Source organism: Haliotis asinina, chromosome 13 (genome assembly GCF_037392515.1).
Source record: "Haliotis asinina isolate JCU_RB_2024 chromosome 13, JCU_Hal_asi_v2, whole genome shotgun sequence".
NCBI classification, from domain to species: Eukaryota; Metazoa; Mollusca; class Gastropoda; order Lepetellida; family Haliotidae; genus Haliotis; species Haliotis asinina.
Genome location: NC_090292.1, coordinates 13,204,597 through 13,263,334, shown reverse-complemented (window position 1 = coordinate 13,263,334; position 58,738 = coordinate 13,204,597). Strand labels below are relative to the sequence as shown.

Below are 58,738 nucleotides of genomic sequence, written 5' to 3'. Positions count from 1 at the left end.
ATGTGTTGGGTAGGGGCTTCAGATGACACCCGCTTATTCGGAGTTGATACAGGATGGACGATCCAGCCGCCACTGTCTGATTTAGAACAGCAAAGACCATCCTCCATCGTCTCCTATGTAGACCTATATACAGTGGATTTAGTTCGCTTACACTGTTCAGTTTAGTTTGGACAAGGAATGCCCTAGCTGACATGGCCTATCTTTGTTTGGTACAGAATGGACACTCCAACAAGCAATGCTAAGTTTAATTTATTTAGGGAGGTAGGGTGGACACTGCATCTAATATTACTTTGGTACCGCCTGGGGAATGGTTTACTTGAGTTTCGTACAGGATAAATGCCCTAACTAGTTATGCATAGTTTAGTGCAGGATGGACGTAGCTAACATTGCCTAGTTTAGTTTGTTACAGGGTGAACGTCTGTATAACTAACCATTATTAACTGTCTTTTGTCTTATAGCCTGGTTTTCGGTTTTCCTGGTTTGCGGCTGTGCGTATACAGCCCTAACTGGTAGCACTCACAAATACATGTACATGTCAAAATGTTGATTACAGAACAGTCTCGTTTCCTGTTTAATGGGTTCCGTACTATTGCGCAACTTAGTGCAATAACTAGTCCAGAATTTTTAGACTAATTAGTAGGTCGTTGTGTGAATAGGCTAATGGGACTTATGTTTCGGGATGAAATACCGCATCATAGGACATACGAGTGAATAAAAAGCTTTGGAAAGAATATAAGTTCACCATATATAAATGCAGCAAAATATTCGACGCATATAAGCTACGACGTTTGTTTTATTTATAACTCAATCCGTTGCAAAAGTCAGTTTCATGTAGTTGATATTCACTTACCAAAAACGAACTGGTCAGTCTCAGCGTGTAAAGCATGGGAACAAACAGTAGGACGCCTGATACACATCCCAGCATACATCCAAACACCTGCATATAAAACTGGGTACCTTCTGTGTACATCTCTGCTGGGAAACCGAGGATGAATATGGCGGACATGAAGGAGAGGAGGATAGATACCGACACAGGTATAACGCCCATGTTTCCAGAAGCCATCAGAAATTCGTCGGTTGAATTTTTGTTCCTTGATCTGATGGCGTAGTAAATTCCTATCGCAGCTGACAGTAGCAGCATCAGCCCAAACACCACGTAGTCCCACACACCAAGATAGGCTGTCGCCATGTTTGGAGACTTTACAACCAAAACCAGGTTTACTCTGAGCTTCGAAAATTCTATTCAACCTTCCAGGTAGATACAAAGCCAAACGTTTTCTTCCAGGATCTGTTTCCAGGTAAAGTACCGGTCAAAAGAAAGTATACACTTGAAACATGAATGCGAGGAATGACGAATTAAAAACGAAATCAAAAGGTTATTATGCTGTTCAAGAGCTCTTTCTTCTGTTGACGCTTCACTGAGTGCGAGTTTCTCAATGACAGATCAACAAGTCGTTGTTAGTGCACCATACCGCTGCAACGTGAACCCTCCCCGGGTTAAAGTCTACAGAGCATACAATCATTTGACAAGTTCAGTGAGAAATATGATGTACGACCCTCTTGACCTTTCAAGTTTTGCTCAGTCACTGTGATGTTCATTTCAGAGAATATAAATATTATACAAGCCTAACGCTTGGCACAACTTCAGATAACTACACAGATTCATTCTCTAAGACTACTTCAAACTGCATTTTGTGATTTCATTCGAAATCATGATCAAATGCATTTCTTCTGATGTTCGCATCATAACAACGACAACCGTGCCTACTAAGGAGTAAAGTAAACAATGTTCACAGCAATAATGAAAAGTTTTTAATGCATATGTATCCATGCGCTTTGAAAATAAATGTTGCAAAACCAGCATAAGAAGTCAAATAGAATGTTTTACATAAAGATCAAAGACCCTCACTGTGAAAGTATAAAGACACATGCGGCCTCCAGTCAACGACACGCACAGTCTGCAGTCAATATTGACAGGCCTGCAGTCAATATTGACAGGCCTGCAGTCAATATTGACAGGCCTGGCCTGCTGTGAATCATAATACGTGTGGCCTGCTGTCAATAAAGACGCGTCTAGCATGATGCCAATAATAACACGTGTGGCCTGCTGCCAGTGATGACACGCAAACGATGGTGACACAAGTATTACTTAATCATCAAAAGGTTGTATTATTCATTGTATAAAACAATGCTTGTACTCCTCAACCTTATCTTACATTACCCTTTCAAACTAGAAATGGCCAACGAAAACAGCAAATCATAGGTTACCAATAGGCCGCTGACTAAATATTTTGAAAGAAAACCGACTTTGTAATCTTTGCGATCAAACTGTTTGTGATGAATTTAATTCTTACCCATATGGCCATCACTTTTTGAATAATGGGAAACCTTTGACCAAATTATCTTGGTGTGAATCCCTCAAAATCTATAAATTATGTAAACTATACAAATATTATAAAACAGTATTTGTGCCTCTTAACTGAGACCAAATCAATGTTTTATTATATTTGTATATACCTGTGTAATATTTTGTGCTTTTTAAGGATAGAATTCCCGTCTGTTCAATATTCTGTTCACACCACCTGTAGTGGGTGGGATCTCCTGAAGCCGATGGTTATATGCAGTCGATGACGATAGGAGGAGCAGTCAATGATGACACTTGCAATCTGCAGTCGATGAAGACACTCTAAATCTGCCGTCAGTGTTGGCGCGCACAATTAACAGTCAATGAGGACACGAACAGTTTGCAGTAAATGATGACACACACGACAAGCGGTCAATGATGACACGCTCAATCTTCAGTCATTGATGACATGCTGAATCTGCAGTCAATGATGACATGCTCAATCTACTGTCATTGACCAAATGTTAAAGGATGACACACGAGGCTGGCACTCAGTGATGTTAAACTCATTCTGCCTTTAATGATGACACGTAAAATTTGTTGTCAGTGATCACATACTCTATCAGCAGTCATTGATGACATGCTCCATCTGCAGTCAGTAATGACATGTGCTGCTAAATCTGCAGACAATGAAAACACTGACAATCGGCGGTCATGTATCTCCCTTCACCCATGATAGTATTGTCACCATGTACTGTCCGCCCTTTTTTCCTACTAAATACAACTGAAAACATCCCAAACAAACAATAACAAAAATAACCCAAACAAACCAAGCAACATTAAGAAAGGTACAACCATGACTTGATAAAGCCCTAGAGGCTATAATGGTCTTACCTCAAACGAACTTGTTACTCTCAGCGGAAACATTAGCGGGACAAAAAGGACAGCTGCGATAGCTGCCCCGAAACTCCCAATTGCTTGCAGCCAGAACTCCACACCTTCAGTGTAAACCTCAGCTGGAGTTCCAAGAATGAGAATGGCAGACATAAACGAAAGCAGAATAGAGATCGCCACTGGCATTACTCCAAGATTTCTGTCAGCCAACAGAAATTCCTTGGTCGTTTTCTGCTTTCCTGCCGTGCATGCGTAGTAAATCCCAATGGCGGCTGAAACGAGCAGCATTCCAACAAAAAGAACATAGTCTAGAGCTTCGAGATAATACTTGGCCATCTTGTTCGAATAACCTATGGCCTTCTCCAGATCTGGATTGCAAACGTCAGCTCAATTGTAGCGCAGCCATCTTATTTTGCAACGGCCATGGAATTCGTGTCCGGCAGTCATTTGTCCCGAGAAAACTAATGTTGTGTGAATGCCGCTGTACTATTTATGACTGTGCACCTTCTAAATGTGATGGTATGTCTGTTATCTTGGTGATAACATAGCGTATCTGATTACACGCTGGACAAGTTTGATGATCCGGTGACATTAACGTGATACGACAACGCTAGTGTGTATCAATACGCAGTATTCTGTCCACGCTTAGGGTCCCAGTGTGTCTCAAGTTTCTTTGCATGAGTGAGTTTAGGTTTATGCAATATTTAAGCTATATGGTGATGGTCAGTATATCATCGAGTCTGGACCGAACAATCTAGTGATCAACAGCACGAATACGATCTACACTATTGGGACGATATTTGTCAAGCAAGTCAACGCGCTTGACATCCCGATCCTCTTACGACAAGCATGGACCAATTCATTGGCTGGACCCTTTATGGGAACATCAATGCTGGTTGGGATAACAACAAATATCAACTTTTTCTGCATGACGCGGACCTGGATCCTCAATCATTCGCTCACTGGGCGGAAGGGTTGGCTATCGATTACAGAAATCGATCATCGGATGAATATTGATCGATTATCGATAAATATCGTTGAACACAAATGAGTAAAAATCAGAAAGAAATGTACACGTTACAACCAGTGGTGAGCAATTACAAAAAGTAGGCTTGGATTACCAATCAGTCCCTCCTGAACATATCATAGTGCATACCATTTTAGAAAAACTTTAACTAAAAAAAATTTATTTCGTCTCATTAGGTAATGTGTGATATTATCGATTACACCATTTTCATCGATATTAATTGATAATCATTCCCATCGAGAATGTTTCCGATTATCGATCTCTTAAACCAGATACAGTTTCCAAATTTATGCTTCTGTGGGACCTCGTTAGTTCACTATCCTTTAATTCAAAAACACATAGTTCCTGTCCATAGTTTTGAAATGAATAAGCGTGTGAGCGTGGCTTTAGGTCACCATAACAAACATTCTATCCATACATTTCAGTCCGATACCGGGCATTTTCTTTGCTCGTTATACACTTGAGCCCGGATGTTGGAACCATTAACTCTCTCCCTCCCCGTATTTATGAACAAATATATATTCCACTAAAGACCAACTTGAAAACACTTACGCCGCTTTTAGCACCATTTCGGCAGCATCACTGCAGGGGACAGTAGAAATTGGCTTAACAATTGCACCCATGTGGAAAATCGAACACGGGTCTTCCACTTTTTCCACTAGGCTACTCCACCGCCACTGAACACACTTATTACTCCATGGACAGTGACCATGCAACACGATATATCGAGATAAGAGATTTCATCAGAAGCAGAAGTTTGTTTTTTTAAACCCATGGCGAAACGACCAAATCATCTATTTATGAAATCTACTCTTCATCATTGGGCTGTATCACTACTGATATTTAGTAAACCATTCATATGATATCCAGCGCCATGTTACGCTACATAGAATCTGTTTGAGCGTATAATTTGAGATTGTGTATTCGCTAGTGTTTCCTGGTGTGTGTTTATTTTTAGTCACACATTAGTTCAAAGTAAATGATCTTGTACACTGTAATGTTTACATGAGCGTTCAGATCTTCATCGTAATCATCATCGTCATCATCACCATCGAGAATTGTGCCAAAAAGAGGAAGGTCGTGTTGTAAGTAAGCAATAAACACTTAAACCACCTAGCTGGTATAGAGCAATTAATACAACAGAAAATGGTTTTTATTAACAATTTGAAAATCCCATGAAGTACACTCTTCCAAAAATGAAACGCAAAATGAAATTACAAAAATGATGCTTACAGTTTTGTACGCATATGTAAACTCAAACATTTTTAGGAATGCACATTGTTTCTGGAATGTTCTAGAACATCGTGCTTGACCAAACGCAACCGAAAATGATTTTGAACGGTTTTATCAATCAGGATTGTCATGATGTGCGTGGATGTCATGCGGCACGAATAACAGGTACAATGGTTGTTTCTCATGTGCAAAGCATGGGTACAGCATGTGACTGTAAGAGACTCAAATGAATCTCACAATTTCCTCCACCATCAGTGCGAGTACTGTACATGAAAGTGGGACGTCTCAGGGCTGCCGGTCGAAATCAGGCAAATTAGAGCTGCGAATCAAAGAGTGAGGTGGTGGGGATCTTCAACGTTCACTCCAGCACAATAACTCGATTGTGGGATCGATTTCTTCAAACAAATTCGACAAATGACCGTCCAAAATCAGAAAGACCTAGAGTCATCACACCTGCCCCAAAACGGTACATCCAGGTTACCCACCTACGTGATCGCCATCGTGCCGCCCGGGACACAACACAAGAACAGTTTGGAGCCCATATGGGGTCCGACCAGACAATCAGGAAGTAGGATTAAGTACCAGACGTCCAAAAGTTGCCTCTTCCTTGAGACGACTACATCGACATCGGCGAGTGAGATGGTGTAACTCGATGCTGCCATGGAACCTGGCAAACTGGAGGCGCATATGATTTAGCGTTATCTCCTCAGGCGACGTGATTGCAGAGCCCATGTCTACAGACGACGTCATAAACGTTTTGCACTACCTCAGGTACGTGGACAGATACGGTGAAGAGAGTGTTATGGTGTGGGCGTATATCTCATATACCTGCAGATCGGAACTTGTCCAAGGCAATCTGACGGCCAATCGATACACCTTTGGGATCAGATCGATACAGGGGTACGCCGACGTCGTAATCCACCACGGAATTTTCAAAAGTTGTTTCACATGCTTGCACAAGGAATGGAGAAAGATTCCACAACAAAAACATCCAACGACTCATTCGATCTGTACCCAAGAGGTGTCGGGCAGTAGTTGCAGCTGGAGGCGGTCATTGGAGGTACTGACTTCAAGACTACCTAGTGGACAGCAGTAATGACTGTGTTGATTGTTATTCTCATGAAATATGGACAAGATAGCAATGCCTTGCTCCACAAAATTTCATTGATGTATCTTTGTTTTCCGCTGATCTACCAACTTTTCATTGATATTTGGGTTTTGCGTTTCAAATTTGAAGAGTGTACTTAACACAAAGACAACACAATTTACAGAGTTTGTGGCACAATCAGAATAATAAATCATACGTAATTTCAAACGCTCGTGACATATGAAATATATACTCCAAGCTAGACAGCATCAGGCTGTTTGACAAAGGGAAACAACTCACCTCAAAAGAGCTAGTGACTTTTAACGAATAGAATAGAGGCACAAACACAACGGCTCCAAATAATATCCCAACACTGGCCATAACCCGGATGTAAAACTGCGTGCCATCGTTGTACATCTCCGCCGGGTAGCCTAGCACCATGATGGCGGATATAAACGACAACAGTATTGAAACAGCAACCGGAAGTACGGCCATGTTTCTGTCCCCCATTAAGTACTCAGAGGTTGTTTTTTGTTTGCCACCGGATACAGCATAATATATTCCAATGGCCGCTGAAAGAATCAACATCCCTGCGAAAACAACGTAATCCCATACTCCCAAAACATTTGTTTCTTTTTCGAGAACCATTTTGAATAGACTTGGGTAAACATCCACAACCTGATGATAACTACTACAGATATTTAATCACGGGTCAGGTCGCGTTGGCATTTAATCAGTTGCTCAGCACGCAACGCGGAGATACGTACACGGTGGTAATTATCTCTGTGATATCACCAGCTGACGGTCACGAGACGGTGTAGTGTAGCCTTGTGACCGTGGTTATTGTGTCCACCCGTTACGATGAAGAACCGGGTGCGATTCCGTGCATGAGTGTAACGTCTGAAACTCAGTTCCTGAAACCTGAGTGAGATACTGAGTTTAGTTTTACCCCGCCTATAGTAATACCTCAGCAATATTACGGAAGAGGAGGCCAGGAAGGATTTACATATTGGATCTATGTAGGGAGACGCGCTCGTGTCCAGGGTGTTACGATCGAACGCTTTAACCACTAGGCTGCCCTCAGCGCCCCTCCTGAAATCTGGTGTTAATAAAATTTGATAGTCAAATATAAACATAAACGTGGTGACGTCATTTATATCATAAACGTGGTGACATCATTTATATCATAAACGTGGTGACGTCATTAATATAATAAACGTGGTGACGTCATTTATGCTCTAAGGTCAGTGCAAATTTGTGTGTGCATAATGGGCACGTCAAACGACAAGCTGCATGGGATCATTTGATGAATTGATGTAATGGAACTGATTCGAGATTATAAAACAGAGACAACCCCCACTCCACTCCCCGAAAGAAAAGAAAAGATACCAATCCCAAAACAAACAAACAACAAAAAACAAAACAAAAACAACAACAACAACAACAACAAAAACCAAACACACACGCACACACACACAAAACACACAAAAAAGAAAACATACAGTGTTTGAATGTTGAAACGTATTTAATCCTTTATGTCAAGCTTCAAGAACAATATGGTGTCGTTTACTAAACAACATGTTTTGTAATACAAACTTGCCCATTCTAGTTTTGTAAACAGACACGGCTACCCAGTTAAATGCAGTCAACGTCTATGAGCTGTTAAGCGTGGACATTACTGGACATGTGACAGGAATAATAAAATCACTAAATTCCTTCCTTTTCGCGTAAATGTGATCAACTCTGAACATGGTGAAATGGAAGTCGCAAGGTATAGAATGAAAGTGTTAGCCGTAAACGATACGGAACGAGTCGACATCACGCCTAGTCCCCACTTAAATGACTTACGTCAAGATGACCTTTTGACCCCAACCAGTTTTGACAGGTTTGTTCCTGTTTTGACAATGACACCGAACACGTTTTGCCGGTGAACGAAAACTGTTGTCGACTCGGTCTCGGTATAAATCTAGAGTTATCGTTCCTGACATAAGAAACTATTAGGTCACAGTACGTTTAAACAGGATGCTAATAAACGTTCATATTTGTGTATTTTTGTATCGTCTTCTTTAAAGAAGCTCTTGCGTTATATCGCTGCCTTGTAGATGAGTAACGTTAAAAGAAAATGGCAGATTTCGGCTGTTTTTCGCATCCAGCAACCGCATTCTGACACCCGTTTGCAAGATGGACACATTTGCCACCTATAGATAATTATTAAATAAGTGATCGTACTCGTTGAAAACAAACTTCAACTCAACCACAGGGTGTGGTTAAGACAGTCGCTATCAAATGAATGTGGAACACGGTGAATTATGTTGTCTTCCATACCTTTGTTTATAGTACTATATTGTAGTTCGAATGTTATTCCATTAAGCTTGAGCAGTTCGGTTTCATCCGCGCATTTATACAAATCAACTTATTTAGTTGGAATTACTTTCATAAGAAGAGAAAGATTTGAGTTCCTAGGTACTGGTTTCTCGGTTTTATAACAGAATTGATATTTAATAGAATACCACACAAGGTGCGCTCGTAGCTCATGGGCTCTAAGTATATTATACATCACTTGACCGATTTCGCCGTAATGCTGATGGAGTATTGCTTAAAGCGGTGTGAAACCATCCTCACTCACTCACTTACTTACTCAATTGTGGGTCTACGTTGAATATGCCATGAACCAAAACCCAACTCACTCACGCACAGCTGATTACAGAGACATCATCGTAATTCACTGAATTCTCGATAGACCGTTTATTTAAGCTATGCTTTCGTGAATAGTGAGAGAGGATGATAGAGAGAAAGAGAAAGACAGAAAATGGATTGAGGAAAAGAGAGAAAAAGAGCAGAGAGCAGAGAGAGAGAGAGAGAGAAAGAGAGAGAGAGACCGAAGAACTTTCCCTATTTAAAGCCACATTACTTAAACAAACAACATCACCCGCAAACTTGAACAGTTTCCCGAATTACTGCCTATGTTCTTTGAATTTTACAGGCATGACCACCATTTCCATAAGATGCATCTGTTATTGCTGGTTATTAATATAAGAATATGTACGTGTATATGGACGGTTCATCCCAAAGTTGATTAACCATCGATGACTCTGCATATCACGAATATGTTCATTAAATATGAAAATTGACCATAAAGCTAGATAAAATTTAAAATCAAAGTATCCACGATTATAACGAAACGAAATAGAAGATTAATGTTAGTTCGTTAAGCCCATAGATTGTTATTAAGCAGGTATCCTGGAGCAAAAGGCCAGTGCCAAGATTTTAAAAGCTCTTTTAGCGCTGAGTTACTCGCAAGTTAGTGTTAATGTAAGGAACTTATAAGTACTTTAGCTATGAAAGCTTCGAAAATTTAGGCCCAGTTCGTTATATCCATTATTCCGGTATAAGCGTGTTCGGTATAAGCGTATTTCAATCTGAATCTGTACCTACCTGAAATGCGCTTGTTGTGTGGAGAGAGTAGAAGAGAGGAACAAATATAACAGATGCGGTTGCGCATCCAAGACTCCCAAAGACTCTCATGTAAAACTGGGTTCCTTCTGTGTACATCTCCGCTGGGCTACCGAGAACCAAGATGGCGGACATAAAGGAGAGAAGGATGGATATCGACACTGGGATTACACCCATGCCACTGCTCGCCAGCAAGAATTCTTTTGTACTTTTTTGTTTCCTTCCGACCACAGCATAATACACTCCAATTGCCGCACTTATAAACAGCATGGCACCAAATACTGCATAGTCCCAACCCTCGAACTGACGAACCTCGTCCGCCATGGTGAATGTCCAGGATGACAAGACTGGTGAAGGTGTTGGGTGTTTCAGCCGAACGAGTATGTGTCCTACCACTAGTACGTGGTAAAGCTGCTGGAGGATCTCCTTTATGATATACAGATAATATACTACTGTGAATATCCTGTCAGTGAACAGTACCCTATAAACCACTGACAGACTGACAAGCAGAAAAGTGTTCTTTTTAACAACTACAAAACCCCCAAAAAACAACAACAAAAAAACCCAAAAAAACAACAACAAAAAACAAACAAACAAACAAAAAGAAACAACAAAAAAACAAACAAACAAAAAAAAAAAAACCCAACCCCCCCAAAAAAACAAAAAAGCAATATAAAAGAATTAAAATAAAAATAAAGATAAAAAATAGAATTAAAAAAAAAAATTAAATCATGAAAAACCAACCAAACAATAACCTTTAGAATTAATGCATATTAAGAGTCCCTCTACCACCATAGGGTGGCTTGGCATTACTGCGTTACCCCAGAACGGTGTGTTGGTTTGAAATGTGTCACTTGTGTCTCGATCACGTACGTAAGGTTAGTGACTGAGTGAGTTTAATTTTACGCCGCACTCAGCAATATTCCAGGTATATGGTGGGGGTCTGTAAATAACTGAGCCTGGGCCAGACAATCCAGTGATCAACAGCATGAACATCGGTCGACGTAAGCGGGAACCAATGACTTGTGTCAACTAAGTAGGCGCAAGCCTGACCACAAACCCTTTGGTCGCCCTTACGACAAACATAGTCACCTTTTTGTGGAAAGCATGTGTTGCTGAAGACCTGTTCTAACCCAGACCTTCACGGGCATACTTAAGGTTTAATCGTGAGGAGCATTTAACTCGTAGATTTTGGTTTGATTGTATTTTAACGCCGCAATCAGCAATATTCTTGCTATATGACGACGGACTGTAAACAACTCACTGATCAACAGCATGAGCACTGAATCTACGCATTAGAGATACGATAGCATGTCTTAATCAATTCAGCGAGTCTGACCACCCGATCCTGTTAGTCGCCTCTTTCGACAAGGATGGTTTACTGAAGACAAGGTCTAACCTGGGTCTTCCCTGGCTTTTAAACTCGTAGGAGACATTATGGTACAATAAATTTAGGAAAGGGGACACCGCCATCAACAGCAGTGACAACAATACCAACAACGACAACGACAATAAACTTTCAGACAGACGTGACATGAAAATATCACTATATGCCGAATGACATAATTCAATGTATACGATAATGAAATGGCAATATATAGATAAGTGTGTCTTGACGTCAATGCCGAACGCCCGTGGTATTGAATATTGTCACATCCGTTCCACCAATATATGATAATCTCAATCCAATGTGCTTCTGACAATATATCCTGATGTTCCTGAAAGAACGGAGGGAAAGCCTAGTGCTTAAAAGGTGCTCTCGTCACGTCGAAGACCCGAATTCGATTTCCCATTTCGAAAATGTGTGAGCCAGTTTCCAGTGATGTTGCTGGACTATTGCTAAAACGGCGTGAAACCACAATCACTCACTCACTCTTGTCCTGTGACAGTGCATGTCTTTATTTATGGTTGTTTTGTTATTATAAGCGTAACATATGGGATATCTGTTTTATTCCAGCCTAATATATAGCCTTATATAATAGCACAGTTTCTTTTGTTCTTCAGTATATCATGTTACCTATATCGGGAAGATAATCAACCTCCAAACAAGGTCAATCCACTTCAGTGTTCACAATGTGTAGTAAATAACTTCTCAAGTTTGTATTTGGGTCGATCGTGACAAGACAGGTGGTACGGTGTGTCATTTAAAACTACAAGAAACCTCTGTATTATACTATCTGGTAACATGTCAATAAGAAATGTTATAAGAAATATAAACGATGCAATTCCTCCATTTGAAATAGACGATGGGACGTCATAACATATGATGTCCCAATCCAGTAACAAAATATCGACGATCTAACATAAGAACATAACATGGCTCAATCCAGCAAGAAACTGATACTGCAATAAATGTGCAAGAACCATTTATACCTATTTTGTACATATTCTTTTACTTTTAAATCTGAAATAAGATTGGACTTGACATTCCGGTACATCAATTGCCTGTCACTTGATTGCTGGTCTCCGTTATGGAACCACCATGACATATATAAAATATATAAATATATATTATAAACATATATAAATTGATCAAATCTGACATGTTTCATTACACTTTCTCAGTGAACTGCAGGTTCTAATACTGTTGTTGGGTTGAGTTTCGGTTGAACCCACACCCTCAGGGGTACTTAACCTACCGGCACTCAACGTTAAAGTCTAACCCAATCGTTGGGTTACTATCGTCGCTTGCAACGTCTCAAAGTGTGGCGGGGTAGCCTAGTGGTTAAAGCGTTATGCCGAAGATCGGGGTTCGATTCCCCGCATGAGTACAATATGTGAAGCCAATATCTGGTGTGCCCCGTGGTGACATTGCTGGAATATTGCTAAAGGCTGAACTCGCTCTAACGAAGAGATGACATCGGTGACGAGGGCAATGATGATTATAGTAACATTTGTCTAGCGTTGATATCTAGCCCAGCTGCTCAATAGCGCTTTGTGTTTCCCCTCGTTCGTTGGGTGTCAGTTTGAACGGCACGTAGTATCATCAATCTCAACTCCCTGGGGAACATGAAACTCTGATGTTGTTGTTCAAAGTGCAAAACAGTACACGAACATCCTACACATAATCAGAGAGTTCCTGACATTTTTCAACCAGAAGAGAAAATTGACAGCCGTAGAATGGGATGTCTATCCAGTTAATAGACCAGTAAAAAGATCCGTGAAGATCCGGGGTAGAATACTTGCCTTTAGTAACCACGCAATGACAGGATCGCTTACGTGGTTGACGCTTGTCATCAGTTCCCCCGGCAGATCGATGCTCATGCTTTCTTCACAGGATTGCCTGGTACAGTCTCGAATATTTACAGACCAACGCCATATAGCTTTAATATTGCTGAGTGCGGCTTAAAACCAACATCACTCACGAACGGTGAAACGCCAACTGAAAAAAAGAAAAACAAAACTAAGAAGCAAACTTGTGCCTCTCTCCTACCCAGAGTTCCACGGGCCATTGAGATGTGACAATTCCTCACATCTTGCTCAGTCCATTCAATCTATGGTACATACTTCTTAAAACTTTCAGTGTTGACGAGTCTAAATATTGATCGACGGTGGTTGTTAAGTTACTGTCAGTTCTCTGAACCCTGAAAATTCATGCCTGGTTATGACAGATAATCAGATTATGTGTAGTTTACAAAGCGCAGAAAGATACTCATTGGCTTATTAATTCCCCGACCGAATGACAGTATACAGTGGAAGCTGTCTAAACCGGCACTCACTGGGACTGATCCTGTTTAGACAGTGTGCTGAATTGTAGGGCTGATGATAAATGGACAAGCCAACGATGGGACTGAGAATTTGAGCCGGTGTTTAGGAAAACGGTGCGGCGGTTTTGAGAGCATTCACCGTAGAGTATTTGTTCGAAAGGTTTATGGAGCAAAGACTCGCAAAATACAATGATTATTCCTACTGCAGGATATCAACCATCACAAAACACACTCGCGTGATAACCTATATATAACAATGTAAAACAATATGAACAGCGTACCGTTAAGCTTACGTAAGGTCAGTTTGTCATTTATGGATGTGTGCGCTTGTTTACTCTCAAGAGATAAGTGATTAGCAAATTAGTCTGTGACATTGCCGTTTTCCTATGTCGTCACTGCGCGGGGTGTGTGATCTTTCAGTGTATGCACAGCCTTGAATCGAGTATTTACTGTAGTGTAAATTATGCGCACACTCGACACACTGTGTGTGTTCTCAGAACAACATAAGGGGTCGCTTTGTTTGCATCTATAGCGAAGGCAAAAGGTAGACTTTGTCCTCAGCGAGCCTTTCGTGTCGTGTGTGGGGCAACTGATGAGTGATCTGAATGAAGGAGTTCAGTTTTACGCCGCGCTCAGCAATACGTCAGCTACATGGCGGCGGTCTGTAAATAACAGAGCGTGGACCAGACACTCCAGTGATCAATAGCACGATCATCGACGTGCACATTTGGGAGTCGATGTGTAAACCAAGCCTGCTAGCCTGACCAGATCCCGATAGTTGTCTCGTGCGACAAGAATAGTCACCCTTTGTGGCAAGCATGGTTTACTGGAGACCTATTCTACCTCGGATCTTCACGGGCCATGGCGACTGATGAGGTCGGATGGTCTGGCTTGCCAACTCGGTGAATGTCTATGTTTGGAATCTTCTTGAGTAGATCGTGGATCATGATACTCACTGTATTGCAGTTCCAAGGGCTGGGAAAGGCAACCCAGATACCCAGGACGATAATGATTTGGACCCGTCTCCATATCCGGATCCGTTATCATCGCGTAACCGATAGATTAAACAATGTATTATGTTATTCTTTTATTACTAAAAGGTTGTATTGTCTTCGAAGATTTAGATGCTTTAGATGATTTAGATACTTTTTTAATATGATACATAGTTAAGATATTGAAAATACTGAAATTTTATCTTCCTAGCTGCCATTTCTCGCAAAGTTGATGGAATTAGCATAACGGGTATCCGGGTACCCGTTAGGGTAACAGGCGGAGGTGTATCCGCGTAAAAATGTTTGGACCCGTCCAGTCCTAGTAGAAACAAGCTCAAAATTAAACAAAGCCCATACTTCTATACTTACGCGTTACATATACTGACTTATGTTCGACTGCAGTATATCACTGCACAATGGAAGACTTCACATTGTTGTGTACATAGCAACAAGGCCACGACAAGATGGACGATGACATAGCGTGTCAGTATGCTCATTGTAGATTATCAGAGACACTCGAGTGAATACATCTGTAAGACATTATGCTGTTGGACTAAAGGCATATGTAAGTCAGTGCGCTCAGTGTTTGCAATACTAGTGTTTTAATTTGCCAGGGCAAGGTGCCGCCTGCAGGTCTTAAAATCTGAAGTCTCTGAATGAAATCTGCAGACCCATTGTGATACAGTGAAACAATTAAATAACAAACAGGACTCCACTGTACACAGATTCATGTTTAAGAAGAGAATGTTTTATTTGTTGGTGATTCGCGAACGTTTGAAAAAAAATATGGGAAATATTCTGAAAAATAATGACAGACAATTCTCTGAAGACCACAACTGACGATTGTTTCCCAGCGTGAATCTGTAACTAGAGACCACCTGGAGAGAGGTTTAAACAGTAATGCTGTTGTACACACAGTCAGTCACCCTGACATCTTCTTGGTCGATGCGTGAAAGTCCGGGCTAGAATATTGACCTTCAGTAACCCATGCTTGCCATAAGAGGCGACTGACGGTATGGGGTGGTCTGGCTCGTTGACTTGATTAAGACACGGCATCGTACCTGTAATGACTAGTTGCGATGCTCATGCTGCTGAGCACTAGATTGCCTCTTGACAATCTATTATTTACAGGGCGGGGTCATGTAGCTGGAATATCGCTGAGTGCGGCGTAAAACTAAGTCACTCACTCACTGATACTACTTGACAGGGCTGACGATTCAGGATTCAATAGTATTGCAATATGATTTTTCTGGATCAGTTGTCCCGCTTGAAGTCATGTCCCGCATGTTTATAAAGTCTGCGAGAAATACTAAAGAAGTTGAAGTAGTTTTTAGCTTCTTTTAATGAGTGACAAGAAAGGTGAAACTCAGATTATGTAAACAGTTGAAACAAGCCTAATGAAGCTGCAAGTCTGCACCCAAATATCCTGTATTTACGACGCACATTTGTCAACCGTCGTCAGTTACTAACCTTGCATCTATAGTTATGCATGTCTACTATAGATTACCGGACACTAAGGAACTGCAATCTATAGATAGTTCAGTGCATCGTTATAACCCTACTACTTGATATAACGCGTACAGAAAAGACAGATTTATGGATGTGAACGTCTTTGTTGTGGATAACACACCGTTTCGGATAACACATCGTTTCGGATAACACATCGTTTCGGATAACACAACGTTTCGGAGCGTATGCTTGCTCCCTCGCCTCCGAAATGTTGCGTTATCCACAATAAAGAACCTGACATCCATAAATCTGGCCTCTCTTTTGCTTTCCACTTCTAAATGCCTTTCAAAGATTTACTAACACGTACAGTGTGAACAGCAAAACGACAAATCTCCGCTGCATTATCCAAAATATCTGGTAATGATGATGTCTTCAGAGTAAGTGGATTGCACTCAATGTGTACGTACAACTGTGCGTTGTCACTCGGAATTATTATGTCGCCAAGCTGTGTAACAATTTAAGATAATAGACATGAGGCAGGTAAACAAGTATACTGTCTATCAGAAGATAATATACATCTGTTCATATTGTGGTTAAAATGAAATGCGACAAATGGTCATTTTACATGGATGTAATTTAACCTGGTATGATAGCAATGCCTTTGGACCTTACATTTGCTGTGTTTTTGAGACTGTTTTTAGCACAGTAAAGTTTTAATAACGTTTATCATTAGAAATTCGTTGCACCCAACTTTGAAGTGCATACTCTCTTTTGCCCGGCACGTTACTTGGGAGTTGCCCCAAGATCTTGAAACAACATTTCGCAATATTTCTACAATGAGCGTTGACTGAGACGTCTTCACAAAATTTCGAAGCAGAGAATACACCCGATATAGGTGTAAAGTCTCCAAATATGGCGACAGCCTATCTTGGTGTGTGGGACTACGTGGTGTTTGGGCTGATGCTGCTACTGTCAGCTGCGATAGGAATTTACTACGCCATCAGATCAAGGAACAAAAATTCAACCGACGAATTTCTGATGGCTTCCGGGGAAATGAGCGTTATACCTGTTGCGATGTCGTTGCTGCTCTCCTTCATGTCCGCCATATTCATCCTCGGTTTCCCTGCCGAGATGTACACGCAGGGCACCCAGTTTTATATGCAGGTGGTCGGCAACATGTTAGGCTGTGTGATGTCTGTGTTGTTGTTTGTTCCCATGCTGTACCCCCTGAAACTGACAAGCACATTCTTGGTAAGTACGTCACCAACTCACCAACTCACCTTATATGTGTCGCGAAGTGTTTGATACCTTACTTTCGTAATAGGTTGTTATGAATGCGTTATGCATGGTAGGATCATACTGTTATTCCATAGTAGCCGTGAAGGTCCGGGGTAGAATAGGCCTTCAGCAACCCTTCAGCTTGTCGTAAGAGGCGATTAACGGGATCGGGTGGTCAGGTTGGCTGACTTGGTTGACATACGTCATCGGCTCCCAATTGCACAGATCGATGCTCGTGCTGTTGATCACAGGACTGTCTTGTCCAGACTCGATTATTTACAGACCGCCGCCATGTAGCTGAAATATTGCTGAGTGCGGCGTAAAGCTAAAATCACTCACACTTATCCCATACTAGATATTTAAACAGGAAGCTGTAGTACCCAAACCAGGCAATGTTAGCTGAAACAGGAAGCTGCAGTACAAAACCAGGCAATGTTAGCTGAAACAGGAAGCTGCAGTACCCAAACCAGGCAATGTTAGCTGAAACAGGAAGCTGTAGTACCCAAACCTGGCAATGTTGGCTGAAACAGGAAGCTGCAGTACCCAAACCAGGCAATGTTAGCTGAAACAGGAAGCTGCAGTACCCAAACCAGGCAATGTTAGCTGAAACAGGAAGCTGCAGTACCCAAACCAGGCAATGTTAGCTGAAACAGGAAGCTGCAGTACCCAAACCAGGCAATGTTAGCTGAAACAGGAAGCTGCAGTACCCAAACCTGGCAATGTTAGCTGAAACAGGAAGCTGCAGTACCCAAACCAGGCAATGTTAGCTGAAACAGGAAGCTGCAGTACCCAAACCTGGCAATGTTAGCTGAAACAGGAAGCTGCAGTACCCAAACCTGGCAATGTTAGCTGAAACAGGAAGCTGCAGTACCCAAACCAGGCAATGTTAGCTGAAACAGGAAGCTGCAGTACCCAAACCAGGCAATGTTAGCTGAAACAGGAAGCTGCAGTACCCAAACCAGGCAATGTTAGCTGAAACAGGAAGCTGCAGTACCCAAACCAGGCAATGTTAGCTGAAACAGGAAGCTGCAGTACCCAAACCTGGCAATGTTAGCTGAAACAGGAAGCTGCAGTACCCAAACCTGGCAATGTTAGCTGAAACAGGAAGCTGCAGTACCCAAACCAGGCAATGTTAGCTGAAACAGGAAGCTGCAGTACCCAAACCTGGCAATGTTAGCTGAAACAGGAAGTTGCAGTACCCAAACCAGGCAATGTTAGCTGAAACAGGAAGCTGCAGTACCCAAACCAGGCAATGTTAGCTGAGACAGGAAGCTGCAGTACCCAAACCAGGCAATGTTAGCTGAAACAGGAATCTGTAGTACCCAAACCTGGCAATGTTGGCTGAAACAAGAAGCTGTAGTACCCAAACCAGGCAATGTTAGCTGAAACAAGAAGCTGCAGTACCCAAACCTGGCAATGTTAGCTGAAACAGGAAGCTGCAGTACCCAAACCAGGCAATGTTAGCTGAAACAGGAAGCTGTAGTACCCAAACGAGGCAATGTTGGCTGAAACAGGAAGCTGTAGTACCCAAACCAGGCAATGTTAGCTGAAACAGGAAGCTGCAGTACCCAAACCTGGCAATGTTGGCTGAAACAGGAAGCTGCAGTACCCAAACCAGGCAATGTTAGCTGAAACAGGAAGCTGCAGTACCCAAACCAGGCAATGTTAGCTGAAACAGGAAGCTGCAGTACCCAAACCAGGCAATGTTAGCTGAAACAGGAAGCTGCAGTACCCAAACCAGGCAATGTTAGCTGAAACAGGAAGCTGCAGTACCCAAACCAGGCAATGTTAGCTGAAACAGGAAGCTGCAGTACCCAAACCAGGCAATGTTAGCTGAAACAGGAAGCTTTAGCTAGGATGTCCATCTCCATTCAAACTACACGTGGAATTTAAGCTATTGTACCAACACTGGTTACAAGCGGATGTTAGCTGGGGCGTTCATCCTGCATCAAGCTAATACAGAGAGGGTTAGCTGGGTGTCCACCTTGTACTATTCTAATCCAAAGAGAACATCAAATACATGTAATACCACTCGTAATCAACAAACGATATTGTGAACAGGTTCAAAGTATGCATGTCGACCAACAGAGAAAATGACAAATACTAAGTTAAACTTAATTAATAGACTGTTTGATGGAGTCTTCACCCGTACCGACTGAACGAATTCGAAGGCTTATTAGGTCTCCCATTTAGACACCTATCGGAACTATAGGGGGTATCAGAGGGCGCGAGAACTCGAAAGACATAGACAGAGAACTGGAGCAACAAATCTCTGAGAAACTAAATCACAGACGTTCAGCTAAACTGTTCACACTGTCCGAAACTATATCAGGTAGTGACAGCCAGAGCAAGAAGCCTGTACCAAACTAAATCACAGGGTGCTCACCGTGTACGAAACTAATGCAGTGAGTGTCAGCCGGTGTGAGAATGTGCCTACATTGCACGAAACTAATGCAGTGGGCGTTAACTGGAGTGGGAATTCAATGACAGAATGTCAACTAGGGTGACGGCATTGTACGAAACTATATCAGGGAATGTTTGGGAGAGTGAGAACTCTGCATAGAATCACAGAATGTCAACTAGGGTGTCCACCCTGTACAAATGCGCATCAGGAATGTTAGGAAGAGCGTATGTCCTTTTCCAAACATATCAGTGGGGTTGAGTAGGGACCGTCCACCCGGTAACCCTCTCACACAGGGTGCACTAATACAAACGTCAACCCTTATTATGACAGCAGACAGCAGTTTTGCTGTTGAAAACTAAGTCAACAAATGATAGCTTGAACATCGAGACAACACGTTCAGGATATCGGGAAACACCTAACAGTAAGGGAACCACTCTGCAATAACGGACTGTAAGTGACTGATAATAAGCAATAAGGCTCACTGATACCCATACTAAGGGGCGGTGGGGTAACCTAGTGGTAAAAGCGTTCGCTCGTCACGCCGAAAACCCGGGTTCGATTCTCCACATGGGTACAGTGTGTGAAGTCCATCTCTGGTGTCCCCCGCCGTAATATTGGTGGAATATTGCTAAAAGCGGCGTAAAAACAAACTCACTCACTCACCCATACTAACTGTGTTTGTGGCTAATGGCACACATGAGGAGCGATCGAGGGAAGTGTGCATATAATTTTCAGTATTCTACACAGAGTGAGTGAGTGAGTTAATATCTAGCTCTGGATAACATCGTACCAGTGGTTCCGGCATATCTTTTACCCTGACTTGATGCCATTGTTGTCATTGTTTGTTGTGTACGAGATACTTGATGACCTGGCTTTTGTCATGTATATTACCTGGGTGATACGCGATATACTGATATACTGTGTATATCTCCACCGACTGCTCTTACCGTGATTTTGAAGTGTGGCAGGGATTTACGAGAAGACAGTATGAGGAGGGACACAGTGATTTATACAAGTATAGTCTACCTTCGGTGATATACACGTACAGAACTGACCTTCCTGACCGGGGTGTTTGTTTCGGATATACACTAAATCTGCACTACGATCAGTGGGGGAATGTTGCGAGGATCATGTTGTGTCGGGCTGGTATGCCTTTATTGTATTTTTGTATAATTATATGTAAGATAGTTAATTCCGTGTAACAGACAGATTTCTGTAACACAGACATACCCTGCAGACATGATCACGCAGCATACACGCATCTGCAAGACAACGGTATAACAGACATACACCCTGCAGGCAAAAACATGTAGCAAACACACATCCTGCAGACAGACATCTGTAGCACACACATATCCTGCAGGCAAAACATGTAGCAAACAAACATCCTGCAGATACACAGTTGTAGCACATATATATCCTGCGGGTAGAAACATGACGTAGACACATATCCTGCAGATACACAGCTGTAGCACACACATACCCTGCAGGTAGAAACATGAAGCAGACACTTATCCTGCAGGGAAACAGATATAGCAGACACATATCCTGCAGACACACACCTGTAGAGGACACACATCCTGCATACAGACACATTTAACACTCGCATATACTATGGGGAGACTCTAAAGCATACTTCCCATAGAGCGTAGTAGGAGCCAACCACCATGCAGGAGACGTGTTGCTTCAGTGGTAGTATTCTGCAGTAATATCAGACACATGGGTGCACACACCTACACATTGAGACTACTTGTGTTGTTTCAGTATCTTGAGAAGCGCTTCGACTCCCGTGCTGCAAAGCTGACAGGGACAAGTATCATGATAGTGCAGCTGGTGAGTGGTTGAGTGGGTCGGTGAGTGGATTGACTGAGTGCGTTAGTGAATGAATGGGTGAGTGGTTGTTTGGGTGAGTGAGTGAATTTGTGTGTTCGTTCGTTCATAAGTGAATGGAATACTGAGTGAATGGATGCGTTTGTGTGTTGAGTCACTTGAATGGGTGTGTGCTTGTTTGGGTGAATAGATATGTGAATGTGAGTAAGTAAGTGAGTTGGGGTGGGTGAGTGGGTGCGTGAGTGAGTACGTTTCGCTTTGTGTATTTATACCCATTAAAAACAGCGTTTCTGCAGTAAATCATTCACAATCCTGACACTTTCAGGTGCTGTATATGGGAGTTGCATCGTTCGCACCATCAACGGCCTTAGAAGCGGGTATGTAGATATAATAAACAGATAAAGCCTTTTAAAAGTCCACAAGGTCTCTCACATTTGTTATTACATGTACTGGTAACGCCTTGTAACGGAATGTTTCGATATATGCATATGCAACCGATACTATGAATTCAGTTTACCGATATCGAACATCTCGAAGAACCACATGTCACAGACATGTCGGACATCTGAGGCAGACAGGGGCGGGAGATGTTTCACCCTCAGCTCGTCACGTCGAAGACCCGGGCTCGATTCCTCACATGGGTACAATGTGAAGCCATTTCTGGTGTCTCCTACCGTGATGTAGCTGGAGTATTGCTACAAGCGGCGTATATACGTAAAGCCCAGCTCACTCACGCTGTGACAAAAACATATCTTTATCACAACTCTTTCCACAGATCAACAGTTGCAGGACCTACGTGGGGAATCGAACCCGGGTCTTCGGCATGAGGAGCGAACACTTTAAGCACTAGGCTACCCCACCAACCCCACACACATACCGAAGCATGAGTCTCGTTAAACTTTTACAGACGATCCGAATTTTGTGAAAGTGAAAATATACAATACACATAAAACTTTGTTTACAGTAAATTACAATTCCTTGGCTCATAAGAAAATGGTCTTTACAAATGAATTTTGATTTTAAACTTAATATCACCGTATTTCTTTATTTTATTTCGAGGCTTCGGCAACATAACTCAGCGAAGAAATCACAGCCTGCCACTGTCTGATGAAGTTGTAAACCGATTCACAATCTGGCTAACTGGTTACACCTGTTATGTGCTTTATGTTCCTATTTAGTGGAGTTCTGCAACGCACAGTGGGATTAATATAATATCAGTTCCGTACCAGATCGGTAAATCATACTAACGACAGAGCCTCGTTTTGAGATTTTCGTGATTTCCAGGTTTCCCTTTTTTGCCAGAGCTCGGTGTACGACAGGCTTGCAAGGATTAGCGCAGTGTTGCAAGTTACATGTGCTTAGACGCATCAAACCATACTGATTAATATCTATACATCCAGTGTTACGGTTGATGATTTCCTGTGAGAAAACATTCCTTCAGAACCAGCAAAATATAACAGGGAGAAGTCTAAGATATACAATGCTTTGTATTCAGCAGACAGAAGCAAGATACAAGGACTCACAAAACAGATTTCTAGTACAATGCAACTGAGTCAAACATAAAGTAATGGGTCACGGAATATAATAAGCACTCACCAAAGTCTCGGTTTTCAGTGAGAAAGAGTTCTACTAAATGTTACTCAGAGAGCGGGGTCTTGAATGTAGGATTTCGTTGACGAAGAGGCAGACCGATGTATGAGGGCCGAATAATGAACACAACTCCAGTATAACTCCGAGTGTGTCCGTGTGTGTGTGCCGTCAATGCAACAATCGTCCTTGTATATACAGTCACAGATTCTTGAACCTTCGAGGACTGTGCCACCACACCGCCATTAACTTAGAACTTTCTCGTTCGGCCTTGTATTGACCAACAGTCGAAAAACATACTCATGTACAGAAGAGCATGTAAAGGGAGGCAACTCTAAAACGCTACCTTGATAGGCGTGCTGTTAAAATACTATTACCGTGATACGAAATGTGACACATAATAAGTATCATTCAAAACTCTAAACATTGTGGCCCAGTAATAACTATGACTTAATCAATCATAATACAAATTATAGAAAACACCAGTTAAATGAAACGAGACTGTTATGTAATCAATGTTTTGACTTGCACGAAGACAAGGTACGTGCGATGAATGTCTGAACTTATTGTATGTGTTTCAGTCACCGGGTTTCCGACGTGGGCTAGCATCATCATTGTGGGTCTGGTGTCAACTTTCTATACCTCACTGGTGGGTACAACACACTCAATAATAGTTGTGAATACGACAGTGGAGGCAATTCTGATACAAATGGTTCAATTATCATAAAAAAACCCAAAACAGTTGGCTGTCTCAAGCGTCGCATTGTGCTCTGTTACTTCCCTTTGTCATGCTTCGATGCGCTGATGGTCGGTTCGGGTTAGAGACTTGAGGTTTTGCTTGCTAATATAGCCACCGTATGCATAGGTTTGACAATGAAAGAAGGCTGGCTGTACGTGCGCCTTTGGAATCATACACTTCAATGCGAGCGCATCGTGAGACATTATACATCTCATATCGTCTCACATGTAGAACAGTTTTAATTGATCCGCATATAGGAAATACACTGAGTCAAACTAGAACCTTTAGTAATTATATAGTATTTCAAAAGAAAGGACGTAAGTATGTGGTATAGAGGTTGTCATTTATTTGTTCAGCTCAGTGGGATGAAATGAGAATAATCACAATGCCAAAATTCGATTCCATGTGGTTACAGAATAAATCAATAAACGGCGTTGACAAAGTGTCAATTCACGTCAAGAAATTAAATCTGATGTTTCCAACATTCAGTAGCGTGTATAGCAACCTCGTGCGTTCACAACTGCCGAACAGCGCCTCCCCATGGACTGTCTGATGTGTGTAAACACTTTATTGGAGAGTCGGTGATATGGTTCTTGCAAAGCAGCACCAGGATCCTTTAAATGCTGGGGTTGGTTCCCGAGAAAGCACAAACGTCTACCAAGAGGTGTGCTCGATTGGAGTGAGATCAGGTGACCTTGACGGCCATTCCAAAAAGTTGATTCCTGCTTTCTACAGGTAATTACATGTCAGGATGGCTGTACGGGTTCTGGCATTGTCATGTGGAAAGTACAGGCCTGGGTCATGTGCTGCCACAAATGGAATAAATTCGGGGTCTAGCACCTGGTCGCGGTAAAAGACCCAGCCGCAGAAATCAGGAACGTGCAATCACACAGACCCATGCCCTCATCCTACCATCAGCGAATCTGAGGGTAAATCTTGATTCATCGCTGAAAACAACTCGATTCCAGTCTCCCTGAGAATTGTCGTCGATGACGTCGCAAACCCCGACGTTCATGTGATGGCGTCAAAAAGGTTACGCGATATGGTCGTCGAACACAAGGGTGAGCAACCCACAGCCAGTTTCAGATAGTTTGTGCCGTCAATAGACCAACAAACAGCTCATTTCTAGTTCCTGAAGCCGTCAAAAACGATTAATGAGGTGACGTTACACAATTGTGACGGTCCTCGCCTACCTTGCCTTGGGCGACCAGCAGTGATGCCAGTTTGTTGCAGTCGAGTCTGTTACTCATACACAGTCCGACGGCTGCACTTCATGGTCCTTGGAACGTCACTTACTGACGTTAACGCTTCTAGCACGTTCACCTGTATGGCGCGGTGTAGGAATTGGCCACGAAGCATACTTTGATAACAAAAGTCCTGTCTATTGCATCGAGCGGCGTTTTAATGTATATCCTCAACGATGATTGGATGATGATTGAATAGTTGATTGAGTCCATCACGTAGACGATGGACTATCACTTTATCAAAATGGAGTTGATTTACAGATACAATATATCAACCAGCTGTTCAATTACCATCAAATCAATCTGTTTACAATTTGTTGATATTTTTTCCGGCAGTGCAACTTGCTAAATTACTTGTTGTTGCTATTGGTAATCCGCTACTTTTTACTAGATAATATGCACATATACTTTTATTCTTTGGTCATGGTTGTCTCATGTCTTCTCATTATAGGGTGGAATGAAAGCAGTTGTGTGGACAGACATGTTTCAATCTGTGGTGATGTTTGCCGGACTACTAGCAATAGTCATTCAGGTATGACTGCAGAAAAAAATATTAGTTTACAATATAAAAAAAATATTAGCATTATTTCATTATCAAAATATTACATCGATATATAAACATAATATCACATAATTGATATAGGTCCGTTTGAGTTCGTTTTACTACCAGTAGATTAGCGTTGTTGAAAACAGTAATAGTGCAGTAAAGTTCAGCTTCTCGCTACTTTACATATGCTGAACCAGGGAGATTAAATTGCACAAACGGTTATCGAGTTAAATTCATTAAATAGGGGAGCAGAAAATGCGGCGTTTGAGCGAGGAATACATACACCGGGAACATTAAATCATCTGTACCTTCTTTTTTGCCAAATAAAGTTAGGACATTTGCTGACGATTCCTGGTCAGGGAGATATCAAATGACAACCTTGTTTCAGCTGTTTGGACACACTGACAATCTTTAAATTGGTATAAGGTCTATAATTTATGGTAAGTGGTGGAGGAAGCAAACGTTACTCACCCGTCTGTTCTGTGGAACTTAAGTTCAAAGGTGTACATTGGTTGGTCCAAGAATACAGATGCAATATATTAACGATAAAAATAAGATACTGGGTTGAATCCTTGGAATTGGAACATTAATGGCCACCGCATTTATAATCCATGGTTCTCACGTTTAAAACGAGCCCAAAATAACTAGATTGGTAGACATTAAAGGTAGCGTTCATCGTGTGCATAGTAAAATATCTATACATCATTCCAGGGATCCATCGTGGTTGGAGGCATGGAAGAAGTCTGGAGAATAAACGAAGAATGGGGAAGAATAACTTTCTTTGAGTACGTACGAAATTTCGCTCGTGAACTGTTGGTTTAGTAGAATCCAGATCATGCTCGTAAGCCTGCGTGCGTGTGTGTCCGTATATCCTGGCGTGATATTGCTGGAATATTGCTAAAAGTGGCGTAAAATAATACTCACTCACTCTTCGTTAACATTGACATGACATTATTGGCAATCTGTTCACCCACTATAACATGTATGTTTCAGCTTTGACCCAGATCCAACTGTCCGCCAAACATTCTGGTCACTAGTCGTTGGTAGTATGGTATCATGGACAGCGACCTTCGGGGTTAACCAGGCCAGTGTTCAGCGTTACTGTTCCCTGCCAACACTCCAGAAGGCAAAAATGTAAGATGCAGTGATGCACAGTGAACGGTGTATATGGCAGCCAGAATGTACAAAAGTACTTGCACGCTCTGTATAACAACCCATATGCAGATTCGGGTTAGAACTGGTCATCTTGTCGTAAGAGGCGACTAACGGGATCGGGTGGTCAGATGTGCTGACTTGCTGACATATGTCATCGTATCCTAGCTGCGGAGATTGATGTTCATGATGCTGATCACTGAATTGTCCGGTCCAGACTCGATTAATTACAGACCGCCACCATATTGTTGAGAGCGGCGTCAAACCACCAACCAACCAAATCGGTGGAACCTTTAAAGATTAATCAATAAAAAAATAATTAAATATCACAAGCAATTGACATTTTGTCGTAGGCAAAAGATTCAGCAAACAAATGGGGCAACATGTAGCCTGTTCCCGTCCCCAAATACAGGTGTTCAAAACAAACTCTCTTCAACATTTACAAATACGTAATGATGCATACAACTTTCTGGATATCAACTAATTGTACATTTTTACACCGTAATCAAGATGAAATAGCTATTTAAATTGATAACGGTGAAACAACTTACACCGAAACATTGCTCTATGAAATGCACAAGAAGTTGTTATCAAGAGAAAAGTCTTGATAGATATTTATGAGTCAACACCTTAATTAACATGAAGCTGTAATCCATGAAGTTGTATGCTTAATCGCTGAGTTACAGACCTCGAGAATACCGATCAAACAATTACAAATACGCACACTGGACGCCCGTAACCTTTACAGTGAGTAAGTGAGTGAGTGAGTGAGTGAGGTGAACTTTAGCGTCACAGCAGCAATATTGCACCCAGATAGTGACGAAACATGTCAATACACAATACACATAAGTAGTTAATTAGTCATGGACGTACTGTAAAATAACTAGAGTATGACAAAAAAAGACTTAAAACTAGCTAGCATGTAGCTTTATAAAGAGAAAAAATAGGTAATACCATGTAAACACTGGCTATTCCCAACAAGTGAAGGTAGATCACCATACTAGGGGGTGTGGGAACTTACAGTAACCTTTACAGAGCGTCAACTGCAGAGAACACACTGTTCAAACAGATACGTTTTTAGTATAGAATGGCATTTAGTGATGACATTGACGTGAATTACACCAGATGTTCACGGAAAGCATTACCATGGAAACAGATTTCGTTAACACAAGCGTACAAAGGCCGTAGACCTCCCCCTTGTTCAAATAGTAGTGACAAAACTCTTTCCTCTTCCACAAAAAAACACCTCAGCTGAAAAAAAACAACAGAAAAACAACAGATACGTTTTGTTATACAATAGATAAGAAGGTGCCCTCCATATACCTGAAACCGTAGCGTTATATCAGATCGCTGACTAAACAACCTTTACTGCAGGTCTGTGATGCTGAATGTAGTGGGTGTCTTATTTCTATTGACCATCGTCTGTTTTGCGGGGATCATCATCTTCGCCCATTACGCAAAACTGGGATGTGACCCACTGTCTGCAAAATACATCAGAAACTCAAACCAGGTGAGAACTGATAGAATGGTTATCATTGTAAGAATATACAACAAAACTATTTGGAAATGTTTCATTTGGCTTGAAAGGACTGACGCGACCATTTAGATAATATGTCTATTTTCATAGAGCACATGGACTAAAAGGTAGCCGTTTGTTTCCCATGCAGATTACAAGAGAATATTCATGTTAGTCCTGTTCTGTGGCCATCACCTAGTAGCTCAAACCTTACAGGATCATACATAAAACTCTGCTGTCCCACGAAGTCTTGTTTCCTTAATACCACTGGAACGGTGTAAAATCTCACTCACCATTTTCCTTCTAGCTGATACCTTACTTTGTGATGGACGTGCTGGGGTACCCTGGTCTCCCAGGATTGTTTGTCTCTTGTCTCTTTAGTGGAGCACTCAGGTAAGATCTGTTCTTTATAAGTAAGGACTGTTAAGTTTAGCGCAGAACTCAGGTAGGAACTAACCAGCTTAGTGAATCCCTCGGCTAGGAACTGTTTAGTGGACCCCAGGTAGAAACTAATCAGTTTAGTAAAGCCAACAGCTAGAAACTGTTTAGTGGACCCCCAGGTAGAAACTAATCAGTTTAGTGAAGCCCTCTGCTAGGATCTGTTTAGTGGACCCCCAGGTAGAAACTAATCAGTTTAGTGAAGCCAGCAGTTAGGAACTGTTTAGTGGACCCCCAGGTAGAAACTAATCAGTTTAGTGAAGCCAGCAGCTAGGAACTGTTTAGTGGACCCCCAGGTAGAAACTAATCAGTTTAGTGAAGCCAGCAGTTAGGAACTGTTTAGTGGACCCCCAGGTAGAAACTAATCAGTTTAGTGAAGCCAGCAGCTAGGAACTGTTTAGTGGACCCCCAGGTGGAAACTAATCAGTTTAGTGAAGCCAGCAGCTAGGAACTGTTTAGTGGACCCCAAGGTAGAAACTAATCCGTTTAGTGAAGCCAGCAGCTAGAAACTGTTTAGTGGACCCCCAGGTAGAAACTAATCCGTTTAATAAAGCCCTCAGCTAGGAACTGTTTAGTGGACACCCAGGTAGAAACTAATCAGTTTAGTGAAGCCCTCGGCTAGGAACTGTTTAGTGGATCCCCAGGTAGAAACTAATCCGTTTAGTGAAGCCAGCAGCTAGGAACTGTTTAGTGGACCCCAGGTAGAAACTAATCAGTTTTGAGGGGCACCCAGGTAAGATATAGTCAGTATAATGGAACACTCAGATAGGAAATGTTCAGTTTAATGGCGCACTCGGGCAGGAACTGTTCACTGTGGAGAAGTTCTCTGGTGAGAAGTACTCAGTTCTAAGGTTCTGTTTAGTATGGCTGACCGATCTGGTAGAACTCATTTAAGGGGTAAACATTTCTAATGCAACAACTAATGGCACAGGTTGTACCTTCGTACTTATTGTGTACTGGAGTCACCATTATCCAGGAAGTAATGTTGCATCTACCCTAACCGACAAACGAGGACATTTGCCCATCAGAACAATTCCCCACATGACATTTCCTCATATTGACATTTACCCACACCTGCTTTGTAAATGTTATGTGGACACCTGTCCGTACATCCCAACAAACATCACCATCCGCCATGACGTAAGCGTGCATCTACCCTACCCCACAAACATCTCCATCTTCAATGGAGTAATCTTGCCTCCAACTTAACCTGAATAACATCACCATCCGCCATGACGTAAGCGTGCATCTACCCTACCCCACAAACATCTCCATCTTCAATGGAGTAATCTTGCCTCCAACTTAACCTGAATAACATCACCATCCGCCATGACGTAAGCGTGCATCTACCCTACCCTACAAACATCTCCATCTTCAATGGAGTAATCTTGCCTCCAACTTAACCTGAATAACATCACCATCCGCCATGACGTAAGCGTGCATCTACCCTACCCCACAAACATCTCCATCTTCAATGGAGTAATCTTGCCTCCAACTTAACCTGAATAACATCACCATCCGCCATGACGTAAGCGTGCATCTACCCTACCCCACAAACATCTCCATCTTCAATGGAGTAATCTTGCCTCCAACTTAACCTGAATAACATCACCATCCGCCATGACGTAAGCGTGCATCTACCCTACCCTACAAACATCTCCATCTTCAATGGAGTAATCTTGCCTCCAACTTAACCTGAATAACATCACCATCCGCCATGACGTAAGCGTGCATCTACCCTACCCCACAAACATCTCCATCTTCAATGGAGTAATCTTGCCTCCAACTTAACCTGAATAACATCACCATCCGCCATGACGTAAGCGTGCATCTACCCTACCCCACAAACATCTCCATCTTCAATGGAGTAATCTTGCCTCCAACTTAACCTGAATAACATCACCATCCGCCATGACGTAAGCGTGCATCTACCCTACCCTACAAACATCTCCATCTTCAATGGAGTAATCTTGCCTCCAACTTAACCTGAATAACATCACCATCCGCCATGACGTAAGCGTGCATCTACCCTACCCCACAAACATCTCCATCTTCAATGGAGTAATCTTGCCTCCAACTTAACCTGAATAACATCACCATCCGCCATGACGTAAGCGTGCATCTACCCTACCCCACAAACATCTCCATCTTCAATGGAGTAATCTTGCCTCCAACTTAACCTGAATAACATCACCATCCGCCATGACGTAAGCGTGCATCTACCCTACCCTACAAACATCTCCATCTTCAATGGAGTAATCTTGCCTCCAACTTAACCTGAATAACATCACCATCCGCCATGACGTAAGCGTGCATCTACCCTACCCCACAAACATCTCCATCTTCAATGGAGTAATCTTGCCTCCAACTTAACCTGAATAACATCACCATCCGCCATGACGTAAGCGTGCATCTACCCTACCCCACAAACATCTCCATCTTCAATGGAGTAATCTTGCCTCCAACTTAACCTGAATAACATCACCATCCGCCATGACGTATTCTTGCATTCACATGAACCCACAAACATCACCATATGCCATAGACTAATCTTGTATCTCCTTGCAGCTCCACGTCCTCTGGTCTTAACGCCCTGGCTGCTGTGACCTGGGAAGACTTCCTGAACCCGGTCATCGGGCAAAAACTGTCCGAGGGGCAGAAAACACTTGTTACAAAATTCCTGGGTTGGTATGAGTTATATCGTATTGAGTACACATAATTGAAGTGCATGAGGGACTATCAAACCTTCTGATATGTGCATGATATAAATACATATATGGTGTTATAGAATGGCTAGTTTCATTCACATTAACGCAATATTGACATTTACATATTGCTAGTTTCAGGTCACGTGACATTTTATCACTCATTTTATCATTTTTGACACATGTTATGTTGTTGATCACTAGATTATCTGGTGCAAACTCGTTTATTTACCGACCGCCATCATATAGCTGGAATATTGCTGAGTGCGGTGTAAAACTAAAGTCACTCACTCACTATGAATACATAGCAGGAGGTAGACCCCATCAATATCATAAACGCTGCCTATTATGGCTAAGAACAACTAAAATTGCATAAAGAGTATATAAAAAATGCAGGTATAGGGGACATCCAGTGATAGTGCAGAGCAAAAGACGCCATTTTAAAAACACCAGTGGCGGCTGAATTGGCCAGAAATAACCCTCTGCGGCCAGGTGAGCCATTACCTGTACTACTAGACTAATGAAATGATGGCTGGTTATTGATACCTGTAATCGTAAGGACACCCACGAACATTACTCCTGTTCGTCTGTCTTGAAAAACTCGCGTACCTAACAACAAAACCAAATAATACTTTGTCTTCCAGTATTGTTTTATGGTGGCGCTGGTGTCGGGATATCTTTTATGGTAATGAATTTAGGAGGAACAGTGTTACAGGTGAGATGGAAAATTCTCGACAATGAATATGAATTTGATATTAACAACTCAAAGTAAACGCATTGATAAGACATTGCCAGTTCGTTAAAATGCTGATATTGCCAAGTATTTAACCATATTTAATGATATTTCAGAATATAATTTTCCAACGATTTGATGAACAAATCAGGGAATGAGAAATGTCCTTTATGTTTTCCTTAAGGCGTCAATGAGCTTCACTGGGGCTGCCGCCGGGCCTCTGCTGGGAATGTTTGCTTTGGGCGCTTTCTTCCCATGGGCCAACTGGATTGTAAGTTGAAAATCCAGCATAGCTGACATTTTAAAACTACCTGCTCAATGATGATGACTACGAAAACAGCGAGGAGAAGGCAGTCTCATTACCCATTTAGACTGCTTTACTCTTAATCACAGTTGCTTCAGAACCACTATTCTGTGTCACTTTATTCTGCGTCTACTTTCAAGTGATTCTGCCCTATCTCTCTACACACTACGTATCTACCTTGATTACTTTATCACATATTGGTATAGTTTGTAAAATATTCCCAATTAAAGAATGAATGAACAGTTTATTTATAATTATTGTCATCCACATGGTGCAGTGGTCAGCCGTATTCTTGTGCATCTTACATTGCCTTTCACAGGGAGCAGTGGTCGGTTGCATTCTTCCACAGAGTGCGGTGGCCTGTGATATTCCTATTTATATATTGGCTTCTACATGATGCAGTGGTAGTCGGTATTTTTGTTTATGCGATATTGCCTTCCACAGTGAACGATGGTCTGAGATAGTCTTGTTTATGCTATATTGTCTTCCACGGACAACAGTACTCAGTGGTATTATTGTTTATGCTACATTAATATTGTCTTCCACAGACAACAGTACTCAGTGGTATTATTGTTTATGCTACATTAATCATTGTCGTCTGCAGGTAGCAGCACTCTGTGGTATTCTTGTTCATGCTACATTGTCTTTTGCAGGGTGCAGTGGTCGGCGGGATTCTTGTTCATGCTACATTGTCTTTTGCAGGGTGCAGTGGTCGGCGGTATTTTGGGGCTGGCATTCCCCTTATGGATCAGCATAGGAGCCTACACTATTGTAGGAGCGCCAAGTAACCTTGAGTTTCCTACGAACAACTGCAGCGTCCCCAACACAACCGACGCTATGACAACAACAATGTCCTCTATTGTGACAGCTGACGTCGAGTAGTGAGTGACATAGTAGCATTGTTGTCAACACACCTATGACCAAACTCAAACTTAGTCTAAATGACACATTTTCATTATGTACTATATAAGTTATTGAGCTCTGAGTTCAATTCTTTTTGTCCGTATCCACTTGTAGTTGATGAGAGACTGAGATTAGATAACCTCGATAAATAATAAGAGAGTGAGTGAGTGAGTTTTGTTTTACACCGCACTCATTAATGTCCCAGCTATGTGGAAGCGGTCAGTAAACAAAAGAGTCTGGACCAGACAATCCGGTGATCAACAACATGAGTGTATTAAAGCTCAAACCGATGTTCTGTGTATTTCATCAACATTTTGACCAGTTGGGAAACTTTTTAGAAAGCGCTGTGAAAACGTGTTGACTAAAATATGATTGTAAAACTATCATGAACCAAAAAATAGACTGAAAATAAATTTACTGGATCAACCTATCAGTGGGTCTCGCTTGGCGTTTTGTCTTGTCCGTGTGACTAACGGGATCGGGTGGTCAGGCTTGCTGACTTGGTTGACACACGTCATCAGTTCCGAATTGCGCAGATCGATGCTCATGTTGTTGATCACTGGGTTGTCAGGTCCAGACTTGATTATTTACAGACCGCCGCCATATAGCTGTAGTATTGCTGAGTGCAACGTAAAAGTAAACTCACTAACTCACTCAGTATGTGTATCTAGGCTCTGTGCACAGTGATGTCACCTCATCTCTTCTCCATCATGTTCCAGCACTGGTGTCTCAGCCTTGTATACAGTATCCTACCTGTGGTACCCGTCAATCGGAGCAACCACAGTGGTCCTTGTTGGACTCATGGGTTGTCAGGTCCAGACTTGATTATTTACAGACCGCCGCCATATAGCTGTAATATTGCTGAGTGCAACGTAAAAGTAAACTCACTAACTCACTCAGTATGTGTATCTAGGCTCTGTGCACAGTGATGTCACCTCATCTCTTCTCCATCATGTTCCAGCACTGGTGTCTCAGCCTTGTATACAGTATCCTACCTGTGGTACCCGTCAATCGGAGCAACCACAGTGGTCCTTGTTGGACTCATCGTGAGCGCTATAACAGGTCAGTTACCATATACATATATGGAGATCCCCGCTCTTGTTCCAAACTATCTGAGAAGACAAACACACGTCCAATCACGTAACCTTATTTCATGTACGTCTGGTTAATTTGGGCATTTGACCCGGTTGTCTGGGGAAAACCACGGCATAGCAAGTATATCTCACTGACAGTATCCTTGTATATAGAAAATCTCACCCAAGTGTCTACTGATATCAAATATATCAACATGACATAGTTGATACAGTAACAAATAGCTGAGTCTTTCCGAGGATGTTTTTACCATTGTCAACGACACGAGGGGGAGAATATATGGAACAGAATATTCAGTGGAAAACGTATATCTCTTTACACATCACTGGCATTAGATTTGCAGTGCAACGATGTCACAGCATTGTGGCGTCATCAAGTTCATGACGTCATAGCATTGTCAAAGCATTGTGCAAAATCTACTGTCAAAGCGATATCTCCTAGGCGATATGGTCTGATCTCACACAAGCGATATCTCCTGTGGAACACTATTTTGCAGAGAGCATGTATAACAGTGTTTATTAGCGTGTTCATGAGAAGTTAACATGTTCTAAGGACTTACACATATCTTTGAGATTTCACTGTTTAATATTCTCTTTCGTTTGAAATTTCTTTTTCAGATTTCTTAGTACGTAAGTTACACTTGCTTAAAGGTCACATGCAACCAAAAAATTAAAGAAAATGATAACACACAGTTATCACTTATTCAAGATATATAAAATGCATTGCTGATAAAAATAATTGCAAATTGACCCCAAAAACCAATATTTTGTACGAAGCAGCCGCAATACCGAACCCTGTCAGAGCCGGTGTGAGTGCATTCAAGTGTAACGAAGCCTTTTCATTGGTCACTGGTTCATTTGGTGATGGCGTATAAGCTATAGATGCTATTTTGTTTTAAATTGTAAAGGTCAGTAATTGAAATTGTGCATTGCATATTGTCATTAGGAGACAGACATGCAGATATAATAAACCAGGCATTGAATGTCCTCTGTGACAGAGTCTGCTTGTCACAATCAGCATGTTTTTTGTTAATGAAAAGAGTAGATTATTTACTTGGTTATGTACACAACCGGGAGTAGACTACTGCACACGACCTGGGCTACTTGAACTCCGGTCTCGTGGATTTTTTTCATTGCTTTTTTGTCCAACTCTGTAGGTGGAATTGGCACTTTAATGATTGATTTCAGAATCTGTAAAGTTGTGATTTACGTTGCATGTGACCTTTAATTGTATGCTGAATGATTTTGAACCTTGACGATGTCGATTTCACCGAGGATCATTCCCTCCCTTCCTATACTCGCAGGAATGAATAGGATTGGTGATGTAGACACCAAATACCTGGTACCTTTCTTCGACCGACTCATCTGCTGCCTTCCCGGCCCCGCCAGCAGGTGTCTCCGCTGTAACCAGGAGTTCCGAGACCCAGAGGTATTGCTCAGCGTGTTCAACTCAAATAGTTTGGGTAGTAAAACAATCAAGATGGTTCGCTCAAGGATTTGTATTCATCATTGATGTCAGATTACTTAGTTGAAGTTGGTGACCTCGAAATACACCTCCAAGTGATACGACCAAATGATGATTGGTTGGACGCTGTTATTGTGTCAGTGAAACAAGTGATGAGTTGGTCACCGAGTCTGGTGTCAATGAAAGAGGTGATATGTTGGACAATGTATTTTGTTACTAAAGCAGGTGATTAGTTGGACACAATTCATTTTGTCAGTAAAACAGGTGATCAGTTGGTCAGAATGTATTTTTGTCACTAGAACAGGTGATTATCAGTAAAACAAGTGATCGGATGGACAGAATATATTTTGTCAGTAAAATAGGTGATCAGATGGACAGAATGTATTTTGTCACCGAAACAAGTGATCAGTTGGACACAATGCTTTTTGTCAGTAAACCAGGTTATCAGACAGACAGAATGTATTTTGTCAGTAAACAGTTGCCCAGATGGGCACAATGTATTTTGTAAGTAAAACGGGTAATCGGTTGGACAGAATACATTCTGTCATTAGAATGGGTGATTAGATAAACACAATATATTTTGTCAGTAAAACAGGTGATCAGATTGGGAGAATGTGTTTCGCCAGTAAAACTGGTGATCAGATGGACACTGTGTATTTTGTCAGTAAAACAGTATATCGGCCAGTTATTTCTGGAGGATACCATGCTTTGATCCAGGGACGGCATACTGAATTCACATCCTCACATCGCAACAGCCCTGTTTTGTGATAGAAAGATTAAATAGCTGGAAGGTGATGAAGTTGCAGCTGAGTTCGTCTTATGATTAGGGTGTTATTAAATTTGTACCCCAGGTTGGCCAGTTGTGTGTCCGTGTGTGTTTAATTATTTATTGCTTAACTTGGTTGTTTTATTTTACACCGTTGTACCTAAACCTATCGTTACCGTACTTTGTAAAGGTCTTAAATATGTTTGTTTTTTTTAAATTGGGCCACTATGTTTTTTGTTTTTGTTTTTGTTTTTTTTGTTTCCTAGGAAGCAGCCTCCGAAAAGAAAGAGGAAATAGTGATACCAGCGTCTGGGGATGGGGACGTCAGTTCCTGCAAGGAAAAGTTACCCCTCAGTGAATCGGGACATATTCTTGAATACGGATCATCTCATGTAGAGAATAACGAATCCAAATCCGGAATTAACAACCCAGGATTTAATGATGAGAAGCAAGAAACTTAAAAGATTTAAGTCTGTATGATACGCTTATAACGAGCACGTTTATAATGAACTGGCGGATATAAGGAACTGTTTCGGGGTCCCAGGCACTTGCATAACTCTGTCCGTAACGAATGTGTACAGAACTGAACTAATATAGATGCTCTTTTTAAATCTTACAACCCTAACTGTCACTGACTCTCCAACTCACCAAATGTTTGCAATTGAAAGTGTAGGTTTGCTGAAAAAATCCCTCTTTTCTTGCACCTGTACTATTGTGTCATAAGTTTGTCAGGGTGAGTGGGTGAGTTCGTTCATATTTATGGGCAATATTGCAGCCATATCGTGACGAGAACATTGTCAAGTAATAATTGTGAAAATGAATGAATGCAAGAAACTAAAACCCTGTTGACGAAGAACAGTAAAACCACTAGTAAATATCAAGGGCCAAGGGGTGGTATAGTCCAAAGAGTACAGATATTAGAGGTAACTATTATTTATTTATTTTTATTCGTTTATTTGCTCATTTGTCGAGTAATTACGTCATAATTTAAGGCGGTAACTCTGGACTGTTTAATTCAGCACAGAAAGGCCTCATAGTGCATAACATTTCAGCATGTATGTTGAGGATTATTCTTTTATTGTAAGACAAATATACATTTCAAACACTGATGTTGAATAATTTTGTTTTGCATAAAAATAAACATCATGTTTTCGCGCACACTTCCCCTTTAAGTCAAGCAGAATAGTAATTTCTTTTTGAACAACATAATGTTGTGTTGAATAAATTATATTGTACATTGAGACTGGAGATATTTGTTTTAAGTTAAACTATGGGACCATTGAAAAATGTTCGTCAATTAGAGTATGTGTGATGTGCAATAAAACCTTCCCCCAAGAAACACAACGTTTGACAGGCATGAAGAACTTGAAGGGTTGGCAAAGACACTTCAACATGGGAAAAACAAGATGGCAAAGGCATCAATATCCCTAGCAATGGCAAAATACTTTCCATGATTATACCCACTAGTACTGATTACAGCATGTCAAATGTTTTGATTTGCACATGGCAGAGTGGAAGCAGAGTATTGTATGGTTTTACAGTTCTGATCCAAATAGAGCACTATCACCAAATTCAGTCTCCGTCGAAATTGTTGCCATGGAAACGCAAAATTTATTCAGAAATCCTAAATCACCAAAAGGCACCAGTACACTACCAGACCTATACATGTGTCAAAAGTAGTGAAGAAATAATGAAAGGTTTTAAAGTTTTGCTCTAGTAAAGAGCACAACCCCCAATTCCAAACTTGTCACAAAAACCACTAAAAATAGAATTCACACACTAATATAAGTCGTATAAGCGGGGGACAATAAAACTCTTGACCATACGAAGATAACCTTTAGGTGAACTGTTGCATATGCATGTTAAAGAAAAAATGCTCTTGCCCTAACGTTGCAGCTTCCTTCAACTGCCATGGACTTGGGCTTGAGTGAGTGAGTGAGTGAGTGAGTGAGTGAGTGAGTGAGTGAGTGAGTGAGTGAGTGAGTGAGTGAGTGAGTGAGTGAGTGAGTGAGTGAGTGAGTGAGTGAGTGAGTGAGTGAGTGAGTGAGTGAGTGAGTGAATATTTAACGTCACATCGGCAATATTGCAGCCATATCGTGACGAGAACGATTAATTATAAAAATACAAATGAATTAATAGCACATGCACTGTAAAAACCTGTCGACGAAGGACAGTAAAACTAACTAGAATATCACAGAGTAGAATGCAAACTAGTGAATAGACCTAAAACAATGTATCTATAGAGGACAGTACAATATAAAAATGAGCTATAGATTGCCAACAACTGAAGATAGATCGTCATACTAAGGACCATGGGAACTTACAGTACATTTACTTCTTGCATGGACCCTAGTTGGATTTACATCATCCCTTCAGCTGTTAGCAATTTAGACAAATCTAGCTACAAAGTAAAACACACTTATTCTACGAGTAAAAAGCTGGAAAACTGAAACTTACTTCAAATGTTTGTGGACTTAGAAGGGAGTAACTGAGAAGGTAGTAACCAAATGTGTAACGTTGATAAGTGACGCCGCGTTGGACACTCTTCGCCATTAGCTCTCATTGTGCTAGATAAAACAAGAAACCAAATGGTTTTCACGTTACTAAAATGAATTTACTTCTTTAATGAGTGGTTGACCTACTTGAGATGTATTCATATGGGCTGAAGCTGGCGTGTGAACACATTTCCAGGGATATTTCAGAGCGATTATCGTGACATCATACGTTTCCGATCGTCATGCATATGTTTTCGATCGGCCATTACGATTCCACGTTATAGCGCGATAATGCATGGAAATCCCTGAGAAGAAACCTGCATGTCAACAACACGATCCCCGCTATTGGTGGGACATCAATATACTATGGATAAAAGTTTCATGTGTGAAAAACCGTAAATAATCAATGAAAGATTAAATTTAACTCGGGAATCATTAATGCAATATCCACCTCATAATCAAATCCTAAATTTTTACTCCGACGATGTCATTAATGTTTGGCCTGCTTAGTTTACATACTGACGTACAAGATCACGTGACTAGTCCTGTGACCACGCTGATAGATTTATTTTCATGGCGCGCCAACATCACAAAATTGATTACGCAAAATCGGCAATGAATTGCAAAATTCATTTCCTAAGAGACACTAGTGCCGTTTAAATTATTTTGTCTATAGAAGGCTATCAACGCAAAAAGGCCAGTTGCCGGCAGTGTAATTTTGAGGCTCTAGATAATGATGTATCGTAGGCATATATCGTTGGCACTTTGAAACAGGGGTTATGAGAAATATTTATCATTTTACCTTGAGTTATGTAAATAGAAATAGCTCTCTAAAATAATGACATGGCTGTCAACAGAAAGGAAATCAACGCAGCTTGACCATTGTCTTCATGACCACCAAAAGTGAGTCATTACCTGCCTATAATTAGTTAGACAAAGGCCGGTTGGCCACTGAAGCATGACATTGTGGATGAGGTGCAGGATACTGCAGGCCGACATCTGGACAAATACGCCACGTGACAGCCTGATCGGGATCCTAGGGTTAAATCAAAAATGCTTTGTGTTGGTCTGGACATGACCCTCGGACAGCGGCTAGGCAGGTCAGCTCACCATCGCCTCCCTAGCCCTTGTTACAACATCATGTAGTACCGATTATATCATGAATAAAGTGTTGTGGACCCACTGATGGACTTCTGTATTTGAAGAGGCCGATAACCCGCAACCATAACCGGGATAGATGATACAGCTGTAGTTAGACGAGGAATGCTAGGACTGTCCATCTCATATTATACTCACCATGGTAAATCACATGGAAAATCTACTCCCGCAGGTGTTCTGTTCCCGGCTACACTTAAAACCGTTTTACAGCAAATTAGAAAGCGAAATTGTTTACTATCTCTGCAATTTGAAATGTCATACTGCATAGTGCGAGTGTTTGATACAATGGATATGCGTGATATGCATGGGAAATAAACTTCATCTTGTCTGTGGGTAGGCTGAACGATATTAAAGGAATGTATTTAGTTTTCGTTCACGAAAATCTCTATCTTTTTAACCAATGCGGGGTCTACGCTGGGAAGCTGAGCTCACCAGTGACGACTCACTTTCGCCTTTTAAATTATCTAACCGATTAAACTTGGCATTACAAGCCATGCAGAGAGAGGTAGAATGAGTTCTTGCATATATTGTATTTAAAGTTTCGGTCCTATCAATTTGTCTGTATGATCCCCCAAATCCGAGTCGAACTGCGAGCAAACCTTCGAAGCTGCGACCGCTTTGTCTTTGTTGACACTGGGAAGCTCGGTTGTAAGACCGGCCTAGCTGATTGGCTACTGTGAGAATGCCGAGCCAGCAAAGGGAGGTAATAAAATTATTGGATGCGTCCAGGGTAGAGTGTATCAGTTATCGGAATGTATGCCCTGGAGATATCGAGGATGGCCCCCGCGTAGATCACCAACTTCCTCGCCTATAGCTAAATTACATGGCCCACCTCCTCTTGCCACTAAAATTATCTTCACTGAAAAAGGGAGAAAAAGCCTAAAAACATTCGTGTTGTGATTTGCATGTCCCTCGGGCTCCACAGATGCAATATTCTTAAACGCGGCAGTATCGCAGGACAATCAGTCAGTTTACCTGGGGTGCTAGTTTTTGAACATCCAGAAGTTTAGGCCAAAACTAAACTTAGGATTAGAGGCACAATTCTGATGTTACGCATCTTCCTAAGACTGATTTTAAGACACAATGTTTTATCTTAATGTATACTGGACTATTTGTCGAAGAGTGATGAATTCCCAAGAACGATAGCTCTAAATTACTTTTCTTGTGAAATGTAAAAGCTGCAGTATGAGCAGATATGAAATGAAATCCTAGTTTATTTGCAGTTTGAAACCATAGGTGGAAATTATCTAGTAGTCCAGGGACAAGTAAGATACCGTTATTTAGTTGCCCGAAATGTAAACTGACTTTCCCCGGGCGTCGGGCTATGGGATTTGCAACTTTGAAAGCTAGTTTTCATTGTGGTTTTTGTAGTTATTTTACTGTGCTTCTTTGACGGATTTTTAAGATATGCATATATTCCATTTAGATGTTAAATGATCTCGTCACGACATATTGCTGAAGTGACATTGAATTATTAACTCACTCACTCACAATATTGAGTGCAACTGACGCCTCTTTTCAAGAGGACAAATTTCAAACTTGTACAAATCTTATAAAAATGCTAAGAGAGCCTTCAGGCGCTTCCATCGAAAATCAAAACGTAAACAATGTAAAAAGATACGATGGAATAATAATAAACAGTAATTCATCCTGCAGAGAAAGAGTTAGACGTCCTTGTTCAAAAGCAAGACAATGTGTAAATTCATTACGATCGATTGGCCTGTATTACGTGTATTAACATATAGAAACTCATGATTCTAGCTACAAGCTATTACGGGTGTGAAGTGCTACCAGCCATATACGGTAATGAGTTCGACATGATTGAACGCACTCAGTGCTACTTTGCTCGACGCATACAAGGCTTGGGCAGAAGACACCCAAACAGACCCGTCAGTTTCAAACTTTGGAATATGGTCAATGAATGGTTACATAGGCAAATGCAGATTGCAACTACTAGGCTCTGCAATAGTGACTGCAACTCAATAACGAAAGATATGTTTTGTGCTTATATCACTACCCGTTCCTCTGACAATACTAGCCGTCGGACATATATATGTAGTATCTCCTACACACTTCTATGAAATATCACTTAGATCATTATGTCAAGGAATTTATTCATAGCGGTTCATTTCCAAGTGAGTCAGCTTGGCGATCTATTATAGTCAGACGTCGGAATATGAACGAAACATTCGGAGAGAGAGACTAACACAGAGACCAGGTCTCTCACGTTACTGCAAAATCCACACACGATTACAAATGCACGTTCTTTATTATCTCATCTAAGTCTATCCACATTTAAGACGACCCCTGCAACTCAAAATCAAAATGTGTCAAAATCGGATCAAGAGCAAAAATATCAAAAGAATGTTACCACTGTAATCGACATTGCTTTGACTATGATAGCCATATGATCCTACACTGTGACTTTTTAGGTCCATCAGAAACAATCCCTTCTTCAGTCAGATAGATAAACTTGCTGTAGATATACATGTGAAAATAGATATACTCGACGACGGCGGTATGCTGGCACTATTTCTCGGCGCAGATATACACGATTTAACTGAAATAATTGACTATGATACATGGGAATACATAATACTGTCATTTTGTCATTTCGTGTGGAATCTAAGGAGACATCTGACGCACATCTATTAAACACAGCCCTTCTGCTTACAAATCGTACATTGTAAATTATCTTTTAATGAACAACCTAAAATATGTTTCCAATTTGTTACAAATGTTCCATTTCGCTAGATGTATGTGATGTATTGTAAATAATGTATCTGCGTTTGTATGATCTTCGTGTACAACTCGTATATCATATATCATTACCAAAGTCTACACATTGCTCAAAGACTGGATTATTATCATTGTCTTTAGCACATGCGATGAAATCAGTCCAGTGATCCAATATCCAATGTACAACTCGTATATCATATATCATTACCAAAGTCTACACATTGCTCAAAGACTGGATTATTATCATTGTCTTTAGCACATGCGATGAAATCAGTCCAGTGATCCAATATAAAAGCCTCAAGTTTATCAATAAGGCAACGTGAATTATTTTCTCACATTGTGCAAGTAATGATCTAGTTTCTGCAGTGCATAATGTATCGCATATCCTTCTTTTTCAATTTTGGACCAGCGTGTCTGAGTGTCAGATAACTTTGTTACATGTATCTGTGTTTGTATGATCTTCCTATACAACTGTGGGGAAAATAAAGACATTCATTCATTCATTATATGTTAGCATTACCAAAGTCTACACATTGTTCAAAGACTGGATTATTGTCATTATCTATGCGACTGTAAACCCCCGCACAATAGTACATGCGATGAAATGCAATCAGTCCAGTGATCCAGAATGAAAGTCACATGTTTATCAATAAGGCAACGTGAACTATTATTTCTGTTTTAAAACCTATATACATAACAACATGGAACCTATATACATAACACCATTAAATCATTAATTAAACTAAATGCAGCTTTTGGCAATTTCAAACACACTAAATTCTCTATCTGTGTGTTAAGTTGAGAGCACTGATTCACAATTTATTGTCTCACACAAATACACACATTACCAGAACACATTTCTGATATCCAGGTAGACAGTTTCAGTTGGCAAAATCAGTGATAAATGCCTTCGTCAAATACACAATATCAAATGACTTGAGGCCATCTATACAGTCAAGGTCATCAAACCTTTCACCCGATAATGCCAAGTAATTGTTACCAGTGTGCGAGAAATTTCCATCATGTGAGACAGTGCGTGTGTGAGAACGAAAAATAATACTGAAACCCTGTCGTCAATAAAACATCTAGGATAACAACTAAACTTAAAACTAATAACTAACTTTTTCGACAGTACAATATCAAAACTGGCTACAGATCGCCAACAACAGAAGGTAGAACACCATACCATGGACAATGGGGACTTACACTTCCTTTGCTACATACATGGATCCCAGCTTGATTTATATCAGCTCTTCAGCGGCTGGCGACTGGTGTACTGTGCGAGAAGATGCTGCACCTTGCCGCACTGCTATCCCCTGTTATGAATGCTAATGACGTCAGTGGTCAATAAGTCAATAAACATGCTCTTTTGATAAATACGGGTGAAAATCAACATTAAAGTGAGTTGAGGAAGAGGTTCTGTACAAGCGGCATGTGCAAGGGAAACAATCTTAAGAAAAATGTATCTCAGAATCTTCAGCACTGTATATTTTCTAAGTGCACACACAGTGGTGTGCTAGAAGAGAAAGAAGACAAATAAATCTTAGATTCTGAATGAAAAATATAGACAAATAAATTATTATATGAACGTTTTATTTACTTTCGGTGATGGGAAATTGAAAATCCACAGAAATGTTGATGATATATGTATATACATGTGTTATACGTTACTTGACATACACATGTACTTTAGGCTGGACGACTTGGGTACTGAATAAAATAATCTTGACTCTGGAGTGAGTGAGTGAGTTATCATTTAACGTCACGTCGGCAATATTGCAGCCATATTGTGACGAGAACATACGTGACATAAAAAGGAATATATAGGCATATTATGAAGAACCTGTCGACGAAGGACAGTAAAACCACTAGACTATCACAGTAAGTATTAAAAACTAGCGTAGAAACTTAATAGCTAATATTATCACTATTTGGACAGTACAATATAAAAACAGGCTATAGATCGCCAACAACCGAAGGTAGATCACCATACTAGGGACCATGGGGACTTATAGTACCTCAGCTACCTGCATGGTTCCTAGTTGGATTTACACCATCCCCTCAGCTGCTGGCGACTGTATGCAAGATTAGCCACAATTTAAAATTAAACATATTCTACGACTAAAAAAGTGAAAGATGAAATCTGACTTCAACTGTTTGGGACTTACGTACCCTCTCAGGAGGACAATAATTTTACGGTACTTCAACCCCCTTCGAGGATACAGCCACTAACAATCTTAGTTGCTAATTCAACTTCCAATCATAAAAAAGTTATCTATTAACAAGTCATGTAACAAGTCTAATTCCTTTAAAAACGCAATGATTAAATGATAACTAACATTAGTAAAAAGATCCTTCATAGTTCTTGATTTAAAAAAGTTATCCCTTGTGATGGAATATTCAACACAGTCAAGCAAGACATGCTTGACCGTGATGATTTCATCACAAGGGATACAAAACGGAGGATCTTCACCTTTAAGCAAATATTCATGTGTATATCGTGTGTGGCCAATACGACATCGTCGCATGATGACCTCTTCAAATCTGGACTGACAACCCAAGTAGGTGTAACCAATATAGGGTTTTATTTCATGTAATTTGTTGATACCTACTTGAGTGTCCCACCTCTTCTGCATCAGATCACGGATGTAAGACCTAATGATAGCTTTATAGTAAGTGTATGGAATAAGAAGTGGCGTCACAGATTTGTTGAGTGCTGCTTTAGCAGCAAGGTCTGCCATTGTGTTACCAGAAATGCCAACGTGGCTGGGTAACCAACAAAAGACGATGGCGTATTGGCCAGTAGCAAGATTATTATACAATTCAATAATATCTATTAAAAGTGGATGTTGACAAGAAATATTTTTAATAGCCTGAAGGCAAGAAAGAGAGTCGGAATAGATTATATACTGTTTATGCTTAGGGTGTCTTTTAATATATTTAAGAGCTGTCAATATGGCGTTAGCTTCTGCTGTGAAAATAGAAGTGTTATCTGGCAGTCTAGAAGATATTGTTCTGGATCCAATGACAGTGGCACATGCTACTGCACCACCGCCCGTGGAACCATCTGTAAATAAGGGTTTATAATTGCTATATTTAATTTGTAATTGATTATATTCTTGTATATATTGGAAGTCATTTGTTTCTGATTTTTTATATGTAGTCAATGTTAGGTCAACCTGTGGCATAACCAATTACCAAGGAGGAGAAGAAAGAAGACGAGAAGGTGCTATATAATCCAGCTCAATGCCAGCAGCAGAAATGAAAGGCTTAATTCTAAGCCCCAGAGGGGGAACAAGAGAAGGTTTCTTGACGTACAAATCTTCATGAAGAGGTTTAAAAACACAATTGAATGCAGGATTAGACTCGTTAGAATAGAGTTTCGTAATATACTGTAAAGCTAGTTTTATACGGCGTTGAGTAAGAGAGACTGTCAATAGGAGAGGTTCTAAAGGACCCAAGACAAAGTCTTAGGCCTTGGTGGTAGACAGAATCAAGTAGTTTTAGGTTGCTTTTGCACGCTCCACCATATACGATGGAGCCATAATCAAGCTTCGAGCGGATAAGTGATCTGTATAGGTGTAGGAGAGTAGCTTGATCCCCTCCCCACTTTGAGTTAGCAACGACTTTCAGTAAATCGAGTGCCTTCAGGCATTTAGTTTTTAGGTATTTGATATGTGGTAAAAAAGTTAAGTGGGAGTCAAAAATTAAACCCGGAAACTTGGCTTCCTTGACAACTTTGATGGGAGTGCCATTTAAAAATAGTTCTGGTTCCTTATGAGGCTTATATTTTCTACAAAAGTGTAGACAATTTGTTTTTGATTTGGAAAATTTCAAGCCATTTTCAAGACACCATTTATTTATCTTATTTAGGCACAACTGCAGTTGTCGGTCAATAGTATGCATATGTTTACCTCGACAAGAAATATTAAAATCATCCACAAATAATGATCCATCAATTGAATCGTTTAAAACCTTGGATAAACTGTTGATCTTGATGCTGAATAAAGTAACAGATAAAATACTGCCCTGTGGAACACCCTGATCCTGACTGTAACGATCAGACAGGGTTGAACCCACTCGGACTTGAAATTGCCTGTCCTTTAAAAACTCTGATATGAAAAGAGGTAACCGACCCCTTAAACCAAAATCATGTAAATCCTTTAGAATACCATGCTTCCAGGTCGTATCATAAGCTTTCTCAAGATCAAAGAAGATTGATACAACATGTTGCTTATTTACAATAGCATTTTTGACAAAGGATTCTAATCGTACCAAATGATCAATGGTACTACGGTTTTTCCTGAAACCACATTGTATGTCAGTAATAAGGTTATTGGTTTCAAGACACCAAGTGAGTCTGTTGTTTACCATTCGTTCCATGGTTTTACAGACGCAACTTGTTAGGGATATTGGTCTGTAATTTGATGGATCACTATGATCTCGGCCAGGCTTTGGAATAGGGATAACAATAGCATTACGCCATGAAGTTGGGAAAGTCCCTGAGGTCCATACTGTGTCAAAAATATTGAGAAGCGTTTCCAAACATGAATTAGGTAGATGCTTCAGGAGCTGACAGTGAATATTATCAGCTCCTGTTGCAGTATCATGAGCTTGCTCAAGGGCGGTATGTAGCTCATGTACTGAAAACAATTCATTATAGTCCTCACCGTTATCTGATTTGAAGTTCACACTTTTCTTCTCTTGTTGTTTCTGATGTTTCTGCAATGCAGGAGCATAATTGGATGAGGATGAATGTTGAGAGAGAGTTTCGCCAAGTTTGTTGGCAATATCGATTTTACTAGTTAATATATTGCCATCATCCTTCAGATGGTGAACAGTAGATTTTAAACCTTTGCCTTTAATCCTTTGGACCATGTTCCACACCTTTGAAATTGGCGTGCGTGAATTTATTTCAGAAACATATTTCCTCCAAGACTGATGCTTATTCTGTTTAAATGTACGTCGAGCCTTGGCAGCTAAAATTTTAAATTTGTTAAAATTATGGACAGTCGGATGTCGCCGAAAATATATTTCAGCTTTCTTCCTGCTCTTCCTGGCCTGTTTACAGTCATTATCAAACCATGGCTTACGAATATGTGGAACTGCAGAGGATTTGGGTACAGTTTTGTCAGCAATGTCATTTAGTATATTTGAAAACAACTGTATGGGATCTTCGCTGTTCGCAAATACATCGTGTTTTAAGCGATTAGTACACAGTGTCTCATATAATGACCAATCAGCCCTGGCAAAGTTCCTTCTTGATAAAGGTGGATCGTCACCAGGACTGATTGTTTTGAGGATGGTGGGGAAGTAATCACTCCCACATAGGTCATCGTGGACCTCCCATTCAAATTCAGTACATAAATTAGAATCAGCAAATGATATATCCAGGGAAGAATATGTTCCCGTAGCTGGATGTAAATAAGTGGCTGAATCGCCATTGAAAATACATAAGTTATTATCGGATATGAAATCCTCGATGATTTTACCCTTAGTATTTGTGTTGACACTTCCCCAAAGTGGGTTGTGTCTGTTCAAATCGCCCATGATTAAACATGGCTTCGGGAGTTGATCATATAGATTTTGAAGATCTGATTTGTGAATATTTGAAGAGGGCGGTATGTACAAACTGCACAATGTCAGCGCCATGTGCAAAGTAATACGAACAGCTACAGTTTGCATTTGTGTATTTAGAGCGACAGGGCTATGGATGACGTTGTGATGTACTAAAATAGAAGCACCTCCAGTTGCACGATCCCCCTGCGGAGAAAAAGAATGGTAAGCATAATATTGTCTCAATTTACAATTATCTGTATCTTTAAGATATGTCTCTTGGATACAGAATGCCGACGGTTGATGATCTTGTACGAGTAACTGTAACTCGTTAAAGTTATTTTTAATCCCTCTGCAGTTCCATTAAATTATATTGGCAAGCTGGGTCATGGTGGCTCAATTGGCGATCTTTCGCGAGAACGTGACGGGGGTAAGCACCTCCGCTCGTCCTGTGAGTACGGGGTCACCTCCATGTCTAGAGGCACAAAAGTATTTTGTAAAGGAACAACATGTGTTTCTTTCCTATTTAATTTTTTACCTTTCTGCTTTTTCAATAGAATAGTGGGTGGTTGTGATGTGGCTAGTGGCGAAGCAGTCAGTTTTGATGACTCAGACTGAAGTTCTGTCTGAGACTCAGGCGTTGTTTGAGTGGCTGGGGCAGTAGATTCTTTAGGTTCAGAAGCAGGTTTGTTAGATGAAAACACAGGTTTTTCTGATTTGACCCAAGTCAAGTCAGTTTGACATGCAGCTGAGGACATTGCTACAGAACGGGTAGCTGCAGCAGAATATGTTATATTTGACCGAGTGGTGAAAAGTTTTTTGGCTTCAAAATAAGAGAGATTTTTTTCACATTATATTTTCATTATCTTCGATTCCCTTTGATAAATAGGGCATGACCTTGAAGAAGCAGCATGTGTCTCTTTGCAGTTAACACACTTGAGATCATTCTCGCAACCTGTGCCATCATGACGATCGCCACAGCGATAACATACTGCAGGATTACGACATGAGTAAGTCCCATGACCAAACTGTTGACATTTATAACACCGGAGTGGATTGGGGACATACACATCCACCCCGATGTTAAGATATCCTGCCTTAATTGACTGTGGTAAAGAAGGTCTGGCAAATGTTAGGAGATATGTATTTGTTTTAGTTACAATTCCATCCTATTTAATGGTGAAACGTTTCACTGCTGTAACCCCCTGATCTTCCAGCTCAGCTGCAATATCCTCTTCACTCATATCATACAGACAGTGTGCCCTGTCACGTATGATACCACGGCAAGAATTAAGAGTTTTGTGCACGGACACAGCAACATCTATATTGGCAAATATTTTAACAGACATAAGATTTAGAGATTGCTGTCTCCGTGCGCACTCAACTAGCAGTGAACCATTACGGAGACGGGTGACATTTTTCACCTCCCCACAGATCCCATAGACAGCTTTTGACACGGCAAATGGGTTGAGTTTGATAGGCAGAAAATCAGTTGCTTCGATCACTAGATATCTAGCCCAGGAATCAGTGGTTGCATTAGTGTCGGATGGACGATCTAGTTCGCCCAGACGTCGCTTTTTGTCATGTCGAGTTGAACCAGCTTGTTGGAAAGTCATGGCGAAAGGAAAATCATTCACCATCCCTGCTCCCCACCCACCATGGAGTGCCAACAAGGACGGTGTCTATTAGCAACGGGTATCCAAGATGCTGACACCAGGGACACAGGGATGGTATACTCCAGCGAATATGACACGAATAGCTGTATTTGTCTACCAATTCAATGCCAGACTGGTTCGGCCCTAGACAAGAAATTAGAGACATACATCATTCGGAGGTCAACATCACTAGATTGGCCCATGAGCCACCGCCCTCTGGCATAGGACTCTAGGCAAATTATTATAGTATAGAGTATGATAATAACAAACGCTCATTGTCACAAATGTACAAACATGCACAATAATTGCTGAGGAAGTTTGTCCATGCACAGGGCATGGCGTGGCCAGCCGATTGATAGAACCGGGCCAGTTCTACCACCCGTCTAGGTGAAGTCAGGGCCAAAGTGGTGTGTTGAGTAGCAGGAACATGGTTCGAGGCCCCCATTACCCTCAACCACCAATATCCCTTCCTCCACCGACACAGGGACGCAACCCACGGCCAACGGATTGGTGGACCAAATATGCCCCCGGATCCACACGGGGGGTTGGCGAGCACTTAGCGTTACCCAGCACCCACCACGAGGAGGTGGCTCGCCACGGGTGCCTCTTGACTCTGGAAATGTTGAAAAAAAATCGATAATATCACATGTGACCACAACAGAATAGTTCAGTCCAATGTGCAGTGAAAATATCAAACAAAGCTGAAGTGCACATCAGCACCAACGACAGTATGTACATTTTTGACGAGCGGTACTTGCCGGGTGTCCTTGTGTTGATTGATGAGTCAAATACCTGCTGTACACGCATCTCTACAAGACCTATGAGTTTGGATTATCAAGTGTGAATCAATACACAGACATTATTTCCGAGAGCATCAGCACACACGTCTTACTAACAACGCATGCGCAAATCCAACTCAAACCCGTGAAACAGTCGGGCAAAATGTACTGTCACAGATACATATATGTACTGTCACAGATACATATATAGAACAGTAATGGAATCTAAAAGACTTTAACTGTAAAGGACGATCTAATATCACTATGTGGACAATACAATATACAAACAGGCTATAGATCGCCACAACTGAAGGTAGATCACCACACTAGGGACCATGGGGACTTACCGTACTTTTGCTACCTGCGTGGACCCTGTCTTGATTTACATGCTTAACTGTCATTTTTTCATCACAAGGGATGCACACTTTCCCAAACTTTCAATAGATATTCATGAGTATATGTTGTGTGGCCAATACGACATAGTTGTGGAATGACCTGTTCATATCTGGACTGACAACCCAAGTAGGAGTAACCAATGTAGGTTTATTGGAAAAATATATTGATACCCACTTCGGCGTCCCACTTCTTTTGTATCAGATCACGGATATACGATCTAATAGCAGCTATAAATCGGTGTATGGAATAAGAAGTGGTTTTTGACAGTGAAGCTGTTGTTCAGTAACGCGTATGGCCATCATGGGGACGAATGCATGCTTCCACACGTCTTTGCGTGAACCAAATGGACCTCGATAGCTGCAGCTGAGGAATGTTCTGCCATTCTGCCTGTAACACCTCTTCAAGTTCATCTAGAGTCTGCAGGTTAATGTGGAGACTGTAAACACAACTTCCAATGATGTCCTTAACATGTTCAGTGATAGCGAAATCAGGTGACCTTGCAGGCCAGTCACTGGCTTACTTTGTTATCATCACATTGTTGACTTGTATTCATACTAGGCTCTGTGCACTACTAGCTTCCATGTTATCCTTTTACCCTTTGTCTTTATCATCACTTGTTGTTTAGTTTATGTATATATATCGCCTGTTCTCTCCCTGTATCATTTACACTTTGAAAACGATACAAGAACCTGTATCGAAACTTCGTGTTCCAGTATTAAAGAAGTTGTCATCCACATACAGTTATCCTACCAATATCTGTGGTGTTATTGATCTAAACAAATATATTAGCAACTCTTTTTCTGGGATTATCATCCTTGGACAGCATCATCATCCATAAAAGTGAAGTTAGGACCAGCGTGGTGTAACAATGGAATGATTCCAGGTAGGTTTTAACCGATCAGTGAGTTTTGTTTTACGCCGCACCCAGCAATATTCCAGCTATGTGGCGGCGGTCTGTAAAAAATTGAGTCTGGACCAGACAATCCAGTGATCAATAACATGAGCATCGATCTGCGCAATTGGGAACCGATGACATGTGTCAACCAAGTCAGCAAGACTATATGGCGGCGGTCTGTAAACAATCGTGTCATTGTTTCCCTACTATGCTTGCCGCTTCGTGACTAACGGGATCGGGTGGTCAGGCTCGCTGACTTGGTTGACACATGTCATCGGATTCCAGTTGTGCAGATCGATCTTCCTCCTACTGCTGATCACTGGCTTGTCTGATCCAGTTATTTACAGACCAACATCATGAAGCTGTAATATTGCTGAGTGTGGTTAAACCGACTCGCTCACTCACTAACAGTCATGCATATTTTCAACATTTACCTTTCAGTAACAAGCCGGCAATCATAGCGATCGAGGTTGATAAAGATATTACTCTGTTGATGGTTGTTGCTTTTTAATTGTGTGGACTATATAGTAAGTGTACTATATCTCTTGATATCATTGTTTGACTACGATCGAAAATCCTCCATTTGCCCTATCGCCCGGAGTTGAAAAATACTGATATTCCTTGTAATGCCGCAGGTCAAAGTGTCTGTTTTATTATGCATCTTGTAGACAGAATGCTGATGGTATTATATCCTTATTATAACCTACCATTTGGCGAACTTTGCTGAGGATCTACCAAGCATTCTTTTGGTGGGCGAACAGATGATTGTCTTACAACAGACGTTTTCGGACACGTCCATATACTCGTCTATAACTGAATTTTATTCCTGACCCTCATGGGATCTGCCACATAGCAGCTGACCTGGATATACACATAATGGTAGTGATCGGGGAATAGCTTTGATGGTATTCAATGAGTCAAAAACAGTAACTGATTTGGGCATATTCGGGCGTTGTCAACAGGATTATTTTCAAGAGGGCTTTAGTTTGTGTTTTTATTTTTTCTTGTGTGTGTGAGAGTTTCATAGGCCATGGTGATGTTTAAATTTCTTCATTTGAGCTCCCATCGACCACGGAGAATCACAAGCACAATCTTAATAACAAGTGGTTCTCCAGCTTGCAGCACAAGGATACTCGGATGACATACACCAGCAGAAACACTGAGCCGATTGATAGAAGCGGGCCCATTCTACCACCAGTAGTGCTTAGGACAAATGAATGCTGTTCCACACAAATACTCCCTTCCTCCTCCAACACAAGGTGGCGGGGGCAGCCAACGGCAAACAGGTTGCACAATTCATTATTACAACCCGCAATGGGGTGCTGTGACTCGATATGCCCTCGCGTCCACACGAGGGAGAAGGAGCTATTATCGTTACCCATGGTTGCTCCTCAAGGGTACACGGGGTCTCAGGTCAACATGAAATTTTAACCTGGCTGCTAAAGCTTGTGGTCTGGTAGTAAGTGGAACAGGACTATGGATTACGTCCTGTCATACTAAACTAGATATCGGCCTGTATGTTAGATGGTCTTGGAGGTGCATGCTATGCAGACCTCTAGACTTCTAGAAGCTCTGGCGTATACAATCAAGTTTAAATCAGGTTCATGAATAATCTTCCTATTTGTTAATGATCTATATATATATAACCCTTATATACAGTATCTAACAAAGTATCTCTTTGGAATAACACGCTAATTTTATGTCTACATTTGTGCTTCATCCGCCCATTTGTTAACAGGTACTGCTATTGCCTCAGTTGGATTTTAGTAAAACACAAACCTCAAAGACTTGATATGTCTAAAAGATTGTTTATGTTCTAAGTGACTTTAAACTTACTTTCACAGTTGGGACGCTCTGATATTTGGCACTTTGTGCGATGACATCTGTTGGGTATCATATCTTCTTTCAAGTGACTACTCCCAGCGACTTAGATGGTTGCAAATATTATCAGCCCCCTCTTTCATTAATTCATGTAAGTACCCTCGATAGCAAGCATGCTAAAGGTTAAAGAAGACTTATCAAACCTTGTGTGGAGACCATGGTTCATCTTGGTTTTTGACAAAGATTCTATCATAAAAGATAATACACAACTGTGAGGTTTGGGTGGCAATATACACCATTATCTATCATAGCATTATTTATATTAGTTCTGGACAAATTTGATTCCCGATGACTAATATACAAAATCTACAGTCTGTCGTGAATCTCACTCACATCCAATTGCAATATCGTTTAAGATGTGGCTCACAGTTCATCACCTGACATTCTTCTTGATATTAGTAGTGTCAATAGACAAACTGCGTCTTATCAACTCTGTTAGCTTCACGAACATTGGCATCAAGCTATGCCAACACAAGTGTGTACAGTATGACTTCCACCGTATTCGATACACCACTGAGACTCTAACTTGTCATCTATCATACATGGACTCGGATCAACTCAAAGACGAGACTGGGCACTTCGTTGGACTTTTGCATCTATCAAATGTAAGCTTTCCGAGCAGTGAGTGTCTTTGGCCATTTTGAGTTTGATTGATACCATATTTGCATTTGTTTGAACACATATGTTGTTTCTACTCGTGCACAACGAGACCCGTGAAGGTCCCGGGGTAGAACAGGTCTTCAACAACCCATGCTTGCCATAAAAGGCGACTATGCTTGTCGTAAGAGGCGACTAACGGGATCGGGTGGTCAGGCTCGCTGACTTGGTTGACACATGTCATTGGTTGCCAATTGCGCAGATCGATGCTCATGTTGTTGATCAATGGATTGTCTGATCCAGGCTCGAGTTTTTACAGACCGCCACCATATAGCTGGAATATTGCTGAGTGCGGCGTAAAACTAAACTCAATCACTCATGCCCAGTGATAGGTAAGAAGACAAAGAACACCACCACGATGGATAAATATTTCAAAAACAGTTGAGGATATTTTTGACAGTAATAACTGTTATTTAATTATTGACGTTTTAAGAGAAATTGAACTGTTTCACATATTGTGATTCATATGATTTGTATAGAGATCGCATATGCATGTTAATATTGGTAGTTAAATTAGCACCTTATATTATTAGTGCTTCCTCAAGGAAGATTGACGTACCGTAAAATTCTTGTCCTCTAGAGTGGAAGCGTAAGTCTCAAAACATAAAGTAAAATACAATCTTCCACATTTTATTGTAACTGTACTTGTACTGTACTTGTAACTGGTTACGTTTGCCTACTGTCGCCAGCAGATGGAGGTATGATCTATATCATCTAATGTTCATGCAGGTAGCAAAGGCACTGCAAGTCACCATGGTCCCTAGCATGGTGATATACATTCAATTTTTGGCTACCTAAAGCATGATTTTAATTTCTATTGTCTTCTGTAACTGATATCTTCCACATTTTTACTTGTAGCATTATTGTCATTTTGCATGCGGTTAAAGGTCACATGCAACGTAAAACACAACTTTGCAGTATGCACTTACCGAAACAAATCATAAAAAATGCCAATTCAACCTATAAAGAAAAAAACGCGATAAAAAAAAAGCCCGCGAAGTCGGAGTTCAAACAGCTGTGCTGCACTGCGTCCATAATGCATGCACAGTGAATAGGTTCGCGGAGCTTGAAACAGTATGCATGCCCAGAGTCTGAAGTCGTGAGCAGTAGTCTAATCTTGGTTGTGCACACAAACAAATTAATAATCTACTCGTTACATCAAAAAACTTGTTGATTGTGGTAAGCAGTCTCTGTCACAGAGAAAGCTCAGTGTCTGGTTTATTCACACCTATATGTCTGCCTGCCTGCCTGCTAAAGACAACATGCAGTACACAGCTTCAATCATTGTCCACGTGCAATTCGAACTTAACACCTGTCAGACTATACGACATAAAGAAAATAAATTGATTTATGACTCGTGCACCCGAGTCCCGTCTCTGCCACATTATGTAATGTTTGTTTGTCTGTGGGTTGCAAAGAAACTACTTTCATTTTTTTCGGATGTTATATCTGAGGGAAACTGGTGCAAACTCTTGTTAGTTTCAAGTCCTGCTTTGTACTTGGACGAATGACAGATTCCAGCCACGCAGTAGTTTACCATCTCTACTGACATGATTTTTGATTGGATCGAGCGCAAATTCAGAGAACATGTATTTTCAAAACCTAACATCTCTATATACATTCTTCGTGGATAACGACTTCTTTTAGTGTATATGGTTTTGTTTGACAATAGTATATGAATCCATACTGAAAAGATGCATCAAGTACTCAAAAAGAAGATGTTATCCATAAAGAATCTTACTTTCTAAAATGCCCATCAAACAGATCATCTTTCTATACACACAATGAACCCTCAGCATATCAGCAAATGAACCAGCCAATCGGAAGCCGTCGTTACACTTGAGTGCACATCCACCCGCTATGACTGGTTTCGATCTCCGGAGGGCTTCGTTTCGGGGGAAGTAAGCCCAAGTACAAAATATTGCACTTTTGAATCGCGATTGTACGTTTATAATTTTGTTTATTTGGTTTTTTTTGTAAAGCAGCAATGCATATGTTATGTCATGAATAAGTGATAAATGTGTTTTAATTATGTTTGGTTTTTTGGTTGCATGTGTGCTTTAAGTTTGCCTACAGCAGATGGAGGCAGGGTCTAGATCAGGCAGCTAGAACATGTACTGTAAGTCCCTATGGTCCCTAGCATGGTGATATATATTACATTTTTGGCGACCTAAAGTCTGCTTTTAATTCCTATTGTCTTCTGTAATTGAAACTTTTTAGATCGACAGTTTTATATTTATGTTCGTGATATTCTAATTGCTCTAACTGTCCCTACTGAAATTTATTCATAATTTACCTTGACGCATAATAACTTGTTTTCGTCAAGATTCAGATGAAATACTGATCATGTGGCTTAATGATTCTACTTCATTTCCTATCTAAAAAAAAACACAAATCACCATCAGTGCACTGACTATAGCGGCGTATTAGGGCCACGGTGAAAAATTTGTTTGGTGTCACTATCTCCTACGTAGGACTTCTTATACCCTACATAGAACTTACTAACTCCTACGTAGAAGATGGTAAGTCCTACGTAGGTGATATTAAGTCCTACGTAGGATATAGTAAGTCCTACGTAGGAGATACTAAGTAGTAAGTCCTACGTAGGAGATAGTAAGTCCTACGTATGAGATACTAAGTCCTACGTAAGAGATAGTAAGTCCTACGTTAGAGATAATAAGTCCTACGTAGGAGATACTAAGTCCTATGAAGGAGATACTAAGTAGTAAGTCCTACGTAGGAGATACTAAGTCCTACGTAAGAGATAGTAAGTCCTACGTTAGAGATAATAAGTCCTACGTAGGAGATACTAAGTCCCATGAAGGAGATACTAAGTAGTAAGTCCTACGTAGGAGATACTAAGTCCTACGTAGGAGATACTAAGTCCTACGTAGGAGTATGTCCTACGTAGGAGATAGTGACACCAAAATAATTTTTCACCGTGGCCCTAATACGTTTCCGTAACTGACAGGCTAAAGCAGTGATGTAGCGCATTATAAGTAAACGCACTGTTGGCATGTGTCCATTTATAGAACCTAATGATCCTATGCTGAGTCATATATCCTGCCTTCACTGTCAATTCAATATTGTATCGTGTCAACATATTCAGTAACACTTACGTCCGAATTCTGTTTTCACAACCTTCGTCCTTAGCAGAATTCTGCTGATATTTTCTGTCAGTTCTGATACTGGATCCTGGTTCTATCAAATCTCAGTGTACGAATTATCGTTATATTTCACTTCACCATGTCTGAAGAAGGTGGATGATGGGCCAATCGAGATATATACGGACCTTTGAATCCTTGATTTCTTTGTAAAAGTGTCATTGGCTAAACCACCGCTTATTATTTTAGCCATTACATATTTCGTGTTTTATGTCGTCTTTTTTATGTTCTTATTTTTATTATTTATATATAACTGAGTGAACTGATGTTTAACGTCACATCGGCAATATTTCAGCCATATTTTGACGAGAACATATTTGATATTAAAATCGAGTGAGTGAGTGAGTGAGTGAGTTAAAATTTATCGTCACATAGGCAATATTTCGGCCATACCGTGACGAGAAAAAAGTTTAACCATACAGTACAATACAAGGTAAAAGCCAGCTATATATTGCCAACGACTGAAGGTCGATCA

General features: G+C 40.9%; 1 protein-coding gene across 1 annotated transcript; it reads left to right on the top strand.

Moving 5' to 3' along the window:
* Positions 1-17,010: 17,010 nt before the first annotated feature.
* Positions 17,011-38,131, top strand: LOC137260013 (sodium-coupled monocarboxylate transporter 1-like). The gene is made up of 16 exons (XM_067797694.1): positions 17,011-17,437; positions 21,633-21,701; positions 22,024-22,075; positions 23,867-23,934; positions 25,720-25,800; positions 26,527-26,600; positions 26,809-26,949; positions 28,342-28,477; positions 28,791-28,876; positions 31,490-31,605; positions 32,271-32,341; positions 32,544-32,630; positions 33,366-33,544; positions 34,528-34,628; positions 35,962-36,086; positions 37,155-38,131. The coding sequence occupies exons 1-16, from the start codon at positions 17,099-17,101 to the stop codon at positions 37,347-37,349; spliced, it is 1,920 nt and encodes a 639-aa protein (XP_067653795.1). The 5' UTR covers positions 17,011-17,098; the 3' UTR covers positions 37,350-38,131.
* Positions 38,132-58,738: the final 20,607 nt, after the last annotated feature.

Excerpts from the sequence above, each read along its gene's own strand:
- LOC137260013 (XM_067797694.1), top strand. The coding sequence starts at position 17,099 with ATGGCGACAGCCTATCTTGGTGTGTGGGACTACGTGGTGTTTGGGCTG. Across the intron at positions 33,545-34,527 it reads GTGACAGCTGACGTCGAGTA|CACTGGTGTCTCAGCCTTGT; the intron begins GTGAGTGACATA and ends ATCATGTTCCAG. Across the intron at positions 34,629-35,961 it reads CATCGTGAGCGCTATAACAG|GAATGAATAGGATTGGTGAT; the intron begins GTCAGTTACCAT and ends CTATACTCGCAG.